Source organism: Lactuca serriola, chromosome 6 (genome assembly GCF_051521515.1).
Source record: "Lactuca serriola cultivar US96UC23 chromosome 6, Lser_US96UC23_V15, whole genome shotgun sequence".
Classification (NCBI taxonomy): domain Eukaryota; kingdom Viridiplantae; phylum Streptophyta; class Magnoliopsida; order Asterales; family Asteraceae; genus Lactuca; species Lactuca serriola.
Window position 1 is genome coordinate 113925536 of NC_136413.1, and position 72089 is coordinate 113997624.

The 72089-nt window shown below is 39.3% G+C and overlaps 1 protein-coding gene across 2 annotated transcripts; it reads left to right on the forward strand.

The window, feature by feature from the left end:
* Window positions 1-28517: 28517 nt before the first annotated feature.
* On the forward strand, window positions 28518-30551 carry PEX4 (peroxin4). 2 transcript variants are annotated; one of them, XM_079004393.1, is made up of 7 exons: window positions 28518-28729; window positions 28949-29072; window positions 29284-29320; window positions 29550-29669; window positions 29872-30000; window positions 30083-30212; window positions 30294-30551. In XM_079004393.1, the coding sequence occupies exons 3-7, from the start codon at window positions 29315-29317 to the stop codon at window positions 30380-30382; spliced, it is 474 nt and encodes a 157-aa protein (XP_078860519.1). In that variant the 5' UTR covers window positions 28518-28729; window positions 28949-29072; window positions 29284-29314; the 3' UTR covers window positions 30383-30551. The 2 variants fall into 2 exon arrangements, with proteins under 2 accessions (XP_078860519.1, XP_078860518.1); XM_079004392.1 differs by lacking the exon at window positions 28949-29072 and having other exon boundaries at window positions 28519-28729.
* The last annotated feature ends 41538 nt before the right edge of the window (window positions 30552-72089 follow it).

The window sequence follows — 72089 nt, forward strand, 5'->3', positions numbered from 1 at the left end:
CCCTGTCCACCGCCATGTTTAGTTCCTTCTCTGTTCCGATGACATGGTTATCTTTGGCATCTTCAACGACATCATACAACCATACTACTGATGTGATAACCTTCAACTTGATGAACAACAAACGGGTTAAACTTTCCAAGAAGATGTTTGTTGAATTCTTGCAGATTCCAAACAACCCTCCATTTTTCAAACCCGTTAATTCTCAAGTCATCCACATGTTCAATGAAATGGGCCATCAACCTACTCTGGAGAAGATCAATGACTTCAGAAAGTCAGGGTTACCGTGTATATGGAATTTTCTGTTTGGCATTTTTCTCAGATGCTTAACAGGACGCACAGTTGGTCTAGATAGGGGGCGTATGGAGGTTTATGCCATGGTAACGGGATCGTATTATTACATCAGTGTAGACTATGCAACTCAGTGATGGAAGGAATTTGTTAAGAGTCTGGAAAATACAAATTCGGAAAAAGGAATATCTTGTGCAAGGTATTGGAGCTTGATTCTTAAAAAGGTATATGAAAAGGAGGGAATTTCAGTACGAGAGGATGCGGAGGTTGCAGAATTCTCTTTATATCGATTTCCAAAGGTGGTTGAAGATGATGAGGAAATATTTACCCATGTTGCTCGCATTCCAGATGTGATGCTTAACAAGGTTTCTCCAACTCACAAGGTGTTGGTGCGCTACATGAAGACTTTCGATCCAAATGTGGAGACTGGCATTTTGTTAAGCATTGCAACCAAACCCTCAAAGAAGAAGAAGGCTATCAAGAATGATGCAACTGCTCAATCTTCCAAATAGGGTCAAGATGAGGAGATTCAGATAGTGGAAACCTCACCAAAATCAAAGAAGGATATAATACCCTCAGAATCGGGGGTATTGGAAAAGATTCGCAAGACTGAGGTGAGCAGTAAAGGGGTTACCGTTCGCAATATTCCAGCTCCTGTCTCTCCATGATCTAAGAGACAACGTGCTCAAGATGTTGCGAAAAAAATGCAACAAACATTGTTGAAAAAGCGAAAGCTTATTATTCGCAATGAGTCCTCAGATGAAGAAGTGGTTCCTGACACACCACTAATCTCTACATCGGTAACTGTTTCTGATCCACCTGTATCAAATTTTCAAGTTTCACAAGTTTCCTCACAACCACTCGAAATAGTCACTACCAAATCAGTTTCTGAGGAGGTACCTATTTCAGATACGATTGTCAACGTATCTGATACGGGGGCACCTATCACGAGTGTTGAAACCACTTTACCAATCACCTTACCCATTTCTTTACCAGTTGTATCATTTCCATCTACAACACTATCCACAACCTCATCCATTTTTGATCATCCACTTCAAAACCCATTTACAACCCTTTTTCCCTCACAATCACCAGAAACTCCTCAACGTTCGCAACCTTTATCTGATAATGAAACTGACGGAGGAGCCTTTGGAGGAGTAGTTGAAGACATTCACTTTGATTCAGAGGAGGAGGATATACCTGATCATATGCTTATGACAGGAAAGCAATTTAAAATCCTGAATCATAAGTTGAATGCCATTATTCAGTTGCAAGCTGATTCTGGCAGGATGTCTTCTATCTTAGCAATGGAGGTTGATATTATGCTTAAGGGTGCTGAGAAGTGAATAATGGAGAAGGTTGATCAGTCTGATAAAAATAATGAGCTTTGTATTCAAGCTCAAGGGAGGAATTTTTCTTCGGTGGTCCAGGACTTAAAAGTTGTTGCAAAAGAACGCCATGTTCTCTTTGTACAGGATGTGAAGAAAGTTCGGGAGGATGTCAAGAGTTGAAAACCGAACTTACGAAGGAGCTCAGGGATATTACTTCTCAACATGTCGAAGTTCAAAAGAAGATTGATGTGGTTGCTACAGAAGTGCACAAGGTTGTTGCTGCCCCTATCATTGAAGCTAATCACAAAGAAACCCAGGAGAAGTTTGATCAGTTGATCAAGTTGGTGACTGAGCTGAAAACCGTGGTTTCGCAATCTTCATCTTATCAAATTCTCACTCCTGAGTTCTTGTCTCTAAAGGTTAATACTTTGGAACAAGCAATTCAGAAAGCTCTTGCACCAATCACAAATTTTACCTCTTTACTACCGAAGAGTGCCCCACCTGCTTTCACAGGGGTGCAAGGGGGAGAGAAAAATCTAAGTAAAGAGGAGGATGCGAAGACAGTGGGAAAAGTTATATCTACCTAGCTTAAATCTACTCTTCCAATACTTACAATGCCAATTTCCTCAACTACAATAACCACAAGACCGATTGCCAAAGGAATTTCGATTGGGGCAAAAGAAGGAAGTTCGAGTTCAAAAACTTAAACAGATGTTGTGGGAAAAGGAAAAGGAATATTGTACGAAAAATCGAAGGAGGAGAAGAAAGCTGAGGCTGAGGCAGAGTTAGAAGGGATGAGGCAAGTGCAAAGCATTATGAGGCAAAGGGCAAGTAATCCTCCCACGATGAACAAAGGAGATCCTATGAAGCTGTACTCTTATGAAACCATAGAGTCAAAAGTTGTGGGGAGGGAAATGTATGAATTCGAGAAGAAGCCAAAAAGAAGTTATGATATTGCGAATTCAAACAATTGTCAGCTAGATTTTCCAATCAATGAAATGCTCTTCATTACTGCTCAATACAAGATTAGCGAGAAGTTTGATAATCCTGATGATTACATACACATGAAAATCAGATTTCATGTTGTATTAGGGAAGAATTCGGATGAAGTTTGGTCTTTAATGAAGATCAAAAAGGTGTTAACAATCAAGAAAGATATGATGTTTGAAGACGTGCTTCAAAATTTCCGTTACTTGGTTATTCGAGCTGACAACAAGCAGTATGATTTCACTATAGCTGACTTTCCTCTGATGAACTGCAACGATTTGATTCAAGTGGCTCTCATTTTGAAGCATATGGAAGAGAATAAGCTCAAAGGATCTGAGACTGAAGTGTTCAAGATAGGCTTCGCACATGTCAAGACATATATCGACAATTACTTTGATTGCTTAGCTCTAACTGATGAAGAATTGGCGACTACGTTGGGGAGAGAAGTGAACGTTCCTTGGGAAGAAACCTTATCTCAGTCAGCATTATCAAAATATGTTGTTGGGGAAATATGCCTGAAACCTTTCGGCATGGTGTTTTCAGGAAGAGATACGAAGGGGAAGCCCAAGAAATTCTTGTTTAAAGTCTCAGAGGTGGAAAGATATACTTCTTCGCAATATACGCACTTTATTGTTCGTATGAACAATTGCAAGAAGAATAATGAAGGAGACAAGAAGGATCTCAAGAAGGTGATTTCTTGGTATGGAGAAGTGCGAAAGACAATTCACTCTGCTGTTCAAAAGCTTATTGATTGAATAGCTTCGACTATTTACAAAGGGGGAGATTGTAGAAGCAAAATTGTAAAAGTCGAATAGTGTGTTTGTTTTGTTTCGCATCTTTATATTATTTTACTAAGTCAATGTTCTGCGAAGTGTATTGTTTAGACTTAGTATATTTTTTACACTCAGGTTCCCTATAAATAGGGACTGAGGATAGAAATAGAGGATAACTTTCTGAAACGTAAATATCGTTTCTGCTTATTCTGTAATCAGTCTTCATCAATATAAGATCTGATTAATATTTACTCTTCGTGTTCTTACTTTTCAATCACTCAAATCATATTTGCTTTCATAAATCTCGATAACAATTCTCTTCAATTGCTGATCGGTTCCTGAAGTCATACGCAATAATAGTTTTAGACTTATCCAAGTGGGAGACTGTTGGATTAATGTCTAAGTCCATAACTATAATTGGTAAGACTTGACCCGACCCGACATGGTCCATTTGGGTTGCATGGCATCATGCACTTGGATAGACTAAATGAGAGAAATAAGACACTTATGGTTATTAATATATTATAAGTTCTAGTATATTAATAATAAGAATAATAAGATTATTTAATTAGTATTGATCAAGAATTAATCTAGGATTAATTATGTGATCAAAAGAAGACTAATTAAATATATGGGTTGATTTTGCAAATCATCCATAACTTATATAGTGGGCCAAAACTCCATGGATAATCAAGTTGGGTTAAACCCATAGGATACTCCATGGATGCTCCATGGAGGTTACATAACCCATGGGTCATGGAAATGAAATGTCATGACAATTAGGGCTTACATGGTGTAACCCTAATTATAACACACTATATAAGCATCATATTATTCACCAAAATCGGCACTCTTAGAGTAAGAAAGGGCTAGCCGATTTTCATGAAGTGTAGAATTCTCTCAAGTTATTCCAAGTGTATTTGGTGTTGTGTGAACCATTTGAGGTGTCACACTTGAGGCACTTGGCACTCAAGCTTCATGAAGATTTTCTACATCAAAGAGGTATATATTCTATCTTGTTATATTCATTGTTTTGTATGCTAGATTAGGGTAATACCTTGGATGTTCATATTTGCATGTATAATAGAGAAAACATAGATCCAAGGTATTTAGGGTTGCATGTACACTTAGGAGTGTTAGAATGCTCAAAACCCAACAAGCCCTACATCAGATCACTGAAGTTGTCGCCGATGCGAGAATGCATACCCTCCGCACCATTCGTCTAGAAGATGCTCATGAGAGATCTGAGAGAAACCATGAAGCCCTATTGCAAGCACTGGCTGAATCACGAGCCGAAGTCATAGAACTTCGAGTACGCCAGAGGGTATACGAAAGACACCTACTTGATGTGGAACGCCAACTGGCTGAACTGAGAGTTCACCAGAGGGATGACCGTCGCTAGTAGTAGATACTTTACTTTATATTCCTTGTTAGAAAGGAATCGTGTTTCTGTGTATGCCCGATGTGGCATTTTCTATGAAACTATCTTGTACTGTAAGTACTTTTGGTTAGGTCTTTATGCTGTCAAGAACTATCTTCTCTGGATATGATGTAAGACCTTTTTACAAGGTCATTTTCCCGAACTTGTACGTCATGAATATCAAAGATATTGACAGTCGGCTAACTTCTATGTCATTCTTTATTCAAATACTCTTATCATACTTTCATTAGAGTCTATTTGAAACATGCTCTAGTCAATTCATTGGACTATAGCAATTTGACTTCGGAGACATCTCCAAGTCTCTTTTAATGGTTGGATCATGTTATTCACCAACCAACGATACCTCGGCTAGAACGACAAACATCTTGAGACCGTTGTACGAACTTACTTCCGATCTTTCCTAGGACTGCATCATAGGGATATATGTCAAACCTTCGTAAACATGCTTCCATTTCCATACAAGGACTGCATCATAGGGATGTAGGTCGAACCTTAGAGAACATACTTCTATTCTTTACATGAGCGATCGAACTACATCTAGGTTCAACCATTCTCGCTCACAAATTCATTTTCTTTCCGTGTAACAGAATCATGTCGCCAAGGAAAGACAATCAACCCCTCAACCAAACAATAACTCTTCAGATTGATGCAGCTACCTTTCAAGCTGCAGTCTCGGCTGCCGTGTCAGCTATTCTGACCCACCTTAATGCTAACAACGCAAATGTTGGCGGGATTGTTAACACAAATTCCAATCCGAGTAACAATCAAGCTCCTCAACGAGCAGCAAACTACCACGACGCCCTGAGTCCTAAGACCAAGTGTAACAAACGGAAGTCTTCGGTTAAATCTAAGGACAAATCACTCCAAAGGGCGAACAGGAAACAACCACCGGTAACAACTTTCACAGCCACAACATCTGTACCACAAACTACCTTTCCTTCTGGTATCCCAATTGCCCCTAACCCAGCCAAACCGTATGTTGGGGACTTACCGAAGTGCGATAAGTGCGCCTTCCATCACCTAGGAGGATGTGGTATACCGCACTTCTTTAACTACAACAGAGACGGGCATACTACCCGCTACTGCAGAACTCGGATCCAACACATTACTTCGGCCACCAATGTCGAAAACTCTCGGATATGCCATCTATGTGGCGAGATAGGGCACTTCAAGAGAGACTGCCCATCAGGGCAGATCGAAGATGGAACAAGAAGAGTTTGACCTCAAAATGGAAAGAGGCAGCGAAGGAACCTATTATAGTATCGGTTCACTTCCAATCGTCAGTATTTTATATGCTTTTAAATCATGTTTAAAAACTAGTGCAACTCGAGTCTTATCTTTTGCGAGATCCTGTCAGCTAAAGGACTCTCGTGCTGCGTATGCTTGTCTTTTGTAGTATACTTTGTTTGCAACAGTATTCCTATAGTTACTCTAAAAGTATTGTAACCCAATTAAAAGTTGCACTGTTCTGTTTTGTCTGTAACGCCTTATGTTTAAATCTAACGTTTTTAGTTTCCATATGATTCCGACTTTATCATACGACTCGAGTAAATTCGATCCTCGCAATACCTGCTTCATAAGTACATCTCTTTCTCAGTAAACATCTTTTAGCGAAGCCGTCATAGCAGAACACCAAAGTACTCATGCATGGAGTACCGTATAGTTCTTTTCCTTTTCGAAGGAATCCCCGCAGCATCACTCGTACAGTATGTCAAGTTCAATCCAAAGATTCATACGGTTGATCTATCACTGAAGAATGTATAAATAGGGGTGATATATAATCAATGTTCTATAAGTTTAGAATTGATGATTCCACCTTAACTTCTTTTCCCTCGATGGGATGTGAGCTTAAGGAAGAATCATTTATTCGACTACCTTTTCAATCTTAATTATATACAACTCGTATACACGAGATTGTGATCGTTGAACCATGTATGAATTCTAAAATGAACTTCAGGGCGGAGATTGCCCAAGACTTCGAGTAATTGCATTGGCATGTGAACAAACTTAGAACCCAGTATGAATCTTATAACCAGATCGCCTCACAGTCTAAACACCTACGGAGATACAAGAACAGCCCGGACAACACAACGAACTACTCAATAGTAGAATTGGAAGACCAGGCTTCTCACCCTTGAGAGCTCCAGTCTTATTCTTCTAGAAGTCGAAGGATTTCATCATATGTACCTCGACGATCGGGGACTCCGTTATGATTTCCTTTAGAAATCGTTATCTCTGCCTCGCATAGATGAGTTGATTTAGCAAACGCAGGGAAAAAATTACTTTCAGAAATGGAACTGAGATCCGAATATCACCAGTTCGAGTGTTAGGGAAGGATGTCCTGAAGACTACCCGCTAAACTCGATACGAACACTTCGAGTCCGTAGTGATACCCCTCGGATAGGACCAATACGCCCATAGTATTCATGAGCTAAATGAGTAGGGTACGTCTTTCTTACTGGGATCAGTTCGTCATTTCCCCATGTAATGAATTACTTATCTACCCTCGTAGTAAGAAAGAACCCATGGAAACTTTACCTTCAGAGGAACTTTTGTGAAGTTCTCTAAACACGAGTTTTAAAATTGAAGAGTCAGATTCCTAAGTCACACTATTAATAATGTGGGATTTTTTTAGTACTCTTTCAATTTGTCAAAATTGTTGAGAATTTGTCAACACCAGAGATGCCGACAGAAAATTCGCCAAAATTCTAGGTCTTAGAGACCTACTATCGTAGTCCATTTAGAACTCTTCGCAAACTACAGAAACCCTTACGACTTTGACCCAGCAAGGGGTGGCCCTTGACTGGGAAGTTAAGTAAGAGAAAGAACCATTGGAATTCCAAGTGAGAGACCAAATTCTTTAGGAAATCTCACTCTGTGAATGGCTTGATACGCTTCGTAAAGCGAGGAAATCTCACGAACTAGGCCTACTCCGCGAACTCAGTAACGTACATTTTTACTCTTCGCATCTCAATCTTGAAAACGTACCTTTCTGTTAGGACTCTCGTAATCCACTCGATGAGATCGAGATTAACGAGATCCTCGCCTTCGTATTTAAAACCGTAGTGACCATCGACCGAGAGGTCAAGCGGACGAAGAAAAGCCGTATCCCGATAGTGAAGGTTCGCTGGAACGCAAAACGGGGACCTGAATTCACTTGGGAATGAGAGGATCAGATGAAACGAAAATATCCTCATCTTTTCCTTAGTTACCTGTAAATACTTTATTTACTTAGACTTTAATTTCGGGACGAAATTCCCTTTAACTGGGGGATGATGTGACAACCCGGAATTTTCATTCGGTCAAACCCTAGAAGTCAATCACTTCTTATTATAAGTTAATGTCATTATTGCTTAGTTTAACAAATTTAGAGTTCGTTTGATTATTTTAATATTATTCTTTAAACGAACGGGTGTAAGAAAGTGTCGTCTCGGGTTTTGAAATTTTAAAACCGCAAACACCTCGCGTCTTAGAAGTTCCCGGCCAAACTATTTCGTTTGGCTCAAAAAATCATCCCAAAATTCATAAACTCATGCTTATCCATGAGTTTACTCCCTAAGTCTAGTTATAATGTGTTTACTCCCCAAAAGAGTAAACTCCAAAAGAGTAAACTCAAGAAAACCTCTCAAGTAGCAAACTAGAAACAATTCAAGATCTTCCAAGTTGTAAGTGTTCTATCCATTTCAATTTGATTAAACACTTAATCTAGTGTTTGTGCATCTATTCATCCATTCATTTTTGTGTTTTGATTAGATTTTCAAAAACACCAAGAACACACACTAAGTGTTCTTGGACTTTTAGCTAAATCCAAGCTTCCTTATAGTAAGTACTTCCATCCTTGAGTCTTCTTAAGCTTGTATTACATATTAACATCAAATAAAAGTCCCAAGAACACCAAGTTAAAGGTGTTCACGGTTTTGGGAGGCTCCCAAACCGTAAACACCATTTATGGTGCAAAGTGGTGGCTTAAGGTGCCTAGATGCTTCACCATGCCTTAGGGACTTGTCTAGCTTCATCCTTGATGAGTTTATCACACAAAAAGCACCAAATACTACTATTTTTATGTGTTTACAGTTTGGGGATCTCCCAAAACCGTAAACACCCCAAAAAGTGCATAAAAGTCCCATAAAAGTTTAATGGTAATTCCTTATGTCTAAATCTAAGGACTTGAAAACCCCCAAATACCAAACTTATGAGTTTAAGGTAGTAAACTCATGAGTTTAAGGTAGTAAACTCATGAGTTTAAGGTAGTAAACCCAAAGAGAAATGACCATGAGGCCGTAAACTCCTCAAAGGAGTGTAATGATCCCCTAATCTCTTCCAAAGGCCAAACCACCGAGTAGAAATGCTTCAAAGGACTTGCAAAACCTCAAACCAACTTATGGTCAAAAATAGAGGAGTTTACGACCGTAAACTCTTTAGTTTACGACCGTAAACTCATTAGGTCAAAGTCATGAAAACGGTAAACTCTAAGGGAGTTTACCCTTGAACCCCAAACACTATAGCAAGGTCCTTTAGCACTTAGATGCAATCCTTATGACTTGTAGCACCTAAATAAGGTGTTTTACATGCCTTAGGATGTCTTAAATTTGTCAATTAGTGGTTTAAAGTCTAATTGGATACATATATGTGTGATTATATGTTAACTAGGATCATTGAGTGTGAACAAGTCTTCACTTGTCACCTAGCTACCCTACATCATTCAGTACATCCAAACCACCATCTATAGGTGAGTTCATACCCCTTAATCAATGTTTTAAATGATTTTAAATGCTTTAATGGGGTGGGGGGGAATACAAGTAGAAAACAGTATGTTATTAAATCACTCATATGTTTTTATAACTGTGTTTTCATCCAGTAGATTTCACATACTTCAAAATGTGATGCATGAAATGGTTTTCTGTCTTAAAAATACCTTGTTATCAAAAGTATTACATTTGAAATGTTTATTAAAATGACATCGAGTCATTGTTAATTATTGTTCAAAACTCATAGATATCTTACAAAACCATTTTTACCTTCTTGAACAAAACTATATCTATACACTTATGTTCTTTTATATGTATTGATGTTATAGTTTTCATCCTTCATTCAGTTTCCCACACTTTTGTGTAGCAAGGGTGTATAAACCTATTTGGACAATCAATTACCTTCCAGTTAACTATTATAGGGATATTTAGGAGATACATAACATTATTCCTATTACAAGGAATTACATTAGAGTCAGTTCATTCATGAGTCTACACTATACATTACATGAGTACCTTACATGAATACATTACATGAGTACCTTACATGAATACATTACATGAGTACCTTACATGAATACATTACATGAGTACTTTTACGTAGATACATTTTCATGTATACATTTACATGGATACTTGTACCTCGATTCATTAGGATGATATATTAGTACCTTCTGTGTAAATTATCCTGCCTATCCCAGTTCAACGGGATATCTAGACGGGACTTACCATTCCGAAGCCAAGTTGTTAGCACCAGTGGTTGATGAACATCTATGGATGCATACGGTTGATTCTTATTAGAATACTTTTACGGGACTAACCATTCCTTGGGCCTACTGTTCACTACAGAGGTTGATGAACATCTACGGATGCCTACGGTTAATACTTATATTAGGAACATCGATTACGGGACTAACCCTTCCTCCCCCCTGCTGTAGCTACCGAGGACAATTGAACAATCTACGGATGTTCAAAGGTTATACATTTCGCAAATCGCGATGTCGTGTTATCCTAATACAAAAGGATAACACTTACATGATTATATTTTTCCTATTACTTTATTTTGTGACACATTCACATAAACGATGATTTAGACTAAGTATTGTTTGTAATAGTCAAAAAGAAGGAAAAACTATCATTATCATAGCAAAACATTCGGGTCTTGGTAGAAGACTATTATATTCTTTTCCTATTTACTTTATTTTGTGATACAATCACATAAACGATGAGTTAGACTAAGTACTGTTTGTAATAGTCAGAAAGAAGGAAAAACTATCATTATCATAGCAAAACATTTGGGTCTTGGTAGAAGACTACATTTCATACTAGTAGGAAACATGGGATTTTCTAGGGTTTTTCATACTTATATCAACTGTTTCATTTAAAGATTTACATGGCATTCATAACAGCTTTCCAAAACAAGACAATGACATTTAAATACTTATGAATTCACCAGCTTTAGGCTGATACTCGCTTTCAAAATAACTTGTATTCTCAGGTCACCGGTTAGACAGGTACGATGGCCAAGTTTTGAGAAGACGGAGCACAGACAAGAGTCGTTTTATTTTGATTATTCATTTTATTGTTTTACATTATGAAAGAACACACATGTATTAAAACTTTACTTTTAATGCAATGGATGATGTTGTTGCTTGTTTACTACTTCACACTGTTATGATACTTCACATGACGTCCTCCACCCCGGAACGTTTCCGCCGTTCTTGGTTTTGGGGTGTGACAAGTAAGTACTCCCAAATTACCCATACAACAGTATGTTTCAGTTTATGTTTGAATTTCAGTTTCAATAGAACAACATGTTAGTATAGGACTAAGGATCTAGGAGGATGCCTTATGTGCCTGCTTTATGTGTTTCAGCTTTGTAAGAATTGCATGCTAGCATTGAGTAGTCAGCAATAGGATAGCCTGTTTAGGTTATGCCTGATAGCATAAGCTTAGCATTGTATGCTATTACAGTTTCTCATTACGAGGACAGAATTGCTTGAGTAGTTTCCGTGTCCGAATGCTACTTGCTTTGTGCTTTGTGGGACTCTGAGTGACGGGAGTTAGTCATTAGGTGAATATGCCACATCACATGTGAATAGGGTTGAATAATCTCAGAGTGCTGGATTTGGCCCTGCTGCGCAGCTCTTGTTTGAGTCTAACCATTGCGGGGACGAGTTCTCTACTCGAAGGATTATCTGAGCCTCGCCACATGTGATGGTATTCAGGTAATGACTAATTGGCATCACAAGGAGGCCTTCAGCAGCTGAGGACTGGTAGGGTTGAGTCAGAGGCTTCCCTAGGGCAATCCTAGGATGAGAGTAGTAGAGATCAGTAGCAGTAGTAGTGGTTTGGTGGAGTCGAAGCAGTTCTTGAGGAAAGTACGGATAGATGTGGAAGGTAGTAGGGGCCCATACTATTGGAAGCAGAGGATCCGTACTTGAATCAAGGAAGGACAAGATGAGACCGGAAGGCCTGTAGTAGTAGTGATCCCTCGAGATATATCAGTGTTTCTGACGTTTGTCTTGATGTGTTTTCAGAATGGTGGTTTTACGACCTAGGCGAGCAACAGGTAGTTCAGGTGCCGGAGAGGGATCGGGCTCGGGAGGCGAGCAACTAGATGAGCAGACCAGGGAGTTTCTCTCTTCAGAGATTACTCGTATCATACTTGAGCAGACTCCTGTGATTTTCGGTTCGATCAAGGAGGGTATCCTAGAGCTGATGGATGAGAGGTTGGGCACCTTCTGTGCCGAGGTGGTGGCCATGATGGGGTCGCGCACGCTTACGTTCAGGGAGTTCAGGGCATGTGGAGCTCCAGATTACCACGGGGCGTGGGACCCCATAGCGAGTACTAGATGGTTGGCGGATGTGGCCAACACATTCCGCACGAGCAAGTGTCCCGAGGGGGACAAGGTCAGATTGGCGTCTTATCTTCTGAAGGATAGGGCACGAGATTGGTGGGAGGAGGTGTTGGATTAATGTCTATGTCCATAACTATAATTGGTAATACTTGATCCAACCCAGCATGGTCCATTTGGGTTGCATGACATCATGCATTTGGATAGACTATAATGAGAGAAATAAGACACTTATGGTTATTAATATATTATAAGTTCTAGTATATTAATAATAAGAATAATAAGATTATTTAATTAGTATTGATCAAGAATTAATCTAGGATTAATTAAGTGATCAAAAGAAGACTAATTAAATATATGGGTTGATTGTGTAAATCATCCATACTTGTATAGTGGGCTAATGCTCCATGGATAATCAAGTTGGGATAAAACCCATAGGATGGTCCATGGATGCTCCATGGTGTATTTGAACCCATGGATCCAATGAAATGGAAAGTCATGACAATTAGGGTTTACCCTAATTAGAACACTATATAAAGATCTTATTCTTGACAAAATCGGCCACTAAAGTGAGCAAGAGAAGGGCTAGCCGATTTCATGAGTTGTGGATTTCTCTAAAGTTATTCCAAGTGTATTTGGTGTTGTGTGAACCATTTGAGGTGTCACACTTGGGGCACTAGGCACTCAAGCTTCATGAAGACTTTCTACATCAAAGAGGTATGTATTCTATCTTGTTACTCTCATTGTTTTGTATGCTAGATTAGGATAATACCTTGGAAGTTCTTATTTGTATGTATAATAGAGAAAACATAGATCCAAGGTATTTAGGGTTGCATGTACACTTAGGAGTGTTAGAATGCTCAAAACCCAACAGTGGTATCAGAGCCTAGGCTTGTTTTCTTGTTATACTTGCAAAAGGAGCTGAAAAATCGAGTTTTGATGCTGTCTGCCCAGCAGACTCACCGAGTCCATGAATGGACTCGCTGAGTCCAAGACAAAATGCATCCAACTCGTCGAGTTGGTTCGTGCACTCGACGAGTTGGACCCCCAGACAGCATAAATTCGACTTTTTTGGCTGGAATTAAACTAGGAAAATTACCCTAAGATGTTTTTGAACTTATAAACTTGTTTTCGATGTGGTAATGTTCATGCTAATCCAATTTCAAAGATAATTGTCAATAGATTCATGTTTTGTATTAGTTTAAGGTTTAGACTAATTACATGAAAAAGTTTGATTTGAATTATCTTGTTCTTATGAGTTGCTTAGATTAATAGAAAAGTTGAGTTAAATAGTTGTTTTCAATCCAAATTAATCTAAGAGTTGATTCTAAAATGTGTTTTTGTAACTTGTCCTCAAGTTATATGAAAAGTCACATTTAAGTTTCATAAAACTCATAAAAGTTGGCAAAGGATACAAAATGAAGAGTCTAGTTCTAATTAAATGGTGTTATGACTCCATAATTTGTCCTCAAGTTATGGAGGACCAAGAGTCTCTTCATTAAATAATAAATTAAAAAAAAAGTGTAACCTTAATTAATTCCATAAGTTATAAAATAAAGGAAAATTAATTCTTTTATTAGTTTAAAGTCTTCCATAACTTGTCCTCAAGTTATGGAACTTGAAGAGTTTTTGGATTAAAACTACTTTAAACATATAAGTTATGGAATTAATTAGTTTTGAATAGTTTCAAAACTTGCCCTCAAGTTTTGGAATTTGTAAAGTTTTCTCTTATGAATACTTTAATTTCAAGTTAGCCCTTAGAATTTTAAAAGTTAAAATTCAACCCTTATACTTTATAATATTATAAGTTAATAATATATATGTATAAGAGTAAAGTCAGTCTTACCGCTAGTACGCCTCATTCACGAAGCCGGACTATAAGGTGGGTATAAGGTTGTTGCCTATAAAATGGCAACTTAATGGGTGTCCACTCTCACCCACCGCTTGCTTGATTGGTGGAGGGTCGTTAGCCGAACGGATTTGACAGGACTAGAATTCTCCCTTCATTAAAAGTATTAATGATAAATACTAAGTAACTAAACTCTTAATAATACCCAATCTTAGTTACTTAGGAAAATGTGAATAAGGTGCTAATCCATGAAATTACACTTTGCACTTTGTTTAAGTCCGTTAGTGGAGCGTGTGTGGTTAACCGGCACACTAACTCGTATTTAACAAGGTAGGTAAAGGGTAACTTAATGTTTATCATAGTATCGATGGAGCGTGTGTGGTTAACCGGCACATCAATTGAGGGGTAAACACTTAAGGGTACCAAGTAATTTGCATGGTTACTTCACACCTTGTTTTGTGATCCTCGGCATCCCAGTCACAAAACCTGAAAGGCACACTCGAGATTGAAACATGCCATTGAACAGTTCAATGAATCTCAAAGATCTAGGAGTTTCAAATCCAATTAAAACCTAATAATACATTTCGTTTATCTTGGTGGAAATTGGTGAATCGTCATTCACCTACCTTCAAATATTTTACAGCTTGGATTACGACATCCCTTTTCTAAGTTATAAAATAGTTTGTTGGGTCCTAGCCTTAATATTTCATATTGGGTGTCATATTAAGGACTTAAGATCAACTATCTTGAATATCTCCCAAAAGATGTCTGGTTTAGACATTTATGATCTTCCCAAATCTCTTGAAACAAGCTTTCCTAAATGAAGATGATGTCCCTTGGAAATCATACTTCTTTCACCTTCTTCAGTTATTCTCCCTAACCCACAAGTTCAAGGTTACTCAAGCCCTATTGGCGAGGCAAGGTCTAGGTGTGATCACATCTTGGAGATGTAGTCACATATTGACAAGCCGGGAGAGTTGGGTGTCAAAGTCTTGAGAAAGTTGGTGGTTCAATCACTTTCTAAGTCACATAGTGAGTTCCTTTGGGACACCTATGAAACAGACTATGACAAGACCCTTAATGATCTTATCTATTTGTTAAGATCAACTTCCTTAAAACTTGATGGACATTGACAATAGTGACACAGGAAATCCAGAAAAGCATTCTCTTCCCAATGGAAAGGGATCGGCCATAGTCAACTCGGTTGACCAAATGGTAAAGAGAAAAGCTAAGTCTGTGATAGTCCCTTGTACCATTATCAAAGGGTCCATATGTTTATATTGCCAAAGAAAGGGGCATTGGTTGCGAAGCTGCCAAATTTACCTAAGGATGTTAATGTCAATAAGTTTGACACTACTTCGGGTAAAGTCCACTATCTAACTCTGCTAAGTTTCTATTATGAGACTCTTGATACATGATGTGACTGGGTCACATGGTGATGTTTTAAGAATCAAAGAAAAGTAAAGAAACTTAAAGAAAGAATATGTTGAATCTGATCGCGTAGATGGATTTCTATCGCGTAGCTTGAAGATCGGATTCTTGAGCTATTTCTTAGGAGTTATGAGATATTGCTTAGGAATAGATAACAACAAGTTTTCATATGGATTGTAAGGATAAGTTTTTCCGCAAATTTTTAAAATAAAAGAAAAATTTTAGATTTTATTTATTTTAAAATATCCTTACAATGGCATTTGAGGAAAAATTGTTGCTTATATGATTCCATTAATAGCAAGAGTGGAAATATGAAATTGATTCTTTCATTTGTGGTAATGTCTAAATTTACCAAATAAGGAAAGATTCTCATCACCCAAGTTTCAATTGGACCGGAACTTGGAATCATGCAAGTTGTATAGCATGATGAATGAGAACTTTCAAGTATTGGAAAATTAAGACTAACTACTTGTTCACACAGATGTGTGAGTCAAGTAATGGACTAAGGGATCGAGTACATAGTCTTGTGCACTCATTAAGTCCACCACAAAAGATTGATAAGATTATTCGTCATAATTTACTAAAGCTTAGTAAATATGGTTATACTTACAGGCTAAAGTATAATTCTGAGACATTGGAAAAGTTTCAATGTAAGGTAGAGCGAATAAGAAGAATCAACTTAGGCATAAGGATAAAAGTTTCTCAAATCTGAAAAGATGGGAGAGTACTTTAGTATCAGTTTTTGTGATCATCTTAATGATTAAGAAACCATATCAAAGTTAGTTCTCTAAGGAAATCTTAGTTTATTCTTATGACTAAGAAGAGGAACTTGAATTGTTGAAATGGTTAAATCAAGAATATGAGTCATACTTCGTTCCAATACAAGTCTTAGAGTCATACTCCAAGATTGTAACTTGAGTGACATGTCTTAAAGAAGGTTTAAAACACTTGTCAAATGTAAGAGTAAAATTTTTCTACTCTTGTACATTTGAAATTGGTAAGTTGTGATGTTTTGGATAAAACAAAGACCAACTTAGGCCAATTTTGTGAAGTGTTTGTCTTGATTAGAATCCACATTATCTCTTGAATAACTAACAAGAAAGTGTTATATGTCAAGAGGACAGTGGGAGTCTTAAAGGTCTTGAAAGTCTCAAGAACTAATCAAGAATAAAACCTGAAGTTCTTCACTAGCACACGACTTGAGGTTTATAACCTATCGTGTTGACATATTCTGTGCCCATTCCAGTTAAAGTTGGCTTTGCATATGAGTTTTTAGAGTTCTCAATTAGTTGCACAACAACTTGGAAGCAATGGCAGGCCCTTGAGCTGCCAGGTGGCAAGAAATTAAGATTGAGTTCAATCCATATGAGTGCGGATTTGTCATTATCCTTGTCTTGTGTCTATGGTTTTGACAATTTACATGGATAAGAACACATACACCATTAAATCTAAGTGTCATAAGGTTTCTCTCCGTATCATGAAAATGATGGTGAGGAAACACTTTCACTAAGTAGATTTTAGCTAGATAGAAATTGTGATATTTGCATTCTCAAAGTCGTTAGTGGAGCGTGTGTGGTTTACCGGCACACTAACCTGGACTTGTGAGAAGTGGCAAAAAGGTCTAACCATTATGATTACGGCATCCCTCTTCATAATTGTTTAGACACACAAGTGTGCTATCTAAGGGAAGGTGTATGATTTTGATAAATTTTTATCAAAACAATCTAGTATCAGAAATCTGAACTTTGGTAAGAAAGTCAGCTGATTTCTGAGTACATGTCAAAGCTAGTGGGAGCATAAGTGTTATGCTAATAATCATCAGGTTAGTGGGAGCATGATAATTATGATAAGTATTGCAAGTTAGCAATGTTAATTATAGAAAACAAAAGGTTTCAATTGGGAAAAGTTGTTTTGCTATAATTAAGGGAGAGGAAATTATACTTCATCTCAAATCTATAAGCTTAGATCGTGAGGTTTTAATCATTTAGTCAAGGATATATATGAATTTCATGTTGGAATGGCTCAAAATAAGGAAATTTTGTATATGAGCCCATTATTTGCCTTCTAAAACTCGATTATGATTACGGCATCCCTTTTCATAATCTGAATTATGAGAACTTGGCAAATTGAAATGGAAATGTTATAGCAAAAGACTGGTTTAGTCTTTATGTGAGATATCATGAATCGATTCCCATATGCTTCGGATATAGGATCGATTACATGTGCTATATTCATCCTTTCTAAAATTTTCCAAATGCCAGGGGCATTAAGAAGAGAAAAGGTTTACAACTGGATATGACTAAAAGGATTAAACAATTATCGAGGACAATCTAAGGTTTACCAAAGATTGGTTGCTCAAGGACAGTTGGAAGTATAGTGATAATTCTGGAAGGACCATATTGACATAGTCTATAAGGAGGCAACTCTTGTTCAGAAGTGATAGTCAAAATGGAATCTGGAAATGTTTCAAAGTTAGAATTTTCAATCTGTTTAAGATTAGGAAACTTAATGCAAGAAGGATGTTTCCAAGGAGCTGATCTCCTTTGGAATGCTCTGTAATGATTGTTGTCAAGTCTTTCTGACTTTGTGCATAATCATTACAAGAGGATCAATGCATATAAGTTTAGAATCTAACAGATTTCAGTAAATGACATGAATTTAGAATTCTTGTATTTGCAGTAAGGATTTGGGAGTGTGAAAAGAGAATCATTAAAGTTATGTTCAATGGATCTAGTTCACAAAGTAAAGATCATAGACAAACATAGTATGCATACTTGGTGTATGGCATGACTAGTGTTTAGAAAACATAGTGTACATGCTTGGAGCATGGGACAACTATTGTTTTAAATTCAAGAATAAAGTTGATAGCTGAAACAGTATACAATGAATAATGTGTAATCATATGGTGATAAATAAAAGGTGTTTTATTTATGTTCATAGGTTTTGATACCATATTGGATTCAATTATTCTTGTGTTTCATTTTGCATGTTTTGACTTCCCGAATAAACTGGGTTATTCTTCCGGAATGACTAAGTTATTCAAACCATCCACAGTCGGTCATATGTTGGAAGTAGATATGAATCAAGACTGTCATGGGTTGGCTTGTAGAGATCTAAGATGTTGTTTTGGCTACAACACTCATGAGTGCTCATAAGTTTTGAGTATTGGATTCAACCCGCGCTCATTGAATCACTTCATGGATTTTATCACGAGTGATCATGAGACGATAATATCTTATATTCTTCAAACCTAGAGATATGAGTTGTTACTATGAGTTGGTTGTACATTGATTGCACGAAAACACATTTGGTAACTCTGTGCTATAAAACGTGTCTTTGTGTATGATTCAACAAGTAGTAGAATAAGCCATATGAGTCGAAGTTTATCCATTCCTTTTACCTTCGGGATAAAAGCGATATATGTGGGCCCCTCGATGATTTGATGATGATAAATGGAAGTGCTTGGCCGGGCCAGGACTGATTTGATCTGTTCAATTAGTCAGTCATCATAAATCGGAAATCGGGAAACAACAAATGGACAGAGAGAATGATTATAATCTATGTCTCAGTCCATATGATATCTAGAATGGAGGAATATATGATCCCTTATCTAATGGACAAGTCATTGACAAAGGTCAGAGTTCATCTACAAGGTCAGAGTTCGACAGAAGCTTTTGAGAGCTACGATTGTCGGTCGGTTCTTGAAGTCATTCGCAATAATAGTTTTAGACTTATCCAAGTGGGAGATTGTTGGATCAATGTCTAAGTCCATAACTATAATTGGTAAGACTTGACCCGACCCGACATGGTCCATTTGGGTTGCATGGCATCATGCATTTGGATAGACTATAATGAGAGAAATAAGACACTTATGGTTATTAATATATTATAAGTTCTAGTATATTAATAATAAGAATAATAATATTATTTAATTAGTATTGATCAGGAATTAATCTAGGATTAATTAAGTGATCAAAAGAAGACTAATTAAATATATGGGTTGATTATGTAAATCATCCATACTTGTATAGTGGGCTAATGCTCCATGGATAATCAAGTTGGGCTAAAACCCATAGGATTGTCCATGGATGCTCCATGGTGTATTTGAACCCATGGATCCAAGGAAATGGAAAGTCATGAAAATTAGGGTTTACCCTAATTGTAACACTATATAAAGATCTTATTCTTGACAAAATCGGCCACTAGAGTGAGCAAGAGAAGGGCTAGCCGATTTCATGAGTTGTGGATTTCTCTCAAGTTATTCCAAGTGTATTTGGTGTTGTGTGATCCATTTGAGGTGTCACACTTGGGGCACTAGGCACTCAAGCTTCATGACGACTTTCTACATCAAAGAGGTATGTATTCTATCTTGTTACTCTCATTGTTTTGTATGCTAGATTAGGATAATACCTTGGAAGTTCTTATTTGTATGTATAATAGAGAAAACATAGATCCAAGGTATTTAGGGTTGCATGTACACTTAGGAGTGTTAGAATGCTCAAAACCCAACAGGAGGTTGGTCATGCCATCGGGGATGACGCAGCTTTGGATGCCATGACCTGGGCAAACTTTTCTACCAGGTTCAGTTCTGAGTTCGCACCGGTTATTGAGGTGCAACAGTTAGCACGGGAGTTTCACGATTTGATCCAGACTACAGAGACAGTGGCGGAAATTACCGCCAAGTTCAGAGAGAGGGCACTTCTTGTTCCTCAGTACGCAGCTGATGAGGAAATGAAGAAGGCCTATTATCATGAGATGTTGCGGAGTGATATCCGCCAGTTTGTGAGCCAGTCCAGCTGTAAAACGCTGGATGACATGATTGCTAGGGCTCGAGAGCGAGAGATTGACCTTGAGATGGAGAGGAAGAGGAAGTCGGAGGCGGCTTCGGGTATAGGGGGTTCGGGCAAAAAGCCCAAGGTTTCAGATCACAGATCCAGGAGTCAGCAGAGCCACGGTCGATGTGGCAAGTGTGGGAGATTGCACGACGGGGTGTGCAAGGTAGGGAGTTCCGGCTGCTACAAGTGCGGCCGAACTGGGCATATGAGCAGAGATAGTACAGCCACTACCACCGCCATTGCGGCGTCAGATCTGATTTGCTTTCAGTGCAATCAGAGGGGACATAAAAAGTCCCAGTGTTCGAGTTTAGCAGCTGTAGGGAAGGTGTCAGCACCTGCCCCTGCTACTTTGAGGATTACAGATGGTCGTCAGGGCCGAGCTGAGATGCCAGTGACGAAGAGTAGGGCTTTCCAGCTGACAGCAGAGGAGGCGCGAGCGACTCCTGACGTGGTGACGGTATGTATTTCTCCTTTACCTCTTCATTTATTATTGATTGTTTCTTATGGTTATATTGTAACACTCGTGTTTCTAGCCTATGCATTTATATTGAGTTGATAGTCTAGGTTAACCTTTGTAACTCATTTTGAAGAAATGAAAAGGAATTATGTGAATATTATGTGAATTATGTGTTTTATGCTTAATTATTAGGGCTTAATTAATTAAGAATAAAAATACGCGTCAAAATTAAAGTGTGAGATAAGCCCGATATCTTTACATAAAGTTGTAGTGGTCGAAACAAGGATTTCGGGGATATAAAGAATACCAAAATCCGAGTTATAACGAAGAAGTTATGACATGTCGAAGTTTCGCGACAAAACCGGCACGGTGCTGAATGTCGTAAAAAGTGAGTTTTTGATAAACTACTTTTTAGCCTTATTAATCTAAATGAAAGTTGTAGTATTCGTCAAACCGAGAAGTTCGATAAAAAGAACGCCCAAATCTGACTTCGTATGAGGAAGTTATGATTTTTCGAAGTTTCAGCGTAGCAGTAGACATCTAAAAACTCGAATTTTAGATCGAGCGATTTTTAGCCGACACAACCTAAACGATAATTGAAGGTCTCATCATTAGGAGCACAACGGTAAAACGTCTGACGAAAATGGACGCCGGATGAAGAAGTTATGAATTTTTAACGGATTTCCTGTCCCGGTCTGTTAAAAATAATAATATAAAATTTAAAGTCAAAATTAGCCGACGAAGTCTAAACGAAAGTTGTAGATCGTAATTTTAGCTACGCGTGCATATAAAGAACGTCAAAAACGGAGTTCGTATGCGAAAGTTATGAATTTTAGAAGTTTTGGCACGAAAACCGAGAAATTTCGCATAGTCACAATTGCCATGTCACCCTCGCTTAGAATGTGACACGTGTCCTGCTGAGTCACCTGGCTGCTGAGTCATCAGGCTGCTGAGTCACCGAGGCTGCTGAGTCATGCGAAGCCACATGCCCTCTTCTGATTCGACCGAGGAGGAGGCCCAATCCGAAGCAGCCAGCTACCCAGCCGAAGCTTCGCCCAGCTGCCGCGTGTGTCCGAGCCTCGCATAGCCTAGCTTCGAGCCTCGCAGGTGTGCCAGTAAGCCGCGGTCCACTTAGAAGCCGCCAGCGAGCCCTCGCAGGTGCGAGCCATGCGAGCCTTCGCCTGCGAGCCTTCTCAGTCGTTGGATCAGAAGCTTCTCGGCCGTCCGATCAGAAGCTTCCCCCTATAAATAGAAGGCTGCGAGCCTTCTCGGATATTTTTAAGAAATTGCCACTTTTAGCCCCTTTCTCCATATTTCTTTCATTTTAACATCCCGCAAAGCCCCGGTATCGATTGTAAAGCCCGGAATACACCACGAAGTGCCCGAGAAGCCCGAAAAATTTATCTTTTCGGTTTCGAAGCCCGACTTTTGCAGAGCCCGGTTTCTCAATAAAACTCCCGGTTTTATTAGAAACGATCGTTTTAGCAAACGAATTGCTACCCGATTTTCACCAAAATACGTGAGTGTGTAGTTACTTTCAATTTACACATAGATATGAAGTATTTACCTTGAAATACATGTTATGTGTAAATATATTAATTGTTTGATTGAGGTGACTGTTGAATTGATGTTTTATACAAGTTTTAAACTGTATATGCTTTTTATCTACAAAATATGTTGGGTAGAACATGGGTAGATGAAATAGTGGGTATGATGAAAGGTGAGTTGGATAAAGGAGATGATCAATAATATTGATCATGAGTTGAGGGTGAGTGGTGAAAATTTGAGAGAATCACTTACCAAATTGTTGGCCCCCGTCATTCAGCAGAGTATAGATGACAACCATAGACTATTCTAGACAGTCTATGGAACACTAGGAGGCTCGCAACCTGTAGGTGTAATGAACTATATGTTCATTTGCTGTACTCTAAAACCCATTGACATGTATTGCAGGAGAGAACACCTGTAAATAATACTGTCGATATTACAGGTAGAGGACCCCGAGCATAGTCGGATGATGATGATGAGTGAATTTTGGATTATAGGACAGTAGTTACAAATAATTGTCGTAAGGCTTATAATGTCTTGTTTATGCTTTTGATCTGTATTGGAACATGACATCCCGAGGTTTTGATATAAAAAGAAATGATATATTTCTTAAAGAAAGGTTTTGACAAACTTTTATCATATTTTGTTTTGGGGACCAACTCCGCAACATCTTTTATAAAGATTTCTCTGATTTGATTTTTAAAAAACATAAATTAAATCGGTCTTTTCTGGCCGAGAAATTAGGGGATGTCACATATATGTTTTGTATAGGGTCGTTCTCAGTGAACGACATTTCAGCTATAATATTGTTTGATTCGGGGGCTACCCGATCATTCGTCTCTCTTGCGCTTAGCAAGAGGTTTAGCAGAGCTCCAGTGGAGCTAGATTGTCCACTTGAGGTTAAGATAGCAGCTGATAGGACCGTTAGGGTTGCAAGGGTACACAGAGGATGTTCTCTACAGTTATTCGATGAGCAGTTTCCGGTGGACTTGGTCCCTATTCCCCTGCGAGGGAATAAGGTTATAGTAGGCATGGATTGGCTGAGCCCCAATGGGGCGGTGATAGATTATGAGCTACAATTAGTGAGGGTTCGCACTCCCAGTGGGGGAGAGTTAGTGATTCAAGGCGAGAGGCCACAACGTGGACCAATTCTGTGTTCAGCGGCTGTGTTCAGCAGCGAGAGTGAGGCGCTATTTTCAGCAGGGTTGCGTCGGTTATGTTGCCTATGTTTTAGATGCCCGGGAAAAGGGCAAGAGGACAGTTGATGATGTTCCGGTGGTACGAGACTACCTGGATGTATTTCCATAGGATTTGCCGGGAATACCTCCTGAGAGGCAGGTCGAGTTCGGGATCGATCTAATCCCTCGTGCGGCTCCGATAGCCAAGGCACCGTATCGGTTGGCTGCCCCAGAGATGCAGAAGTTGTCTACGCAGCTGCAAGAGCTGCTAGACAAGGGTTTTATCAGTCCGAGCAGTTCGTCCTGGGGTGTACCGATTTTGTTTGTGAAGAAAAAGGACGGGTCGCACCATATGTGTATAGATTACCGGGAGCTGAATAAGGTAACGGTGAAGAACCGTTACCCACTTCCAAGGATAGATGATTTGTTAGATCAGCTTCAGGGAGCGTCTTGGTTCTCCAAGATCGATTTACGCTCCAGATATCATCAGATGCGGGTCAGAGGCGAGGATGTGCAGAAGACTGATTTCAGGACTAGGTATGGTCATTATGAGTTTGTGGTGATGCCGTTTGGGCTCACCAACGCTCCAGCCGCGTTCATGGACCTCATGAATCGTGTGTGCAGGCCGATGCTGGATCGGTCTGTAATAGTATTCATAGATGATATCTTGGTGTATTCCAAGACTCAGGAGCAGCATGAGGAGCACCTGAGAGAGGTGCTAGAGGTTTTGAGGAGGGAGAGACTTTTCGCGAAGTTCTCCAAGTGCGAGTTCTGGTTGCGCGAGGTACAGTTCCTTGGTCACCTCGTCAACCAGAAGGGTATTTTGGTAGATCTGTCCAAGATAGAGGCCGTGATGCAGTGGGAAGTCCCGAAGTCTCCATCCGAGATTCGAAGCTTCCTAGGTTTGGTAGGGTATTACAGGAGATTCATCCAGGATTTCTCCAAGATAGCAGTACCGCTCGCCCGACTGACCAAGAAGTCGGTGGCGTTTCGTTGGGGGCCTGAGTAGCAGGTAGCATTTGAGACCCTCATGCAGAGATTGTGCGAGGCACCGATCCTTACCCTGCCAGAGGGAGTAGAGGATTTCGTAGTCTACTGTGATGCCTTGATCATAGGTATGGGAGCAGTGTTGATGCAGCGAGGCTGTGTGATAGCTTACGCCTCGAGACAGTTGAAGCCTCACGAGGCTAACTATCCTACGCATGATTTAGAGCTGGGGGCAGTGGTGTTTGCCCTCAAGATTTGGAGACATTACCTCTATGGGGTCCGGTGTACCATTTACACGGATCACAAGAGCTTGAGGTACCTCATGGATCAGCCGAATATGAACATGAGGCAGAGGCGATGGTTAGATGTATTAAAGGATTATGACTGTGAGATCCTTTATCACCCAGGGAAGGCTAACGTAGTGGCCGACGCCCTGAGCCGCAAGGCAGTAGCGGCCCCGATCAGAGGCATTTGTTTGAGGATAACGATAATTACTCCATTATTGGAGCAAATCAAAGAGGCGCAGGCCGAGGGCCTCAAGGAGGAGAGGCAGAAGTGTGAGAGGACCGTGGGCCGAGTAGCTTCTTTTGACTACGATAGCCGAGGATTTGTGACCCTTCATGGGAGGGTATGGGTACCCTACTGGGGCGGAGTACGGCAGGTGTTGATGGATGAGGCCCATAAGTCATGATTTTCCATCCATCTAGGGGCAACGGAGATGTATAGAGATCTTCGACCCGACTATTGGTGGCCCTGCATGAAGCGGGATGTCTCCTAGTACGTAGAAAGATGCCTGACCTACAGGAAGGTCAAGGCAGAGCACCAGAGGCCCCACAGCAAGATGCAGCCGCTAGACATTCCAGTGTGGAAATGGGAGGATATCACCATGGATTTCATCACTAAGCTTCACAGGACTACGCATGGAGTGGATTCTATATGGGTTATAGTGGATCGGTTGACGAAGAGTGCTCATTTTATACCGATCCAGGAGAGTATATCGGCCGAGAAGCTAGCCGATATTTATGTGAGAGAGGTGGTGGCACGACATGGAGTGCCTGTTTCAGTGGTGTCAGACTGAGATGTCCGTTTTACTTCCAGATTCTGGAAAGTGGTTTCACGACGAGATGGGTACTCGTCTCCATTTTAGCACCGCTTTCCATCCTCAGACAGACGGGCAGAGCGAGAGAATGATTCAGACTCTCGAGGACATGCTGCGGACATGTGTTCTAGACTTCGGTGGCAGTTGGGATACGTATCTTCCGTTAGCGAAATTTTCGTATAACAACAGTTACTATGCGAGTATTGATCGACCTCCTTTTGAGATGCTCTATGGGAGGAAGTGCAGGACCCCGACTTGTTGGGGTGAGGTCGGTCAGCGAGTCATTGAGAGCACCGAAGTGGTGCTCAAGACGACAAAGTTGATCCAACAGGTTCGTAGCAGACTGCAGACTACGCAGAGTCGACAGAAGAGTTACGCCGATAGGAGGCGTTCAGACTTAGAGTTCCAGGTGGACGATATGGTCCTCCTGAAGGTATCACCCTGGGAGGGTGTTATCAAGTTTCGGAAGAGAGGCAAGCTAGGCCCTAGGTTCATCGGTCCTTTTAGGGTTTTGGCCCGGGTGGGTCGGGTTGCTTATCGGTTGGATCTTCCGGTAGAGCTCATCCAAATCCACAACACTTTCCATGTTTCTCAGTTGAGGAAGTGCTTGGTGGATGAGACAGCAGTAGTACCCTTGGAGGACATTCAAGTTGATAGCAGCCTGAATTATATTGAGAGACCCATAGAGATCATGGATCGGAAGATGAACACCTTGAGGAACAAGGTGGTTCAGTTGGTGAAGGTGCCGTGGTAGCATCGGAAAAGGTCTGAGTGGACGTGGGAGGCAGAGGAGGAAATGAGGGAGCACTACCCAGAGTTGTTAGCAGATGCAGTAGCAGCAACAGACTTCGAGGACGAAGTCTGAGACAAGTGGGGGAGGGTTGTAACGTCCTTAATTCTGAGTGAAGATTGGAAGAGAAGAGGAAGGCTAGATCCAAAGGAGAAGAAGGGAAATAAGATCTTGCATCCATTTCAGAGTCATTTGATTCGGGGAGATACCAGAGTAGCAGCAGATAGTTTTCAAAGCAGTTCATTTACCAGCCAGCGTAAGAGGTGAGTTTCCTTCCAGTAGGAACGGGTCTAAGGCCACAATGTCGGCCCGTTTAGTTAACAATAGTTTCCGGACTTCGGTCTGATGCAGTAGTTAGTATGTTTGATGCCTTCGTGGCTCAGACAGGTTTTGCGTGTTATGTGTTTCGGGTACGGCCCGACTCAGTATGCAGTCTATGCTGTTATGCTAGTTGATATATGTATGCTATGCTGTGTTCAGTAGTTCCAGACTTCTGTCCGATGCAGTTAGTTCCGGGCTTCGGTCCGATGCAGTTAGTTCTGGACTTCAGCCCGATGCAGAGGGCAGGGCCCTGGTTAGTTTCGGACTTCGGTCCGATGCAGTTTCCGGACTTCGGTCCGATGCAGTGGGCGGGGCCCAATAGTTGTTTATATGTTTGTATGGTATGTGGTAGTTTGGAGGAGCTCACTAAGCTTTGTGCTTACAGTTTCACTTTTGGTTTCAGGTACTTCCACAAGTAAAGAGAAGAGCTCGGGATGATGGCATCACACACACCACAACTTCAGATTTTGTCCTAAGAGTTTGTTCAGATTCTTAGTTTGGATATGATGTAGTTTTGATACAGTTTATTCACAACATTTTATATTATGTTTTGAGATATTGGACGTATGGTTTTATGATATATTAGCCAACATATGATTTTTAGTATTATTTAAACAAAAATTTTTGGGTCATATTTTTGGATGTTACAGTTTGTTGAGGGGCTTCGCCCCTAAATAACAGTGTACTTTGAATCTTGAAAAACTTGAACAAGTGTGTACTCCTACACCATCCTAACTTGTCCAATATTCAACTGATCATTTTTGGTCAACACATTTAATCCTATTACACTTAAACAATATTGATGATATTAAATCACCAATATCTTCTTCCCCACTGATAAAAGAGGAAAAATTGATCAATAAGCGGTATCCAAATGAATCTTTGATTTGGTTTCCAAAAGCCATAGTAGAAATTGGAGAATATATAGTCCTGACCAAAGAAGGAACAAATAAACATATAGAAGATTTGTTAATTTCTTGCTAGTTTTTAAGATATAATTTATGTGTATTGAACTAATAATATTGATTTAAAGAAACTTATATATTTGTTGCCATGATACTAGTAAACATAATTTTATTTAAATCTAATAAACTAATAAAAAAAAAATTACATGTGTATTTTTTGAGAGTAGAAAAAAATTATTAGAAAATGAGAAGCAAAAAAATTTGGGCTATTTTATTAAAAGAGATAGTAGAAAAAAAATTATTAGAAAATGAAAAGCAAAAAAAAAATCGACTATTTTATTAGAAGAGATAGAAAGATTATACTTAAAACATATTTTACATGTAACCTAAAACAACCTTGCCATTTACATAATTGCTATGACTATGAAGATCCTTCTAACACCGGTTATGTTTTTATTTATTTTTATTTTATTTTAACTATTTTAGCCAAATCTTTACTTTACTTTGTTTTTTATAAAGCTTACAATTTGTTTTACATCTTTATTGTTTTATATATGTTTTCATGCTTTTCTAAATTATTTTATCTTTTTTACATACTCGCATGAAGAAATTTTTTATAGTGGGTCCATTACGAACTTTTATATATATAAAAAACACAAAATAAAAATGTTTGTTTTTCATTTTGGCCTATGATGTTCTCGAAGGTTTATGTATTCGGACTCCTTTTTACTGCCATAACTCTTCTTTAACCCTCTCTTCTGTTTTTCACTTGATGGATTGATCGTCTCATATTCTTCATCGTGTCATCTCCTCCATCTTAGATCACCGTCCCATCGTATCGGCGCCGTCGTCCTAGGTCGTTACATCACCTTCTCGCCGTCTCATATCCTCGGACAATCTCAGGTACTCATCGTCTCTGTTCTCATAATCTTGATCTCGAACACGAACACGATCACGATCTCTCTTCTCTGTTTTCTTATTTTTTGCCAAATGGTGTGCTTCTTTCGATTTTTGCTGGATTAGGTTTGTTGAACGATTTTGTTGTTTAATATCGTGTTTTAATGGTGGAAACCTATTTTCTGTGAAATGATTTTGCCTGTATTGAATGGTGGGAACGTATAGATGTTGTAAAGGTGAAATCTCAAAGGTCTTACCTCAAATTCGTTAAAAAAAAGGGGGGCTTTCAACGTAGATCACATTGCACATCGTATCAATAACCTATTTTCCCCGCTTTCGTTTCTCTCAGGTACACAAGAAAAAGGTATTTGGATTCTAGCAATCCGTTTTGGGGTTTTCTTCTAGGGTTCTAAATTGCCCCAAAAAATTCCCAAATTTTCATGACCTTATAAGTTTTTCGACTTAATGTATATCTTATTGAATGCTTTGCTTGTGTTCATTGAATTTCTAGATGGCTTTTTTGTTTTAGCAATTAATGGTGTCTCCTTGTAAATTTGCAGAGGTTTGGAATAAATAATACAATACAAGAAAATGCAGGTTAGCTTTTTTGTAGTTAAGCGGATAAGTTATATTTCTATTTCTGAATAATTTCAATTCCTGTTTTGGTGCTCTACTGCTCTTATCAGTTATTTTTGTGCTAAAATTCATAGTATACTTTGATAACATAGTTATAGAGATATTTAATTTAGTTTTGCTCTATTTAAATTTCAAAGCCAGTTTTATTTTTTGAAAAGTAACAAGTAATGTAACCTTTTTATATATTCAGGCATCAAGAGCAAGACTTTTTAAGGAATACAAGGAGGTGCAAAGGGAGAAAGTAGCTGATCCAGATATCCAACTTGTTTGCGATGATTCCAATATATTTAAATGGACTGCACTTATCAAGGTATGTTTAACATTCATGAAAAGCACACACACACCTATATATTTATTAGCCATAATAGCAACATACTTACATTAGAATGACATGTATGTTGCTGTTATGGTTAAAAGAATGTAAATGTAATGCTTCATTTGGTTTTAATGATAAAAAGAAGAAAATTTATACGCTAATAAATAATTTTTATTATTTTTTATTTTTTATGCAGGGACCATCAGAAACTCCTTATGAGGGTGGAGTTTTTCAGCTTGCGTTTTCTGTTCCTGAGCAATATCCTTTGCAGCCTCCCCAAGTGAGGTTTTTAACTAAAATATTTCACCCAAATGTTCATTTTAAGGTATGGATTTTCTCTTTCATATGTTTTTTATTATTTTTTTTTAAAATGCAATGATTTACTTATTATGATTGTATTGTATTAGACAGGAGAGATTTGCCTGGATATTCTGAAGAATGCTTGGAGTCCAGCATGGACACTCCAATCTGTATGCAGGGCAATAATTGCTTTAATGGCCCATCCAGAACCCGATAGCCCACTCAATTGTGATTCAGGTTTACTTTCTTTCTTTGATTTTATTGGATTTACCTTTATACCCCTAACAATATCTATCATATTTGATTTTTTTATTTCAGGGAATCTTCTTCGATCGGGTGATGTTAGAGGATTCCAGTCGATGGCTAAGATGTATACTAGGCTTGCAGCCATGCCCAAGAAAGGTTGAAGAATATTATCGTCATTATTCATCATGCATATGTCAACAAACAAATAAATAATCCTTCTATTTCATTTTCACCATATATGTATGTTTGTGTGTGTGTGGACTCTCATATTACTTGAGCTTTGTATGAATGAACGTAATACAATAATTGTAGTATTTCTTGTAGGTCAAATTTTCTCTACATGAGGTATGAAAAACCAAGCAATAACGAATCAAAAAGAAAAGAAGAAATGTAAAACTAATCGAGAATCACAAAATTTTATTCAAGACGTTGAATTTTTGCAACAAAAACTGCATGTGGTGAAAAATTGGACTAGGACTAGTCACAAAAATGACCAAATGTCGAGTGGTGTAGGCATTTGATCGCTTTCACAAAACTTATAACATAATCATTTGCAAAATAGTGATCTTATATTATTGTAGACCAACAAACTATTTGTTTTGATTTTATTTGGGCGTTAATTTTTTTTTTTGGTATTTTAAATCTCTAAACATTAAAATGGCCTATTAAAAAAAGGTATTGGAATATTTTTTTAACCCGTTTCACATGTAAGGCTGTTGGGTATACTCATCCTTAGATGAGGTGAAATACATGAAAACTGCCCTAGTGACCAGGAAGCATGATATGGTGTGGCCTTGGCTATGGACCACAACGGAGAGAGATTGACGGACATAGGACTGATTGACCTTTTTAAACATTTTTTAAATAACCAATTTTACTGACCTATATTATACACCTTTTCACATTACAACTAAAAATTCGTTTTTATAAACTACTAACTATTTCTTATTCGCCGAACCTCAAAATATAGATCAACATCCTAAACACTTCACATACCCCAAACACATCCACTTTCGATTCACCCCATTGGCTCATACGTCTTTTGCACAACTCCTCAATACCCATATTACGAATCACCAACCAGATAGTTCATTAACATGCTACAATCCTAACATATTCTAACAACCATTCAAATAAGATTACTTCCACCAACCAACCCTTACCAAACACCAAATTAATTCCACAATTCCAACAATTGTAATAATTTCAATCTTCACAAGATCAAAAACCTCCACAACCTCAACCTTTGTCATCTGTAACATCCTGAAAATACGTCTAAAAATGAAAATATGTCTAAAAATTTCATTTTTAAGTTTACCAAACACAAAACATCATTGATTCCAAAACCATGAGAACACAAAATATTTATAGTGTATAATCAAGGCAATTCGTAGAAAAACATTATCAGAGCATAAATCCCAAAATCTCTACTGTGGAAAATCATAGTGCGATGTGACGTGATCAAGCCGACCCCTTCCCCTTCGAGCTGGAAGTACTTGAAACACAAACGGAAAAGATAAGCACAAAGCTTAGTGAGTTTCCCCCACCATACCACATACAACACCATATATGGGTGCCCGACCTACCCTGTCGAGCATATTTGGGTGCTCGACCTACCCTGCCAGGCATATCTGGGTGCCTGGGTGCTCGACCTACCTTGCCAGGCATATCTGGGTGACCGACCTACCCTCCGGTCTATTTCAACCGGTTACGGGGTCTATTTCACCCCTACCACCACCACATAATAACATACATATATCACATGACCATTAAGCAATACGTGAACAATGATAATTAACACACAGACAACCATCATACTCTGCAATAAATAAAGGGCTGACCTTGGTGCCTTCGACCCGTAACATTCACGAAGGGAGATTCACCTCAACGGTAAATGTCAAATCATACTTCGTGATGAATCGAGACTCCTCTCTCTATAGCACAACAAACTTCCTAATTAGTCGTTGGATCTAAACCTGGCCCCAAGGTCCAAACGCTAATTCATATCATAAGGCAAAGGTTTCCTAATCTTTGCCCTATTGGGCCTCTTCCTCCTAAGGCCCAATTTTCAAAACAAAAAGTCCAAGTCAAACCAACTAAGCTTTAAGGCCCAATAAGGCCCAATACCATAAAAAAATCCTAGGCCTAGGCCAAGAGGCCTTAGTCTATAGGTGGGCTTGAGGACCAACAATTCCAGGCCCAATATCCTATAGCCCAAAAACCACTTTTGATCCACTGTATGCATACGCGCGACATGCTCAGCATGTACACCTGGCGTACGCTGGCCTTGACCAGATACGGGAGGTTGACCCAGTTGCACAATGTACCAAGGAGTACGCCCAACGTACTGGCTAGCCATCCTAAGAACTTTCTTGTGACTTATTCCATTAAGTCTTAACGTCCAAAACATAGATCCACGACCCTAAAAACGTCCTAAACCATAAAGTTATAAACTTTATGCTTTTGTATGCATGGATGGGGATTAAGACACAAATTAAGTCCATAAGCTCACTTAGTTTCTATCTAGCACTTGAATGGTTGAGGCTAAACCATCAAGGTCCGATTTTTATGGCTCCAAACACCTCCAAGAGCCTCATATGGACTGAAAACTCATTTACTCAAAGAACCTCAAATATGGGATCAAAATGTAATATAAAATACCCAAAAACTGGATCTAAGCATGCAATGGTCAAGGTTTAAGCTTTATACCTAAAATAGGTCTGAAATGATGCCAAACTTCTAGATCTACAAGCCCTCTTCACGTCCTTGCTTCTTCTCCAAACTCCTTCTTCTTTAACACCACCAAATAACACCAAAAATCCACGAAATAAGCTCAAAATACATGCAACAGGTCTAAGGTTCAATTCTAAACTCCAAGGGTGATGGAGGCTGAGAGAATGAGGGTTAGGAGGGACATAAGGCCTTTATATAGGGTGCAAACCCTAAAATTTAGGGTTTGCTTCTGACCAGACTATGCCAACGTACGCATGGGTACGCCCAGCGTATGTAGGGGCTTCCCCCGATTCGCGCCGCAACCATGTACGCCGTGCGTACACTATATACGCCCAATGTACGACCCTTTCCATATATTAATATTATTCATTCATTTTTTTTGAAAGCAACAAAAGAAGATACCTGGCAACTCGAGCATTACAAATCTCCTCCACTTGAATTAGACTTCGTCCTTAAAGTCTTCTGCTGCTGCTGTAAAAAGCTCCGGGTAATTCTCCCTAATCTCGTCATTTGCCTCCCACGCCCATTCTGAGCCGTTACGATGTTGCCATTGCACCTTCACCAGCTCGACCCTTTTGTTCCTCAGATCCTTCGTCTTCCTGTCGAGAACTACTACTGGCCTCTCGATGTAGTTTAGGTGGTCATCCACATGAATGTCCCCCTAAAGGAATCACCGCGGAATCATCAACTAAGCACTTCCGCAATTGTGAGACATGAAAAGTATTGTGGATTTGCTTGAGCTCCTCTGGAAGATCTAGTCGGTACGCCACCTTGCCCACCCGGGCTATAAACCTAAAGGGTTCGATATATCTGGGGCCCCAACTTGCCCCGCTTCCGGAAAAGAATGACACCTTTCCAAGGTGACACCTTCAGGAGGACCATATCCCTGACTTGGAACTCTAGGTTAGATCGATGTCTGTTGGCATAGCTCTTCTGCCGACTTTGAGTCGTCTAGAGTCTACTACGGACCTGCTAAATCATCTCGATCGTCTTGAATACCACCTCGGTACTCCCCATGACTCGTTGACCGACATCACCCCAACATATCGGGGTTATGCACTGCCTCCCATAAAGCATATCAAAGGGAGGCCAGTCGATGCTGGCGTGGTAGCTATTGTTATATGAAAACTCGCCCAATGGGAGGTATGTATCCCAACTACCACCAAAATCCAGAACGATGCCTGCAACATATCCTCCAGTGTCTGGATGGTCTGCTTGCTTTGACCATCCATTTTGCGGGTGAAAGGCCGTGTTGAAGTGCATACGAGTACCCAGCTCATCATGAAATTTCTTCCAGAATCTGGAAGTGAACCGCACATCTCTTTCAGAAATCACAGAAACCGGCACCCCGTTCCGAGCCACAACCTCCCTGATATAGATATCTGCCAGCTTCTCAGCATAATTACTCTCCTAGATCAAAATGAAATGGGCACTCTTGGTCAATCGATCCACGATGAACCATATCGCGTCGAATCCTCGTGTTGTCCGTGGCAAATTTGTGATGAAGTCCATGGTAATCTCCTCTCATTTCCACATTGGGATGTTTAACGGCTGCATCTTGCCGCGAGGCCTCTGGTGCTCAGCCTTGACCTTCCTGTAGGTCAAGCACCTCTCGACATACCAAGATACATCCCGCTTCATGCAGGGCCACCAGTAATCAGGATGAATATCTCTATACATATTCGTTGCCCCGGGATGGATGAAAAATCTGTATTTGTGCCCCTCCTCCATCAGGATTTGGCGCATGCCGCATGCCGCATTAGTATGGGACCCACACTCTCTGCTGAAATGTCAATAAATCTCGACTATCATAATCGAAGGAGAAAATATGACCCACGATGCGCTCACTCTTCTGCATAGCCTCCAACCGGGCCTCCCGAATCCGCTCTAGATGCGGAGTCACCACTGTTATCCTCATATAGATATCCCTGACCGGAGTCGCGACTGCCTTGCAGCTAAGAGCATCGGCCACTACATTGGCCTTCCCTGGGTGGAAAAGGATCTCGAAATCATAGTCCTTCACCACGGACGCAACCTCATGTTAAGATTTGGCTGATCCATCAAATACCTCAGACTCTTATGATCCGTGTAAATAGTAAAATGGACCCCATAGAAGTAGTGTTGCCAAATCTTGAGGGAAAAAACCACTACCCCCAACTCTAAATCATGCGTCGGGTTATTCACCTCGTGAGGCTTTAGCTTCCTCGAGGCATAAGCGATGAAGCGCCCCCTCTGCATCAAGGCCGCCCAAGCCTGAAATAGACGCGTCACAATAAACTACGAAATCCTAGACACCCTCTTGCAGAGTAAAAATCGGCGCCGCGCATAACTTCTGCCTTAAAGTCTCAAACGCTGCCTGCTGCTCAGGCCCCAAATGGAAAACAACAGTCTTCTTCGTCAATCGGGTCAGGGGTACTGCTATCTTAGAGAAATCCTGAATAAATCTCCGATAGTATCCAGTTAGTCTAAGGAAGTTCCGAATCTCAGATGGAGACCTCTAAACCTCACATCTCATCACGGCCTCCACTTTGGCAGGATCGACCAGAATACCATTCTGGTTGACAAGGTGCCCCGGAAACTGCACTTCGCACAACCAGAACTTGCACTATGAGAACTTCGTGTAAAGCCTCTCCCTCCTCACGGTGTCCAACACCTCTCGCAAGTGCTCCTCATGTTGCTCATGCTGGGATAATGTCAAAGGTCATTAACTATTGGTAATATTTTTAATAATAGTAGGGTCCTTTTGGGTTGCCCTCAAGACCCAAATTGAGTAGAATAAATAAAGGAGAAATTAGTTTATTAATTATTATGGTTAATAACTAATTAGAAACTAACTGGAAATATATTTTGGGAATTAATTAACAGTTTAATTAATTAAAGGGTTGAATGTTCATTAATCGATAGTTAGTTAATCAGGAATGTTCCAGAACCCTTATGGAATTAGGGTTGGATGAAAATCAATCCATCCCACATGGGAAAGGAGTGAAATTTCGTGGTTAGGCCTCCATCCCATATGGGAAGGAGTACTAAACCCTAGGAGGCATCGAAGGCTATAAATAGGGCCTTAGGGATTTCATTCCTCCTTGCACCTTGGCTTGAAGTTTTGCCAACCTTTCTTCCTCCCCCTTTTAGGGGCGATTTCTAACCCCTTTGGGTTTGTGAAATTGAACCTTCTCCTAGTTATTTTTATTCCACTCTTTGGTGTCATTGGGTGTGATACCATTAGAGGGATTCTGGTTTGGGTCCTTTCATCCAAGCAACTTCATGGAGGTTTAAGATCTTAAGCATGGATATCAAGGGCTACATAAGAGGTATGTTTTCTTACTTATGTTTTAGTTTTCTAGGGTTAATGTAATTAGCATGAAGCCATAGATCCATAGGATGCATGTACACTTAGGTATATCGTTGTTTCGATTTTTCCGCTGCCTAGTTTTAGAGTGTATTTGATGCGTAGAAAACCCAACAGTGGTATCAGAGCCATTGGTTTATGGTTACCTTCACCCTACATCCATGTTTTCTGAAAATATTGTTTTGGAACTGAATGATGAAAGTTTAATTGGAAAATTCATAATGTGATGAAACCCTAATCTGGGTTCACAACGTGAACCAGTAGCTCACGACGTGAACTCAGTAGATCAGGATTATACAATTTTTAATCTTGCTTATTTTTCGAATTCAAGCTTTATCTTGCATGGATAAATACCTAATTGGATTAACTCTGGAAAAATTAAATATTATTTAAATGTGTTTATTTAAATTTGAATATTTATGGATAAATATTATTTAATCATATTTTAAATTTGAATATTTATTATTATTTAATCGTTTTAAATATTTTAATATTATTTGTAATAGAGATTTATAAATTTGAATATTGCCCCCTCGTGATTTATTAATTGTTAGCTTGCGTCCTCGCAATTAATTAGAATTAATAATAGACAACTAAATTTAAAGAGTTTTAAATTTACCCCTTATATATTAGAATTGTGATTATTATATGTATAAGAAAGTTAAAACATGCACCCTCGCATGTTTAAATATTGACATGGTCAGTCTTACCGTGACAAGGCTCACCCATTCTAATGTAGGGGTTTACGGAGGTCTCTTCGATTCCTAATGAGGTCGGTTTTTAATATGCTTCGCGCTTACCACTGTCGCCGCCCTATTGCATTTTGAGAATGGAGTTATCGAAAGAGTTTGATAGTGATAATGGTCAATCTAAAAGTATTCTAAATACAAGTTTAAAACAAAATCCTGTTTTATTAATAGAATGTGAGTTTATATTATCCATGAAAATTGCACATTCTCTTTATATTTTGTTGGTGGAGCTTGTGTGGTTAACCGACAAATCAATCTAGAATATAGTCGAGAATGATATGGAACTTGCGAATCTCAAGCGTAACTTGAGCCGGGGACCATGCGATTTTACAAGGTTAATTCTCAATCTATTTAATGTGAATCTTATGTTATCCATAAAAGTTGCACATTCTCTTTATAACTTGTTGATGGAGCTCGCGTGGTTAACCGACACGTCAATTTGAGAGTATATGTAGAGAATGATGTGGAACTCGCGAATCTCAAGCGTAAATTGAGCTGGGGACCACGCGATTTTTTATGGTCGATTCACTATCTGTTCAGTGATCCGCGGTGACCCCGTCATTGAATTTAAGATGAACATAATCCGAGATTAACATGCCATTGATATGTCACACCCCGAAAACCACAGGCGGAAACATTCCCGGGGTTGACTCCATGTTGTGTATCAAATCCAATGTACATAGTAATCACAGTAAACAACCATTACATTACATATATTTGAAAGTTTACATTTGGTTCAAAAGTAAATTGTACAAAAGTTATACATATATCATATGAACAAAATGAGACGAGTCTTCGGAGCACTCCGTCTTCACCAAAAGATATCGCCGAGTACCTGTCTAACTTGGACCTGAGAATACAAGCAGTTTGAAAATCAGCATAAACCTGGTGAGTTCATAAGCGGTTTTGTTTTATGAAAAAGTATCGGTTTCCTTTAGTTTTCCGAAAAGGTTTGATATCCAAGAAAATCCCATATTTTCTTATGTAAAGTAGTTAAGTTATCTTTTGTTACAGTTCTGTTACACGTTATAAGTTAACCCCAGGAAAATCCCATATTTTCCTAAATGAAAAATTTATTAATAACACAGAGTATAGTTTAATATACAAAACTATAATTTAGACGAACTGTAGATAGAAAGTATTTTGAAAACCTCGGGACTAACATCCCGAACCAGTTATAAGATAGTTCGATAAAGACCATAGGATCACTATCCCGAAAATAGATATAAGATAGATTGATAAAATCATGGGATTATCATCCCGTATAAGAGTTAGTTTCAAAACCATGGGATTACCATCCCGAACGAGATATAGACACAAGATCATGGGATTTTCATCCCGTACAAGATATAGATTTAAAACCATGGGATTACCATCCCGAACGAGATATAAATACAAGACCATGGGATTATCATCCCGAACAAGATATAGATTCTAAACAAATCCTAGCTGTGAATAAGTTTATATTAATACGTATTGTGAGTCGGGTAACCATGTTGATACGACAACGAGACCTCCTTGACGTTAGTCAGACGTCGGACGATATACAGAATTTGTCACCCCAGGCGTGCCCGCCTAACTGTAGCTAGCAGTTAAGGTGTGGGATTGTCAGTCCCGAATAGATCTATTCACAAATTCCTCGCTCTCCCTCCAGGAGACTCAGGTTACACTTCCGGAGAGGATTTACTTGATCATCCCTAAAGGGTAGTGACTATCTCACAAGCTAGTATTAACTATTCACAGGGTTCCAATACGATACCAAACATACAAAGATTTCGAGACATGATACAGTGAAAATAGATACATACAATGAAACTATCTGGCAAAACATTCGAATGATACGGAGATAAACTGAATCAGACATAGTTTATCTAATAACTTAATACAAATATCAGTACATGATATAAAGAGAAACATAGAACCCCAAATTATTCCCATAATAATTTGATTAGTTTGATTATTTTCTTAACTAAAATCCATTTAGTTGTAATCGATAAATCATTCCTTATGCTCAACATAATACATAAGGAGTAAAAGAGTTTATAAGTTTGCTAGATATTATTTGAAACATATCAATGTTATAATTTGAAAATAGTTATAATTTGCTTGTATTCCCCCCTGAAAACATTGAAAAACACGGAAAAGGGTGTAGGGGTATGAACTCACCGGACGAGAAATGTGTCGATTTGGACGCTAAGAGTTGATCCGGGGCTTGTAAATACACGAGGTTCCTAATTATAATGTAAAGATACACATTTGTATCTAATTAGGATTTAGTTTATTTATATGTTAGGGACACTTGCTTCAAGTCGCGAAAACACTCCGATACAAGTGTTTGGAGGGACTCGGGTGGCGTTTAAGGACGTGAAATGACATTAGGGACTTGGGACTTGAGTTTACCCCCCATGAGTAAACTAATAGAAGAGTTTTTGGTCTAAAACACCCATTCCCCATGAGTTTACGGCCGTAAACTCATGGTGGGGGTGGTTTATGGTGCTAAATGACTTCAAACACTTAGGGGATAATTTTCTAGACTTGGTTTAAGGACTTGGAATGATTTCAAAGCATCAAATAGACCCTCTTATGGGAGTTTACGGCCTAGCATGGCCTCATGGCCGTAAACTCCTATTTTTCCATGAAAATGGTGTTAAATGGTTCCAAAACAAATCACATGTGATTAATAGAATTATTCCAAGGCCTAACTTGAGTTTGTATGTGACATTTGAGGGGTTTATGGAGTTTACGGCCCATGAGACCCCCTCATGGCCGTAAACTCTTCTATAGAGTGATACAAAGTGTTTTAAGGCCTAAAACTTGCATGGAAGGGCTTCTAAAATTCATCTAAAGGCTTTAGGGGTGTTTAGTTAGCATTCTAACACCATGAATCAAGGAGTTTACGGCCTATGAACAAGTCTTGGCCGTAAACTCATAGAAATCCCTCAATTAATGTGTTTAAGGTCCTTAAACTATTTTTGGTTGGTCCTTTGATTTATTCCAAGGCTTTTGGTGGTGTTGGATGACTTTCTAACACCTTAGAATTGAATTTATGCCATGTTTTGGGGAGTTTACGGCCCAAGCACATGCCTTGGCCGTAAAATCACCTAAACTCCTCAAATTTCATGTTTCAAGTGTCCAAATGCTAGAATCAATATTCTATAATTCATATCTAAGTCATACTAGTGATTTGGAAGGGTTTAAGGGCATGAAAAACCCCATATACATGAGTTTACGGCCCAAGCTTATGCCTTGGCCGTAAACTCCTTCAAATGACTCAAAATCAAAGTTTTAAATGTTCTAAGTCCATATCTTGAAGTCCCTTAGCCATATCTAAAGTCCAAATGAGTTTAGGAAGGAGTTTAAGGGCTTAAAACCCTTCAAATTGGTGTTTACGGCCTAGGCAGCCTCCTGGGCCGTAAACTCATATATGTTGTCCCATTTCATGATTAAATGTCGAATTTGGAAGCCAAATATGCTATAGATTAAGGCTAGGAAGGTACCTTAAGGATTTGAGGCCTTAAAATTGAGTTTTGGACTCTTAATCTTTGGATTTAGGATAGAGGTTAGAGAGAGAGTAGAGAGAGAAGGAAAAAGCTTCAAATGAAAGGTTAAACACGTTTATATAGTTCCCAAAACTTGGACACGGTGGAATTCTACCCGATACCGGCCTTAAACGAAGCTTTAGGTCGCACCCGATTGAGTTTCCGTCACTCGACGAGGATATTTCTAAAACTTATGAAATAAATGTTTTGGGTTAAATTCATGAGTTCCTAAATGATTTGGACCCTCATTGAATGATAATAATCATATAATTTTAGTTAACTAAACGCAAAAACGATATCGGGACATTTCAATCTCCGACGAGTTATACGGGTAGAATGGGTTTTTCGGCGATGAACAACTTCGGGTTGTTACATGATAGTCAATGAATCTCAAAGATCTAGGAATATCATGGTGATCGAAATTGGCAAAGGGCTTTGACTACCTAAATAACTTTATGGTGTGTTTACGACATCCCTTTACACATCATGGAGCCAAATATGGATCCTAGCCTTCTAAAATAATTTAGGGTGATTATTTTCTAAGGATAAGTAAAACAAACTATAATGGAATTTTATTGAATGATGTTGAAAACCTTATCCACTAAAATCTACTGCTATAAAACCTTTGAAAGGATTAGCTATGAGGATGATCAATCCTATCAATTTTGTAGTTTGGGAATATTTCTCTTAAATGAAAGGAAAGATCATGCCTTTGTTAAAGCTCTTCCTAGGTTACTTCAAACATTATTAGAAAGAGCAATTATCAAATGTACGTTGTAAATTGACACATTGAAGTAAAAATGGAATTTCCTTGAGTTAGTAGTTGACTATGGTTAGTCGACTAGCTAACATGTACATATGATCAGTTCATTCTTATTTTGATATGAACAACTTGGAATTTCCATTAAGGAGTTGTTTAGCATGTTGAGGTTTCCTTTTGGAACTAGCATGGCCAATCCTAGAAACTCATACTTCAAAACACTCCCATATTTTACTATCATGAATAGAAGTGTCAAGGAGAAGAAAGCTAATTGCCCATGGTTTAAAAGGCGATTAGTATACCTAGTCTAGGCCCTAATACCTAGGACAAAGAAAGGCTTATTCTAAGACATGTTCTAATAGCTGCCCGTTTCCATAACAAGAAAAGGACTACGAAAGCAAAATTGCCCAAATGTATATTTGAGGTGAAAGCACTGAAACATGGAGAAGTTAAAGTTGATCATGGATCACGAAACCGTGCTACTTTCCATTGGATCAAAAGATAAATAGTTATTCCATGTTTGGTATTCAATCAAATATATGGATTTATAATACCATCAAAACATTACTTCTAAACCTTGAGTATTTTACTAAGGATTACGAACTGACATTTGCAAGAATGTGCAGTTGCTAAAATGAAGTAAGAAGACTAAAACATGGAGAAGATTGTCACACCCCAAAACCATGAACGGCGGAAACGTTCTGGGGCGGAGGATATCATGTACAGTATCAAAAAAAATGAAAAGTAGTAAACAAGCAACAACATCATCCATTGCATTAATAATATAATTTTAATACAAGTGTGTTCTGTCAAATTATGATAAACACTAAAGTATAAATTAAAATGAAAGATGAGTCTTGAACGAGCACCATCTTCTTACATCAGTACCTGTCTACTGTTGACCTAAGGATACAAGGTATTTTGAAAGAGAGTATCAACTTTAAAGCTGGTGAGATCATAATTATTTTAGTGTCTTAATTTGTATGTAAGTATTTGTATGTATATGAAATGTAAGTATTTGTATGTATATGAACTATAAGTATTTGTATGTATATGAACTGTAAGTATGAAAACGTTTTGAACATCCTAGAAAACCATATGTTTCCTACTGAAAGTATACTTCTACCAAGGCATCTAGTATCTGTGTGTGTGTCTCTTGTAAGAGTGTGTATTTTCCCAAATCCGACTATCATTATTCAAAATATAGCTTCAACATTACCGTGCATTGTGTGAATGTTCACGAAGTGAATGTAATGGGAAAATGAAATAGTACTATGGTGTAGTATCAAATAACCACAACCGTACTAACTACCTTGAACCTATTGTAATCTCGTAAGTATTGTAGTATTTGTACTAATATTGCCTTATTTGAGGGATAAGGCATAATGTGATGGCTAGATCCCAGGCTAGACGCTCCCCTGTCAAAGAGATTTTGGGACCCATACACGACCCCTGCATATTTGCAAGCCGTGAACATCCACATTACTATGATCACGTATACCTAATATAACTATCACAATGCGTTGCGATTCATTGGTATAGTTAGATCCTGAAATCGTTCCATGTTATAGCACCTAGTTATGTCTGTCCTATTATCGTATATGTAAACGTATCTATGTAAACGTACTCATGTAATAGTATAGTAGTGTACTGTAACGTTCTGTGTGTGCCAGCTGTAACGTGTGTTCTCTCTCTATCTAGCATGTATAGTAACATACTGTGTGTGCTAGCTGTAATGTGTGTTCTCTCTCTATCTAGCATGTATAGACTCATGAATGAATTGACTCGTGGTATGATTCCGCATTCTAGTAAACGTATTAGTATCTTCCTAAACTACCCATATGGTAGCTTACTAGTAATATAACTGGTACGTATGAACATGGATGTATACCCTTGCTACCCAAGGGTATTGAACTGACTGGAAGAACCTTTATGACTATATATGTACACATGATACATAACTAATATTTAAACGACCTTCGGACGGATACCCGGTACCTTACCAGACCACATCCCAACGGGGAAAAGGAAATAAAGCGGCTAGCCTTCCTAAGTCCTTTAAATATTTCTTATATAACTATACATACATAGGCATGCAATTGACAATATAAAAGCATAAAATAAGTTTCCTAACACCTTTGAACATGATTACTATCTAAGGAAAGGTCGACTTGATGTCAGCCTATAAAACGGGTTGAAAGTATTTGTTTGATAAAACAGTTTAAGTATAAAGAAAGATTTGTTTGAAACACAATTGTAAATGAGTTTGAAATGAAACATACAGTGTATAATGAACAATTTAATAAGGAGTTTTAAACATATAAAACATTTATGAAAATCATTTGAAGAAAACTGTTTGGTAAAACAGCTAATGAGTAGTAAATCATTTGAATGCTGCTTATTAATCACATGTGATTGATATAATAACTAGCATGATTCTACCTGTATCCCCCCATAAAAACATTTAAAACATTGATTAAGGGGTATGAACTCAACTGTAGCAAGTGGTTGGGATGAACGGACTAAAATAGGATGCTAGGTGTCAAGTGAAGACTTGTACACACTCTATGATCTAGATAACATATAATATCACATATGTGTACCCAATTAGTCTCTAAACAACTAATAAACAAAGGTAAGACATCCTAGGGCATGATAAACACTTTGCATAAGTGTTATAAGTCTCAAGGATTGCATCTAAGTGTTGTAGGGAAAGGCTAATGTGTTTGGGGTTCAAGGAAAACCCCATGAGGGAGTTTACGGTTTTGTGGTCATAACCAAGAGGGTTTATGGTCGTAAACCCTTGGGTTTATAGTCGTAAGCTCACCCTCTCTGTGACCATTTGTTGTTTGAATCCTTCTAAGTCAATCCAAGCATTCCTACTTCATGTTTAAGCCTTAGGAAGTGTTTTGTGGCATCAATACACTTTTAAATGGAGTTTACGATCCATGGACCATTTCTCCATGCGTTTACTACCGTAAAATCTTATGGAACATGGTTTTATGATGCTTTCAAGTCCTAAACACTTCAAGGTAATAGCCTAGGTTAGATTCTAGGCAAAAGGAAGGAGTATGGGACATTTATACACTCTTTTGGGTGTTTACGGTTTTGGGAGATCCCCAAACTGTGAACACATATAAATGAGTGATTCTTGTGCTTTTTTTGTGCTAAACTCATCAAGGAAGGATCTAGACAAGTCCCTAAGGCATTGTGAAACATCTAGGCACCCTAAGGCACCCTTTGGCACCTTACTTGGTGTTTACGGTTTTGGGAGCCTCCCAAAACCGTGAACACCTTGTTCTTGGTGTTCTTGGGACATTTCCTTGATGTAATAATGTGTAACAAAGCTTGTAAGACCCTAGGATAGAAGCACTTACAAGTTAGAAGCTCGAAAAGGTGCTAAGGGCCCAAGAACACTAGTGTGTGTTCTTGGTGTTTTGGAAATCTAGTCAAAACACATAAATGGATGGATGAAAAGATGTACAATCACTAGATTAAGTGGTATACTAACTTGAAAGGGCTAGAAACACTTACTAGATTGAAGATATTGAATAAAAACTTGGATGATACTTGAGAGAGTTTTGGAGTTTACTCTTGAGATTGCAAGAAAGAAATGAGGCACTTTGGGGTGTAAAATCATGCTTAAGGCATGAGTTTACGGTTTTGGAGAAATTTTTGGCCCAAACATAAAAGTTTGGCCGTGAATTTATTAACTATGTGATACTTGCGGTTTTGAAATTTCAAGACCCAAGACGACATTTCCTTTCACCCGTTCATTTAAAGATTAATTATTAAAATAATCAAACGAACTTTAAATTTTCTAAAAACAAATAAAAGTGAACTTGACTTATAATTTGAAATGATTGACTCTAGGGTTTTACTGAATGAAGATTTCGGGTTGTCACATCATCCCCCTGTTAGAAGGAATTTCGTCCCGAAATTAGAATTTAGGTAAGGAAGTAGGCATGAATTATCAAGCCAAGAAGTGGGGATACTTCCTAATTGATCAATTCTCGCGCTCCCAAGTGAATTCGGGTCCCTGGTTGGCATCACAGCGAACCTTCACTTAAAGGGAAAACAACTATGAATCGTTTGCATGACCTCTCGGTCCATGGTCACTACAGTTCTTCCACGTAGGTGAGGCTCTTGTGGGACTCGATCTCTTCGAGTGAGATTTCAAGAGTCTCGTCAGATCAATACTTTTTACAAGTTCAAGATGTGAAGGGTAGAATGTACGTTACTAAGCCTGCAGAGTAGGTCTAGTCTATGAGGTACAGGACCGATTCCGGTAAGAATCTCGGGGGTCCTGACTATCTTGGATTTAGCTTTCCACACGTTACGAAGCGTATTAAGCCATTCCCAGAGTGAGGTTTCCTAAAGAAATTGGTCTCTCACATTGAATTTCAAGGTTTCTTGCTTATCTTCCTAGTCAAGGGCCACCCTCTGCTGGGTCAAAGTCGTAAGGGTTTCCGTAATTCACGAGGAGTTCTGAATGGACCACAATAGTAGGTTTGCAAGCCCTAGAATTTGGCGAATTTCTGTCGGTGTCTTCGGTGCCAACAAGTTCTCAACGGTTTTGATAAATTGACAGAGTACTCAAGAATTTCCACATCACTAATAGTGTGTCTTAGGAATTTGACTCTCCAATTCCAAAACTCGTGTTTAGAGAACTTCATGAAAAGTTTCTCTGAGGGTAATGTTTCCATGAGTTCCTTCTTACTACGAGGGTAGATAAGTAAGTCATTACCAAGAGAATGACGAACTGATCCAAGTAAGAATGGCGTACCCTATTCATTAAACTTATGAATACTACGGGCGTATTGGTCCTATCCGAGCGGTATTACCACGGACTTGAAGTGTCCGCATCGTGTTTGGAAGGTAGTCTTCGGGACATCCTTCCCTAACACTCGAAACTGCTTGTATTCGGATCTCGGTCCATTTCTGAAAGGTATTTCGTTCCTTGCGTTTGCTCAACCAATTCACCTATGCGAGGCAGAGATAACAATTTCTAATGGAAATCTTGACGAGTTCTCTGAAGAGGGGGGACTTACGAAGCAATCTGTCTATCTTCTTGACGAATAAGACCGAAGTTTTCTAGGATGAGAAGCTTGGTCTTTTTATTCTAGTGCTGAGTAGCCTTTAAACTGTCCGGACGGTTCTTGTATCTCCATGGGCGTTAGACCATAGAGCGATCTATTTACAGAAGTCGTGCTGGGTTCTAAGTTTGTTCGCATGATGATGCGATTACTCGTAGTCTTGGGCTGTCTCCGTCCTGAAGTTCACATTTATAAGTCATACATGGTTCACCAATCGCAGTATCGTGTATACGAGTCGTATATAATTAAGATTGAAAAGGTAGTCGAATAACTGATTCTTCTTTAAGCTCTTATCCCTATGAGGAAAAGAAGTTAAAGTGGAATCATCAATTCTAAACCTGTAGAACCTTGATTATATATCACCCCTATGTATACATTCTTCAGCAATAGATCAAATGTATGGATCTTTGGATTGAACTTGACATACTGTACGAGTGGTACTTCGGGGATTTCTTCGAAAAGGAAAAGAACTATGAGGTACTCCATGCATGAGTACTTTGGTGTTTTGATATGACGGCTTCGCTGGAAAGGCGACCTCGAAGAAAGAGATGTACGTATGAAGCTGGTATTGTGCGGATCAAATTGAATCTAATCGTATGGAAATGTCGGAATCACTAGGAAACTTAAAGACATTAGATTTGAACATAAGGCGTTACAGATAAAACACAACCGTGCAACCATCAACAGAGTTACAGTACTTTAGACTTACTACAAGACTATTGCTGCGAACAAGGTATACTACAAAAGACAAGTATACGCAGCACGAGCATCCCTATACCGACGGGATCTCGCAAAAGATAAGACTCTAGTTGCACTAGTTTTGGATGGTTTATAAGTTTGTTACAACAAAACGCCTTAATTACTTTTACGTGGGTCCGGAGTAGGTTCTCCTGCAGTTGTGATCCTGAGAATCTTCCCATCTGCGCCAGAGTTCTTTGCTATCGGGCAATCCTTCTAGAGGTGTCCAATTTCACTACGTTGGTGACATATCTGGACAACACCAATATTGGTGGTGGAAGTGAAGTGTCGAGTAGGAGTTATGGGGACGCGGGTTCTTTCCTTGATCTCCCATTTCGGGCAATTTCTTTTATAGTGCCCAAACTCACCACAATAATAGCAACCCTGGCTGGCTCTAGTGGCGGTGATTCCACAGAAACGGGCAATGTGTCCCAGTCTGTTGCAATTGATACATTGCAATACCCGGCAGGCTCCATTATGATGATAGTTACACCTGCTACACTTCGGAAGCGTTCCCTTATATTGCTTGCGTCCCTTTTTGGGCTTGGCGCTTCCGTTTCTTGAATTCTGAGTTATGGCTTCGCGAGTCTGTGACTGTTATCGTTTGTTGGCTTACTGGATTGATACTACGATTGGGATTTTCAACCCCATCGTCGGTATTGCTTGCGTTGATAGCGTTACGGTTTGCAAGGACAGTTGTCACGGTGTGACATCCCCATTTTCACGGCCAGAAAAGACCGATTTTTACTTATGCTTTGTTTTATAAAATCAGAGTAATCTTTTAAAGATACGGTTGCGGAATTTGTTCCCAAAACAAGATATGATAATAACTTATCAAAACATTTCTCAAAAAGAATGTATTTTATTCAATAATAAAACCTCGGGATGTCATGTTCAGATACAGACATATAAGCATAAGCAGAACTTACATTTAATTACACAATTGATTTATATCTCCTTTAAATCTCTCTGTGAAATATGTCTTCGTATTTAATACCTGTGATACAAAGAAAACTGAGTGGGTCAGGCTTGGGAGCCTGGTGAGCATATAGGGTTTTCATCCCACAATGTTATATCATATATTTATAAATATAAAACATTCAAACTTGCACAATTTCACCATATAGAGGCAACTCTTTAACCTACCCCATCGATCCTCACAATGACACGATCTAAACTCTCGCATCAAATATTTTTTCCTCTTTATCTGATCCCTACTCATGGATCTAAAACTATCCTCTTCACCTGATCCATACTCACGGATCTAAAACTACTTGATCCATACTCATGGATCTAAAACTAACCTCCTGATCTGATCCATACTCCCGGATCAATAATTGCACCTAATCCATACTCCCGGAATAGGGACAATTAACTATACCTTAATCCTGATCTGATCCATACTTCCGGATCTATAATTGTGACCAATCCATACTCCCGGACTAGGGACAATTAACTTAATCTTAATCCATATCTGATCCATACTCCCGGATCTATAACTGTGCCCAATCCATACTCCCGGACTAGGGACAATTAACTTAATCTTAATCCATATCTGATCCATACTCCCGGATCTATAACTGTGCCCAATCCATACTCCCGGACTAGGGACAATTAACTTAGTCTTAATCCATACTCCCGGACTAATAGCAAGTTTATCTTTTTACCTGATCCATACTCACGGATCTAAAACTAACCTCTTAATCTGATCCCTACTCATGGATCTAAACTGACCTCTCGATCTGATCCCTACTCACGGATCTAAACTAACCTCTTGATCTGATCCCTGCTCACGGATCTAAACTAACCTCTTGATCTGATCCCTGCTCACGGATCTAAACTAACCTCTTGATCTGATCCCTACTCACGGATCTCATCTACCCATGTCCTACCCAACATATTTGTAGATATAAAATACATATATAGTTTAACTCATTAAAAATCTATCTAGTTCATCCATTCCACTAATACCTCAATTAAACAACAATATATAAACACATAGCACATATTTCATAGCAAATACTTCATACTTATGTGTTAGAAGAAAGTAACCACACACTCACACATATAAATCACAATATACTTAATACACTCAAACCATACTTGTATTATTATCGTGTTTATGAAAGGTAGTATACACTCACTTGATCAGAAGATGATCGGACAACACTACGACTTGCAGAAGTAGTAATCCTCAGCAGATCTGGAAGATCTCTTTAAAAATCGAACTTCTCGCGGGCAGAGCTTCGGCTCGGGAACCGCACTTCTTGGGATCTTCGGGATCTCGGGACTTGCCTCGGGGCTAGAGAATAATACCGGGGCTTCGGGGTATTTCTGGCACGCAAATCGATGCAAAACGGGAGAGAGAAGAGAGAAAATAGCAACCCTAAACGGCTGGCCCTTGCCACGTCGTGGCAACCTTGTTCCACGTCGTGGGCTTGGTCGTCACTGCATGCGTCATCCCAAGTTGCATCTAGGGGCCTCCCGGAGGTGTCAGGACACTTGCCACGTCGTGGCACTGCTTGCCACGTCGTGGTCTCTGACAGTTTTGGGGTTTCGCGCCCCGAACTTCAGAAATTCATAACTTTCGCATACGAACTCCGTTTTCGACGTTCTTTATATCGCCGCGAAGGTGAGATTATGATCTACAACTCTCGTTTAGACTCCATTGGCTAATTTTGAATTGATTTTTAATATATTATAAGTATATTACTTATATAGTATTTTTAGTAGGCCGGGACAAGAAAACTTCGTTCGAAATTCATAACTCCTTCATCTGAACTCCGTTTTCGTCTGTCTTTTTCTCGTTGGACTAATATCGAAGAAATCTTCGACTCTCGTTTAGATTACTAAGGATAGATATCTATCTACCTTAAATTCACTATTTACGTCGCGCTGGGTCGCGCTAGGTCGTGTCAGTTCTGTCGCGAAACTTCGACAGGTCATAACTTCTTCGTTATAACTCGGATTTTGGCGTTCTTTATATGCACGGAAACCTTGTGACATATACTACAACTTGGTTAAGATTAATCCTTCTAAATAATCTTCCATCAAAAAGTCATTTTGATGCTTATCGTCTCTAAATCGACTAGCCCTGATCTACGGGCGTTACACACGGCAGCCACCACGGCAGCTGTAACTGCGGCTTGGAAGGTAGCGGCGTCCATAGGAAAGGCAGGGGTTTCGTTGTTCGGCTGATTGTTTCCGGATGACGACATGATTCTGTTAACACGAAAGATAAGGATTTTGTGAGCGATTTTGGTCGATCCTAGATGCACTTTGATTGCTCAAGCAAAGAGTAAGAGTATGTTCTCGAAAGTTTGACCTACATCCCTATGATGCAGTCCTAGTACGGATTGGAAGTATGTTCGCGAAGGTTTGACCTACATCCCTATGATGCAGTCCTCGTAATGAGTGGAAATAAGTTCGTAGAATGGTCTCAAGACATTTTTCGTTCAAGCCGAGGTATCGTTGGTTGGTGAATAACATGATCCAACCACTAAAAGAGACTTGGAAATGTCTCCGGAGTTAAATTACTATAGTCCAATATCTTGGCTAAAGCATGTTTCAGATAGACTCCAATGAAAGTATGATGAGAGTATTTGAGTAAAGAATGACACATAAGTTAGCCGATTGTCAATATCTTTGATATTCATGACGTAAAAGTTCGGGAAAAATGACCTTGTAACAGGTCTTACATCATATCCTGAGTAGATAATCCTTGACAGCATAGAGGCCTAACTAAAGTACTTACAGTACAAGATAGTTTCATAGAAAATGCCACATCGGGCATAGACAGAAAACGATTCCTTTTAACTAGGAAAATAAAGTAAGGCATCTACTATTGGCGACGGTCATCCCTCTGGTGAACTCTCAGTTCAGCCAGTTGGCGTTCCACATCAAGCAGGTGTCTTTCGTACACCCTCTGGCGTACTCGGAGTTCTATGACTTCAGCTCATGATTCAGCCAGTGCTTGCAGCAGGGTTTCATGGTCTCTCTCAGATCTCTCACGAGCATCTTCCAGACGAATGGTGTGGAGGGTATGCATTCTCGCATTGGCGATGACTTCTGTGATCTGATGTAGGTCTGTCCTGCCTTGAATCTCATTTCGAGCCACTCTGCGGACCAGGATTGGCAAGATTCTGGCTGCTGAGCCCCCATTGCTCAGGTCATAAAAGCTTTGGTCACCATTAAATGGCATGGGCTGATCTTGTCCTTGGCTCCATGTTTCCAAGCATTCCACCCACTGAGGCGTCGGGCCATGAAAAGCCGGACGAGGGTTAGGATTTAGAACGGGAGCTGCCTGGGGTAGGTTCTAAAGCTCGGGTTCGGAGTTAGCATCATCCGAAAGGTCTTCACCATGGTGATCATTCAAAGGGATCGGATGATCATTCTCTGGTTCTTCTCCAAACCATCAAGCAATGACTTCATTCGGAAGGTACGGATTGCCGTGGGGATGGAGTCCAACCATGTTATCTACGCGAGAATTGGGGTAAGAAAATATTTATTAGACGAACTATATAGATAATTATTTAGAAAATCTTCATTAGTTACATCACTATTTGTGAAGTGCATACCAATTATATGTAATCGAAACAGGATAGGCCTTCGAATAAGTGACCTTAACTCCAAATTTACGAAGAATAGGAGTAAAGCAAAATTTTCACAGATTCTAAGTTTATAACATCCTAGTTACATATAGCCTTAGTGTATCCACTTAGCAACTATCAACTTAGTAATGAAGATCCCGTTTAGTTCTCAAGTATGAAGTACTTATAGTAACACCAAATACCCCTATAGTATTTTAGGTTTATGTTCTATTGTTCTCATTGTGGTATTGTTGGTAAGATTTTGGACTTGTTGCAACCACACAACTACACTTAGGCACATGCTAGTCAACCCTTGGATAATATAGTTGATCAGGCTATATCTTCCCAGTTTTGACTATATGTCTCTAAGTCCACCTGTGTTGCCCAACAATCGTAATTCTTTTGTACTGTCCTAGTGACACTGATTTTAGTATGAATGCAGGCACATATACTTAATTAAATATTTTACTACTTAAAGTATAAACTCTTGTCCATAGTATTTTAATCCCATTGTATTTATAGTCTTTATATCTTTTATGGGTTGATATACTTAATTCACTATAAACAATGCTCTGATACCAATCTGTCACACCCCAATACCATGAACGGCGGAAACGTATTGGGGCGGAGGACATTATGTACAGTATCACAACAATGAAAAGTAGTAAACAAGCAACAACATCATCCATTGCATTAATAATATAATTTTAGTACAAGTGTGTTCTGTCAAATTATGATAAACACTAAAGTATAAATCAAAATGAAAGATGATTCTTGAACGAGCACCATCTTCTCTAAACCTTGCATCAGTACCTATCTACTATTGACCTGAGGATACAAGTTATTTTGAAAGAGAGTATCAGTTTTAAATGTCACAACTAGAAATTTTGTGTCTTGTAATCACTACATTCAAGTAAAATATAGAATCCAAAAACTTAAAAGCATGTATGATACTTACTCTATGACAACAAAATTTCAATCAAATACACCATACAAATACTACTAATAGTCAATAAGCAATTGGAAACCCTAGAAGTTCTTATTTAGGTCCATTTTGGACTAGGACTTCCTTATTGGACCCATTGGGCCAATAAGCCTCCAATTTGACTATCATGGGATTAGAACCTTTAAATGGGCTCTAATTGGACCAACGTTTATTTATTTCAACATTTTGGGCCATATTGGGCCTAGAATGAAATAAATTAATAATTATGAACCATGAATAACCTAAACTAGCCCAACAAAGTGTAAAAATCATATTATATTTTTTTTTTGGTCAAAAATCATCCAACTTAACTTCTATATGGGCTTAGGGGCAATAAAGCCCAAAAACCCTTTTTCCTTCCAAATTCTCGGCCCACGGCCCAAACCCAAGAAGAAAAGAGGGGGGGGGGTTGACTTCTTCATGCCACCTCACTTTTGTATGGGGGATATCCAAGTCTTTACACCTCAAACATCCATGCAAGTCTCATTTCTCCATGCAAATCACTCTCTTCTTCTCTCCCTCTCTCACTCTCGGCCGATTACACACACAAACACAATTCTCTCACAAGTCTCTCTCAAGAAAAACTCCCTCCACTCTTCATCAAGATCTCGAAACTTAGAAGGTTTTCAAGGGGATATTTCCACCAATTCTTCATCTAAGGTAAGATTATGCTTGGATCTATGATCTAGATTCTTTGTTTTATCAAAAATCTCTTCCTAATCCATGCAAAAAACATGATCTTGCATCCTAGAATCACCTCAAGGCCGAGATCTTCATCATAGTGTGCTAGGGCCGAAAATCACCTCAAACTTCTTCCAATCCTCTCCAAAACCGAAACCACACCCAAGGTGAGCTTCATACCCCCTTATTTTCGGTTTTTATAAGTTTTGTGGGGGGGGGGGGGGAGGGGAATACAAGCAAATGTGTAGATCTATCATTGTGTGTATGCCTTGTATGATTTCTATGCTTATATGTGTGTTTTTGTATGATTATGATGTTGGATCTAGTCATAAGCCCCTAAAAATCGAGATATACTTTATGTTAAATGATACTAGCATCAATTATATTTCTACATACAAAGTATTCCAAGAAAAATAGCTAAGTGGCTTAATAACATCTTCTTTGGGCTAAAAACTCATTTTTGGACACAAAATGTTAAAAATATAAAGTTAAAGGGCCCAAAATGACATATTACGAATTCTGATGGGTGAGATGAGTCAAAACAGTTTCAATAATGTATTTTCTGGAAATATACCCTTTTGGAGGATTAAAAATATAAATTTCAAGCTTAATGGGCTAAAAATGACATTTTCGGCCCAATAGGGCCCAATATGCGAAATTTTCCAATTTGAGGGGCTGAAACTGTGTTTTTCTGTAAAACAGTGGACTATTAGTGTTCTAAGTCCTTTTCAAAGGTTAAAAATGCTTTTCATAATTAAAAAGGACCAAAGTTGCAAAATTTTTCCAATTTGGGCCAAAAGTGTAAAAATTGCGAAAAAGAGAGGTTACAGCCGAGAAAACTGTATTTTGAGGGACTAAAACTGTTTTCAACTAAAAATGTGCTGAAAAATATCAATTTCAATAAGTTTTGGTGTTAGAATGCCAAGAAAAATGGTTTAAGGACTAAACCGGAAATTAATTTATTCAAAGGGTTGAAAAAGTAAATTTACAAAGTAAAGAGGGGCTGTAAACAGAAAAATTTCAATGTTAATTCAATACATCCGTTGTGATCAAATATTGACACTGCGACTACCGACGAATTACAGTACACAACAACACCAAAAATCGTTATCAAACGAATTGATTCGGTCTCGAATCAATAACAAATCCGAAACTACTAACACGACGACAACTCGATTCATACACGGAAAATTTGGGAATTCAATACACACGTGAGAGTGCATAGACGTCGATACACCATCTTTGGGCCCAAAAGTGTAAAATCTTGCTTGTTGGGCCTAGCTAGCCCAATGACCTGATCTTTAGGCCCGAAGACATCAACCTTACGAGTTGTTGGGTCTTACATGATCCAACACAGCGTAAAAGGGCTTTCAATGGCAAACGTGCTGCTGGTCCCCAAGGGTCCTTCGGTACTGCTAGCGAAGTCGAGATTTCTCCAATGTGAGTTGGGCTAAGGGCCCTTCGCATTCACTATAGCCTTGAACGACGTAGGGAATTACCGGGGGCTTCGCACCTTCTTTTTCCTCTCGGTCGTGGGGCTACATGAGTCCGGGGGGTTGGGTTATGTGAATAAGTGCGAGCGACGCCTAAGGGATCGTTTGTACGGTTGTCAACTGGTCGTTTTCATTAACATACGTTACAACAATTCACAACCCACTGTTTATCCAACGTCTCCGGAGCTCAACGAATACACCTGTCGTAACGAAATAACAACACATAAACTAATTAAAGTAAAGTGATAGGAAAATGTCGGGTTTTCCTAGGGTTTTCAATTAATACACTTTTGAACTACATACCGAGTTTTACAAATCGTATTCTTACATTTATAGAAACAAACAAGCATACTTGTGGATCTTCACACTTTTTATACTAAGTTCTTTTCAGAAAATATCGGATTTTCTGGTGGTTTTCAAACAATACAAAACATTGGATTTCAAACATTACTTATGAACTCACCAACATTTCATATGTTGACGTTTTTCAAAATACTTGTATTCTCAGGTAACAGATAAAGTGAAGAAAAAATTGTACTCTATGATGTTTTGCTGTTGTTTAATTAACAATGAACAATTTATTTTTGGGCATGTAATATTTTGAGACAATGTAATGGATGTAAACACTATCAGTTGTAATATTCAAATGTTGGTGATGAATGATGTTATGTTTCATGTATATTCATTGTGATGGTATTCAATTGAGTCACAACAGCCCCCGGACGTTTCCGCCGTCTGGTTCGGGGGTGTGACAGGTTGGTATCAGAGCATTGTTTATAGTGAACCATACATTGATATGCAACTATAAACCAAAAGAGGGACTAACATAACTCTGAATAAAACAAGTAAAATACAATGATAAAACACCTTTGCTTGCATTAGGGATAAGGAGCATAACGTCGAACCAAACAAAATAATGCTAGTATCTCGGTTAATTCAGGACTGTTCTTAGTGGTACAAAGGAATGGATGTAGCCTGATCAACTACATTCTCTCCAAAGTATAACTAACACACGTTCTGATGAGATCGGGATAGCTAGGGAACCTAAAACTATACCCCTTTATCACCAAAAATAGAACGCTTGCTTAGTCTGTACAATAGTTGTAGCATCCTAGGAATAATGTTAGCATATTTACATACTCGTGCAGACAACACGGCTGGTTTTCATCACCCTGGAGACCCTTATTTCCCTAATCAGGGGAATAACGGATGGATAGAGGAAGAGCCTGAGGAAGACCCCGAAGTGGAATCCGACGGGGAACCGGAGGCTGGAGACGAAGGCGAGCCTTCCGAACCCGAAGAGGACGAAGAGAACTTCGAAGAGGAACCCGATGACAGTGAAGGGGGTGATTCGGACGCAGAGTCCGAAGTCATCAATCCCCCTTACCCGATCAGGGTGCCTGCTTACCGTGTGGGCCCCACTGGTCCTACCCCTCCCTGGGGTATTGATCTGTGGAGATGGAGCAGACAACAGGGACAACGACCCCCGTTTGGCATGTCACGCGAGTTCTTTGGCCTGAGGGACGAAGGACCGGCCGACCGAGCCCTACCGGTCATGGTAAGATGCTTACGGAACACCGGCGATCTTGCTCAGGGCACTGCTGATCAGGTACTCCAGCTGTGGACTAGGGTCGAGCGTGCGGAACAGGAGACACGTGACGTCCTTCGGGAGTTTCACATGAGGCAGGTAAGGTGGGAGTCTCGACTTCAGGACGCAGAACGAATGGTGGCTCGTGTTCAGGGAGCATCCACATCCTCGGCACCACCTCCGGACGCAGATCGTCATGGTTAGGGATAGATTTATCTTAGTAGGTCGTTAGGAACTATACTATGTACCTCCGACTCTATGTTTAAGTGACTACAATACTCATAGAGCCATTATGCTGTCAAACTAGTGTCACTCATGTATGCTCTTACAAGCAAATTTTTCATATATCAAATGCGGATAATATTAGTAAACTTTTACGTGCCTTGTTATAATATTACAAATTGCTATGTGTTGAGAAATCTATGATTGTATGTTGGATGATAGGAATGTTTTAGTACGTACATTGCACCTAGTCAGTAGGGTTACAACCTTCCAGAAACCCCAAACACTCAACATCTTTCCGTTTCATGACAGAAAGATGCCTCGCCGACCTACTCGCGGAAACCCTGGACCAACCCCACCCGAAGTTGACTCCACTGCATTCCAGGCAGCCGTGTCTGCTGCGGTCACCGCAGCTATGGCACAACTCCACCAAGGGAATAACGGAGGAGGCAACAGGCAAGGGGCAGGGAGTTCGAACAACGGGATGAATCAAGGACCTACCAAAACATGTACCTACAAGGACTTCACGAACGCCAAACCACAAACTTTTAACGACACTGGAGGAGTGATCACCCTGAAGCGATGGATTGAGAAGGTGGAATCGGTATTCGAGATATGCGATTGTCCTGAGCAGATGAAAGTGAAGTTCGCGGCCTGCACTTTTGTCGATCAAGCGCTCACCTGGTGGAATGGACATGTGGAAGCCATGACACTCCCGGTAGCCAACTCCATGCCATGGTCGAAGATGAAGGAAATGTTGATGGCTGAATACTGTCCGCGCGACGAGATACAGAAAATGGAGCAGGAACTGTGGAACCTCACTGTGCAGAATGCGAATATCGATGCCTACATATCGAGATTTAGCGAACTATCCCTGTTGTGCCCGGGTATGATCACCTCGGAAGGAAAGAAGATTGAGCGATTCATCTGGGGACTAACATCACCAATCCAAGGAAACATGATAGCTGCAAACCCGGAAACATTCGACAGTGCGAAGAGATTGGCGAAGAAGTTGTATGACCATAACACCAAAAAGGGTGAGAAGCCAGCGGAGATTGAGGGAAAAAAGGAAGGTGATGGCAAGAAAGGGAAGAACAACAAGAGGAAGGGACGTCAGGGCCCCGAAACCTCTAAAAAGCAGCAGACAGTGGCGGTTAATGCTGCCACTGCACCGGTTCCAGCCACACCACATGCTCCAGCCTCAGCTACTTCAAATGCTTCAAAACCTTATTCCGGTAATCTTCCCAAGTGCAACAAGTGCGGTTTCCATCACCATGGAGAATACAAGGAGTTTCAGTGCACCAGTTGCAATCGAAGGGGACACACTGCAAGGTACTGCAGGACTTACCCTCCCCAGAACCAAAATCAGGGAAACAACAACAACAACCATCGCAACAACAACAACATCAATACCGGCGGCAATAATGCAGGGCCTAGCCACACCTGCTTCGGGTGTGGGAGGACTGGGCACTTCCGCCGAGACTGCCCTAACAACAACAATCCCGGGAACGGAGGAACAGGAAGGATGCTGACCATGGGTCAAGGAGAGGCGGTTCAGGACCCTGCAGTTGTGACCGGTACGTTTCTCCTAAATCACACTTATGCATGCATCCTATTTGACACCGGAGCGGAGCGAAGTTTCGTAAGCAATAAGTTTAAACATTTATTAAAACAACCAACCCAGAAGCTAAATGAAACCTTTACGGTGGAAATGGCCAATGGGAAAATCGAATCTACCAGGGAAATCTACATCGGATGTACCCTAACCCTCAATCAACACGTCTTTCAAATAGACTTGATGCCTGTATCAATTAGGAGTTTCGATGTGATTATTGGCATGGACTGGTTAAGCCCCCACCATGCTAAAATTATGTGTCACGAGAAGGCCGTTCGCCTTCACCTTCCCAATCACGAAACCCTAGTAATTTACGGAGACAAACCTAGCATGAACCTTCGCCTCATCTCGTGCATCAAGGCACAAAAACATCTATGAAAGAACAACTTGGCGTTCCTGGCTCACATAGTTGATAAGACCAAGGAAGAGGTTAACGTTCAAGACATTCCCGTAGCATGTGAGTTCCCAGACGTGTTTCCTGAAGATCTTCCAGGAGTACCCCCGGAGAGACAAGTGGAGTTTCGAATTGACCTCGTTCCAGGAGCAACTCCTCTCGCTAAATCACCCTATCGGCTAGCTCCTGCTGAAATGCAGGAATTGTCCAGCCAACTCAGTGAACTCTTGGACAAGGGATTCATCCGCCCTAGTTACTCGCCATGGGGAGCTCCAGTCCTTTTTGTCAAAAAGAAGGACGGATCTTTTAGAATGTGCATCGATTACAAAGAGTTAAATAAACTCACTGTTAAAAATCGCTACCCACTTCCGCGAATCGATGATCTATTTGACCAGCTCCAAGGAGCTAGTTATTTTTCTAAAATAGATCTACGGTCCGGATACCATCAACTCAAAGTCCGGGAAGAGGATATTCCAAAAACCGCTTTCCGAACTCGCTACGGACATTACGAATTTGTCGTAATTCCCTTCGGTCTGACAAATGCCCCTGCAGCATTTATGGACCTAATGAATCGAATCTGTCGACCATTCCTCGACAACTTTGTCATTGTTTTCATCGATGACATCCTCGTCTATTCTCGAAGCAAAGAAGAGCATGGCCAACATCTCCGACAAGTCCTAGAAACTCTGCGATCGGAAAAGCTATACGCCAAACTCTCCAAGTGTGAGTTCTGGCTCCGGAGTGTGAACTTCCTAGGTCATGTAGTCAGCCAAGATGGAATCCATGTGGATCCTTCTAAGGTCAAAGTTGTTGAAGGATGGGCAATCCCGACAACACCTACGGAAATCCGTCAGTTCTTGGGTCTAGCAGGCTACTATAAAAGATTCATTCAAAACTTCTCTAAGATCGCCAAGCCACTTACCTCGCTTACACAAAAGGGCGTACCATTCAAATGGACGGACAAACAAGAAACCGCATTCTGAACCCTGAAACAAGCTCTCTTTAGCGCCCCGGTACTATCGCTACCGGAGGGAACGAAAGATTTCGTGGTCTACTGTGACGCGTCAAATCAGGGCTTAGGTTGCGTTCTCATGCAGCGTGGAAGGGTGATAGCTTACGCATCTCGCCAACTAAAGACGCACGAAGTAAATTATACGACCCATGACCTGGAATTGGGAGCCGTGGTCTTCGCTTTGAAAATTTGGAGGCACTACCTGTATGGTACGAAGTGCACCATCTTCACGGACCACAAGAGTCTCCAGCACATCTTGAACCAGAAAGAGTTGAACATGAGGCAACGAAGATGGGTTGAATTATTAAACGATTACGAGTGTGAGATCAAGTACCACCCAGGCAAGGCCAACGTGGTAGCCGACACATTAAGTCGGAAGGAGCTCTCAAATCGTCGTACGAAAACTCTCTCTATAACCATCCAATCTCACTTAGCAACTAAAATTGCGGTAGCCCAGTCGGAGGCAATGAAAGCGGAAAACAGGACAAGCGAAGTGTTGCGCGGGATGGAGAAGAACCTAGAGGCAAAGGAGAATGGAGTATACTACTTCATGAACCGTATTTGGGTCCCTAAAATCGGAGGATTTAGGGAGGTAGTTATGAAGGAAGCCCACAGGACGCGATACTCCATTCATCCTGGTTCAGACAAGATGTATTTGGATATTAAACAACACTATTGGTGGCCTAACATGAAGGCGGAAATTGCTACCTATGTTAGTAAGTGCCTTACGTGTGCCAAGGTAAAGGTGGAATACCAGAAGCCCTCAGGGTTATTACAGCAACCGGTAATTCCTGAGTGGAAATGGGAGGGGATTTCTATGGATTTCGTGACCAAGCTACCCAAGACGTCGGATGGACTAGACACCATATGGGTAATAATCGACCGACTGACGAAATTTGCCCATTTCCTGCCAATCAAAGAATCCTACAAAATGGAGAGGTTGACGCGTTTATACGTTCGAGAAATCGTGAGACTCCATGGAGTGCCAATATCTATTATCTCGGATAGGGACAGTAGGTTCACTTCACGTTTTTGGCAATCACTCCATAAGGCAATGGGAACTCATCTCGACATGAGCACCGCTTATCATCCGCAAACGGATGGTCAAAGCGAACGAACCATTCAAACGCTCGAAGACATGCTCCGCGCATGCGTGATAGACTTTGGGAAGTCTTGGGATACCCACCTACCTTTAATCGAATTCTCGTATAACAATAGTTATCATTCGAGCATCAAGGTGGCTCCTTTCGAAGCACTGTACGGGCGTAAGTGTAGATCACCGTTATGTTGGGCTGATGTAGGTGATACTCAACTAGCAAAAACACATGCGTCGGACAAGTCGCTAACGGGACCGGAGATCATTCGCGAAACCACGGAAAAGATCGTCCAAATCAGGGCTCGATTACAAGCATCGTGCGACCAACAAAAGAGCTACGCCAATAAACGGCGAAAGCCCTTAGAATTTCAAACCGGTGATCGAGTACTATTGAAAGTCTCACCCTGGAAAGGGGTTATTCGTTTCGGAAAACGGGGAAAACTGAACCCACGATACATCGGGCCTTTCGAGATCGTCGCCCGAATAGGTCCAGTGGCGTATAAGCTGCAGCTACCCGCAGAGCTAAGCAGTGTTCACCCCGTGTTCCATGTCTCTAATCTAAAGAAATGCCTATCAGATGAAACACTCGTCATTCCCCTTGACGAAATCGAAATCAACGAGAATCTCCTGTTCGTGGAAGAACCGATTGAAATCATGGACAGGGAGGTGAAGCGTACTAAGCAAAGCCGCATCCCAATCGTGAAGGTACGGTGGAACGCGAAGCGTGGGCCAGTATTCACATGGGAACGCGAAGACCAACTGAAGCATAAGTACCCTCACCTATTCTAGTATTCTCAAATCTAGCTTTCAAACAGAATTTCGGGACGAAATTCCCTCTAACGGGGGGATGATGTCACAACTAGAAATTTTGTGTCTTGTAATCACTACATTCAAGTAAAATGTAGAATCCAAAAACTTAAAAGCATGTATGATACTTACTCTATGACAACAAAATTTCAATCAAATACACCATACAAATACTACTAATAGTCAATAAGCAATTGGAAACCCTAGAAGTTCTTGTTTAGGTCCATTTTGGACTAGGACTTCCTTATTGGACCCATCGGGCCAACAAGCCTCCAATTTGACTATCATGGGATTAGAACCTTTAAATGGGCTCTAATTGGACCCACGTTTATTTATTTCAACATTTTGGGCCATATTGGGCCTAGAATGAAATAAATTAATAATTATGAACCATGAATAACCTAAACTAGCCCAACAAAGTGTAAAAATCATATTATATTTTATTTTGGTCAAAAATCATCCAACTTAACTTCTATATGGGCTTAGGGGCAATAAAGCCCAAAAACCCTTTTTCCTTCCAAATTCTCGGCCCACGGCCCAAATCCAAGAAGAAAAGAGGGGGGGGTTGACTTCTTCATGCCACCTCACTTTTGTATGGGGGATATCCAAGTCTTTACACCTAAAACATCCATTCAAGTCTCATTTCTCCATGCAAATCACTCTCTTCTTCTCTCCCTCTCTCACTCTCGGCCGATTACACACAAACACAATTCTCTCACAACTCTCTCTCAAGAAAAACTCCCTCCACTCTTCATCAAGATCTCGAAACTTAGAAGGTTTTCAAGGGGATATTTCCACCAATTCTTCATCTAAGGTAAGATTATGCTTGGATCTATGATCTAGATTCTTTGTTTTATCAAAAATCTCTTCCTAATCCATGCAAAAATCATGATCTTGCATCCTAGAATCACCTCAAGGCCGAGATCTTCATCATAGTGTGCTAGGGCCGAAAATCACCTCAAACTTCTTCCAATCCTCTCCAAAACCGAAACCACACCCAAGGTGAGCATCATACCCCCTTATTTTCGGTTTTTATAAGTTTTGTGGGGGGGGGGGGGGGAATACAAGCAAATGTGTAGATCTATCATTGTGTGTATGCCTTGTATGATTTCTATGCTTATATGTGTGTTTTTGTGTGATTATGATGTTGGATCTAGTCATAAGCCCCTAAAAATCGAGATATACTTTATGTTAAATGATACTAGCATCAATTATATTTCTACATACAAATTATTCCAAGAAAAATAGCTAAGTGGCTTAATAACATCTTATTTGGGCTAAAAACTCATTATTGGACACAAAATGTTAAAAATATAAAGTTAAAGGGCCCAAAATGACATATTATGAATTCTGATGGGTGAGATGAGTCAAAACAGTTTCAATAATGTATTTTCTGGAAATATACCCTTTTGGAGGATTAAAAATATAAATTTCAAGCTTAATGGGCTAAAAATGACATTTTCGGCCCAATAGGGCCCAATATGCGAAATTTTCCAATTTGAGGGGCTGAAACTGTGTTTTTCTGTAAAACAGTGGACTATTAGTGTTCTAAGTCCTTTTCAAAGGTTAAAAATGCTTTTCATAATTAAAAAGGACCAAAGTTGCAAAAATTTTCCAATTTGGGCCAAAAGTGTAAAAATTGCGAAAAAGAGAGGTTACAGCCGAGAAAACTGTATTTTGAGGGACTAAAACTGTTTTCAACTAAAAATGTGCTGAAAAATATCAATTTCAATAAGTTTTGGTGTTAGAATGCCAAGAAAAATGGTTTAAGGACTAAACCGGAAATTAATTTATTCAAAGGGTTGAAAAAGTAAATTTACAAAGTAAAGAGGGGCTGTAAACAGAAAAATTTCAATGTTAATTCAATACATCCGTTGTGATCAAATATTGACACTGCGACTACCAACGAATTACAATACACAACAACACCAAAAATCGTTATCAAACGAATTGATTCGGTCTCGAATCAATAACAAATCCGAAACTACTAACACGACGACAACTCGATTCATACACGGAAAATTTGGGAATTCAATACACACGTGAGAGTGCATAGACGTCGATACACCATCTTTGGGCCCAAAAGTGTAAAATCTTGCTTGTTGGGCCTAGCTAGCCCAATGACCTGATCTTTAGGCCCGAAGACATCAACCTTACGAGTTGTTGGGTCTTACATGATCCAACATAGCGTAAAAGGGCTTTCAATGGCAAACGTGCTGCTGGTCCCCAAGGGTCCTTCGGTACTGCTAGCGAAGTCGAGATTTCTCCAATATGAGTTGGGCTAAGGGCCCTTCGCATTCACTATAGCCTTGAACGACGTAGGGAATTACCGGGGGCTTCGCACCTTCTTTTTCCTCTTGGTCGTGGGGCTACATGAGTCCGGGGGGTTGGGTTATGTGAATAAGTGCGAGCGACGCCTAAGGGATCGTTTGTACGGTTGTCAACTGGTCGTTTTCATTAACGTACGTTACAACAATTCACAACCCACTGTTTATCCAACGTCTCCGGAGCTCAACGAATACACCTGTCGTAACGAAATAACAACACATAAACTAATTAAAGTAAAGTGATAGGAAAACGTCGGGTTTTCCTAGGGCTTTCAATTAATACACTTTTGAACTACATACCGAGTTTTACAAATCGTATTCTTACATTTATAGAAACAAACAAGCATACTTGTGGATCCTCACACTTTTTATACTAAGTTCTTTTCAGAAAATATCGGATTTTCTGGTGGTTTTCAAACAATACAAAACATTGGATTTCAAACATTACTTATGAACTCACCAACATTTCATATGTTGACGTTTTTCAAAATACTTGTATTCTCAGGTAACAGATAAAGTGAAGAAAGAATTGTACTCTATGATGTTTTGCTGTTGTTTAATTAACAATGAACAATTTATTTTTGGGCATGTAATATTTTGAGACAATGTAATGCATGTAAACACTATCAGTTGTAATATTCAAATGATGGTAAGGAATGATGTTATGTTTCATGTATATTCATTGTGATGGTATTCAATTGAGTCACAACAGCCCCCGGACGTTTCCGCCGTCTGCTTCGGGGGTGTGACATTAAAGCTGGTGAGATCATAAGTATTTTAGTGTCTTAATTTGTATGTATATGAAATGTAAGTATTTGTATGTATATGAACTGTAAGTATTTGTATATATATGAACTGTAAGTATGAAAACGTTTTGAACATCCAAGAAAACCATATGTTTCCTACTAAAAGTATCCTTCTACCAAGGCATCTAGTATCTGTGTGTGTGTCTCTTGTAAGAGTGTGTATTTTCCCAAATCCGACTATCATTATTCAAAATATAGCTTCAACATTACCGTGCATCGTGTGAATGTTCACAAAGTGAATGTAATGGGAAAATGAAATAGTACTATGGTGTAGTATCAAATAACTACAACCGTACTAACTACCTTGAACGTATTGTAATCTCGTAAGTACTGTAGTATTTGTAATAAGTGACTACTTTTGTACTAATATTTCCTTATTTGAGGGATAAGGCATAATGTGATGGCTAGATCCCAGGCTAGACGCTCCCCTGTCAAAGAGATTTTGGGACCCATACACGACCCCTACATATTTGCAATCCGTGAACATCCACATTACTATGATCATGTATACCCAATATAACTATCACAATGCGTTGCAATTCATTGGTATAGTTAGATCCTGAAATCGTTCCATGCTATAGCACCTAGTTATGTCTGTCCTATTATCGTATATGTAAATGCACTCATGTAAACGTATCTATGTAAACGTACTCATGTAAGCATAATCATGTAATAGTATAGTAGTGTATTGTAATGTTCTTCGTGTGCCAGCTGTATCGTGTGTTCTCTCTCTATCTAGCATGTATAGTAATGTATTGTGTGTGCTAGCTGTAATGTGTGTTCTCTCTCTATCTAGCATGTATAGACTCATGAATGAACTAACTCGTGGTATGATTCCGCATTCTAGTAAACGTATTAGTATCTTCCTAAACTACGCATATGGTAGCTTACTAGTAATATAACTGGTACGTATGAACATGGAAGTATACCCTTGCTACCCAAGGGTATGGAACTGACTGGAAGAACCTTTATGACTATATATGTACACATGGTACATAACTAATATTTAAACGACCTTCGGACGGATACCCGATACCTTACCAGACCACATCCCAACGGGGAAAGGGAAATAAAGCGGCTAGCCTTCCTAAGTCCTTCAAACATTTCTTATATAACTATACACATAGGCATGCAATTGACAATATAAAAGCATAAAATAAGTTTTATAACACATTTGAACATGATTACTATCTAAAAAAAGGTCGACTTGATGTCAGCCTATAAAACAGGTTGAAAGTATTTTTTTTTTGATAAAACAGTTTAAGTATAAAGAAAGATTTGTTTGAAACACAATTGTAAATGAGTTTGAAATGAAACATATAGTGTATAATGAACAGTTTAATAAGGAGTTTTAAACATATAAAACATTTATGAAAATCATTTGAAGAAAACTGTTTGGTAAAACAGCTAAAGAGTAGTAAATCATTTGAATGCTGCTTATTAATCACATGTGATTGAAGTATAACTAGCATGATTCTACTTGTATCCCCCCATAAAAACATTTAAAAAATTTAAAACATTGATTAAGGGGTATGAACTCACCTGTAGCAAGTGGTTGGGATGAACGGACTGAAATAGGATGCTAGGTGTCAAGTGAAGACTTGTACACACTCTATGATCCTAGATAACATATAATATCACATATGTGTACCCAATTAGTCTCTAAACAACTAATAAACAAAGGTAAGACATCCTAGGGCATGATAAACACTTTGCATAAGTGTTATAAGTCTCAAGGATTGTATCTAAGTATTGTAGGGAAAGGCTAGTGTGTTTGGGGTTCAAGGAAAACTCCATGAGGGAGTTTACGGTTTTGTGGTCATAACCAAGAGGGTTTACGGTCGTAAGCTCACCCTCTTTGTGACCATTTGTTTTTTGAAGCCTTCTAAGTCAATCCAAGCATTCCTACTTCATGTTTAAGCCTTAGGAAGTGTTTTGTGGCATCAATACACTCCTAAATGGAGTTTACGGTCCATTGACCATTTCTCCATGATTTTACTACCGTAAACTCTTATGGAACATGGTTTTATGATGTTTACAAGTCCTAAACACTTCAAGGTAATAGCCTAGGTTAGATTCTAGGAAAAAAAAGGAAGGAGTATGCAACATTTATACACTCTTTTGGGTGTTTACGGTTTTGGGAGATCCCCAAACCGTAAACACATATAAATGAGTGATTCTTGTGCTTTTTGTGTGCTAAACTCATCAAGGAAGGATTTAGACAAGTCCCTAAGGCATTATGAAGCATCTAGGCACCCTAAGGCACCCTTTGGCACCTTACTTGGTGTTTACGGTTTTAGGAGCCTCCCAAAACCGTGAACACCTTGTTCTTGGTGTTCTTGGGACATTTCCTTGATGTAATATTGTGTAACAAAGCTTGTAAGACTCTAGGATAGAATCACTTACAAGTTAGAAGCTCGAAAAGGTGCTAAGGGCCCAATAACACTAGTGTGTGTTCTTGGTGTTTTGGAAATCTAGTCAAAACACATAAATAGATGGATGAAAAGATGTATAATCACTAGATTAAGTGGTATACTAACTTGAAAGGGCTAGAAACACTTACTAGATTGAAGTTATTGAATAAAAACTTGGATGATACTTGAGAGAGTTTTGGAGTTTACTCTTGAGATTGCAAGAAAGAAATAAGGCACTTTGGGGAGTAAACTCATGCTTAAGTCATGAGTTTACGGTTTTGGAGAAATTTTTGGCCCAAACATAAAAGTTTGGCCGTGAATTTCTTAACTACGTGATACTTGCGGTTTTGAAATTTCAAGACCCAAGACAACATTTTCTTTCACCCGTTCGTTTAAAGATTAATTACTAAAATAATCAAATGAACTTTAAATTTTCTAAAAACAAATAAAAGTGAACTTGACTTATAATTTGAAATGATTGACTCTAGGGTTTTACCGAATGAATATTTCGGGTTGTCACAAAGATAATTTGATCATGAATGCCAAGTCCTTGCTACATTCATAGAATCAAAAGACAAATCTTTTCAAAATATTTAGTCTATGGTATTATAATTGAAATTGTTTATAATATGATTCATGAGATAGTTCTGACTTATTTAAATATGGAGCATTCTAACATGTTAAAGGAAAGTCATGAAATCTATGAAGCTAGTATATTAGCAATAGTTCAAAATTGATTCGAAGATTTGAATAAAGTGTATTATTGTGAATATCTGTTGATGTTAGTTCAACTAATGGATCGTTCAGATTGACCATAATAAGTACTGAGTCAAATACATCCAAATGTTTGGGTGAAATGTATATGTGGAATCATAGTCTTGGATACATAAATGCAAAATGCATTACCAAATATCTAGTTGGATCGGATTTTGGATATCATTTGGCATCGAGTCTTATGATAAATGCAAATCTTGTTTACCAAGATTGATGATGAATGCGTCACTGGGTGATGTGAGTATCTGTTGGAATTAGTTCACACTAATGGACTGTTCATATTAACCACAATACATAGTGAGACCAACTTTGTATGAATGTGAGTCTGGAACCTGTCAGGTGTTCAGAGCTCTCATATAGCAAAGTTAAGAATCAATTGGGCAATACATCGAGACACTCATAGTGAGAATCTCAGTCCAAACTTTATCGATCATCTAAGTGATCATGAAAGAGTTTCATGATCTATCTCCGCCCAAAACACTGCCACTAGGAAGTGTTAGTTGGATAGAGAAACAAGTCGTTCATTGATTTTGCACTAGATGAGTCGCACTGTGTTTGCTAACAATTCGTGGATTGTACCATGAATAGTGTTACAAGAAGTCCTTTGGTCTTGTGCCAACTAAGTAGGTTCCTGAAACACTCTATGATATGTGAAGTGTGATTCTATCCTCACTGCCATATATGTAAGTCTACGATTATGAGGCTTACGCTTGTCGTGAAGCACTCGATAATCTAGGACTTTGATTAAAGATGTGTTATCTCGTTGGAGAGCCCATCAAGCATTTTGGATAATTGTTTAACAACCTTCTGAGAACAAAGTGTATGTTGCTCAAAGGGTAGTCTTCCAAGAGAGGGAGTTGATTTCCAAAAGGTCTACTGGGAACCACATTGATCTTGATAAGATTCAAGATTCGACCAAAAAAGAGCCTAAAGCTGGACATAGCCTTCAATTTGGAATTGAAAGAGCTATTAAGGAAACTGACATATTTCCATTTTTCCTTATAGATCTGATAGAAGACGTCATGCACCTAATTATATAAGAGTTTATATTACTAAGGTATTTGAGTCACTGGTAGATAGCAATCAGAGTGTACCAACTATTGGAAGCTATGGTAGGCCCTAAAGGCTTCAACATAGAAGGAGGAAATGGAAAGTGAGATTCAATCCATGTATGTTGTAATTTGGTAAACCTAGCACTTGACGTTAACCCTTGGGTGCAAGTGGATCTTCAAGCAGAGACAATCATGGATATGAACAAACACATAATTAAACCAAGATAGGTTTTGAAGGATGGTAAGCTTAATAAGTTCATTTATGGACCGAAATAAGCATCTCACAAGTGGGATCATTATTTCAATGAGAAAGTTCAAGGAGTTTGAATTTCGAGAAATAAAGATAAGCCATATATATATATATATATATATATATATATATATATATATATATATATATATATATATATATATATATATATATCAAAGCTAGTGGGAGCAATTGGAATCTTTGTTTCATTGAGAAAAGTTCAAGGAGTTTGAATTTCGAGAAACACAGATAAGCCATATATATGTCAGTGCTAGTGGGAGCACTTTAGTCGTCCGTGTATTGTACATAGATAATGTACGATTCATAAGAAACTATATTCTAACTTAGCAAGTGTAAAAGCTTGGCTTGGTATGAGAATCGTTTCACTATGATATACATGGGAGATACAAAACACGTACATAATAAGGATCTATGGAGATAGATCAAAGTGATTCAATGGATTAAGCCAAAGTACATGGAATGTTGAGGAAACTCGATATGCAGAACTCAAAAAGGAGTTTAGGCTGGCATGACATCGAAGAATGCTATTGTTCTAGTTCTACTATTGAGCTAAATCAAATGAGTCGTGTCCCACATGCTTCTGCTATGGGATCGATCATAAATGCCATGACATGTACTAGATCTAATGACTCGTATGCCTTGAGTATGACAAGTTTGATTAGATCAATTTGGAAAGAATCAATGAATCAAGATCAAGAACATTCTTAAGTGTCCTTGGAGGACACAAGAGATGATCTTGATAGTATAGGAGAGATCATTGTAAGAGTTACATTGATGCTAAGTTCCATGCTAATCAAGGCAATTCCATTCGCAGTCAGAATTCGTGCTTTTCTGAAGTTTTAGCTTGGAAGAGTACCACGTATTACACCATAGTGGATTTTTCATACTTAGAGTATGTTGCGGTTGGTTAAATTGCAAAGAAGACAATGTGGCTGAAAGAGATTCATTAGTGACATCTTTGTTGAAATTCAATCATTGATGGTCCTCATAAAGTTTCTTGTGACTTTGGGTGAACTTACCTCAAGTATGGATCCCAAGTCATACAAGCTCACATTACACATACTCAGTAAGTACCAACAGATTTGATAGTGAGTCAAATGTGAAGACGTCATAGTCAATATGTCATATCGAAATATAATCTTGTCGATCCATTCCTAAGCCAATGTCATTGACCAAGTCTGATAGTCAGACAAAGTCTAGAGGCATTAGATTTGCAAATGAATTGGCTTAAACACTCTTAGTTTGGTTTGTTTTAAAACCCGAGAACTTTAAACAGTATAAGTCTTAATTTGATTTGGTGATTATTAAGTGGTGATCTTAATATATGATGGATTTCGGTCATTTCAATCAGCCTATCACTGTGTTCTCACTTTTGCATGTTTGGAACCCACTTCCCGAGTATTAATTTACTCAAACGTCCACAGTCGGTCATACTCTTGGAAGAAAGTAGTGATTCAAGACTGTCGTGAGTATTAGTGGATTGTCTATATTGATTGGACATAGCATAGAAGATTGCGCTAACACTCATGAGTGCTTAATAGAGATTTAAGTATTGGACCAACCCACGCTTAGAGATTACTTCATGGATTCAGTCATGAGTAATTCTAAGACGATAATATCTTCTATTCTTCAAACCTAGATACATTTGGGGTTTTTCTCTATGATTCTGTTATGCACTGGTCTACTCCAAGGCTAATTGGGACTAGTAGTTATAAAGGGTATGTCCATGTGTGACATGATGAAATAGACAAAAACTATGTAGTCAAAGTTTATTCGTTCCTTCCGACTTAATAGGAGAAGCGATATCTATGGGCCCCTCGATGATTTGGTGCTGACATCTAAAGTACTTGGCCGAGCCCTGACTTGAATTGATGTGTTCAATTTAGTATTCAGATGCAGTCGTCGCAAAACTATATCGGGAAACATAATCTTGAATTCTTGAGATTGACCATTATCCATGTCTCGAATTCATAGAGATATCATAAAACGAAGGGATATTTGATCACTTATCTAAGGGCTGAATCTTGATTAGATCAAGAGTTCGGTAGCTTCATTGGATGGCTAAATCTCTGTTGATTATTGGAGAAATATTAGTCCTCATATAGTTGATGACTTGTCCAAGTGGGAGACTATTGGAATAGTGTCCAAGGTCATTAACTATTGGTAATATTTCTAATAATAGCAGGGTCCTTTTGGGTTGCCCTCAAGACCCAAATTGAGTAGAATAAAAAAAGGAGAAATTAGTTAATTAATTATTATGGTTAATAACTAATTAGAAACTAATTGGAAATATATTTTGGGAATTAATTAACAGTTTAATTAATTAAAGGGTTGAATGTTCATTAATCGATAGTTGGTTAATCAGGAATGTTCTAGAACCCTTATGGAATTAGGGTTGGATGTAAATCACCCCATCCCACATGGGAAAGGAGTGAAATTTCGTGGTTAGGCCTCCATCCCATATGGGAAGGAGTACTAAACCCTAGGAGGCATCCAAGGCTATAAATAGAGCCTTAGGGATTTCATTCCTCCTTGCATCCTGGCTTGAAGTTTTGCCAACCCTTCTTCCTCCCCCTCTTAGGGATGATTTCTAACCCCTTTGGGTTTGTGAAATTGACCCTTCTCCTAGTTATTTTTATTCTACTCTTTGGTGTCATTGGGTGTGATACCATTAGAGGGATTCTGGTTTGGGTCCTTTCATCCAAGCAACTTCATGGAGGTTCAAGATCTTAAGCATGGATATCAAGGGATACATAAGAGGTATGTTTTCTTACTTAT

Excerpts from the sequence above, each read along its gene's own strand:
- PEX4 (XM_079004393.1), top strand. Across the intron at positions 29,670-29,871 it reads AATGGACTGCACTTATCAAG|GGACCATCAGAAACTCCTTA; the intron begins GTATGTTTAACA and ends TTTTTTATGCAG. Across the intron at positions 30,213-30,293 it reads CCCACTCAATTGTGATTCAG|GGAATCTTCTTCGATCGGGT; the intron begins GTTTACTTTCTT and ends TTTTTATTTCAG.